Raw genomic sequence first — 71,829 nt, 5'->3', positions numbered from 1 at the left:
CGCGACACGTCATTCCTGACGTCATCTAAGGATCGGCTACCTTCACTCCACCAGGAGCACCGGCCCCTGGCCGCGACCGGTCGACACGTGTGGGGTTCTTTCAGAGAGGCTATCGTGTTTCCTGGCCTGGCCTGGCCTGGCCTGGCTTTCGCTGTCCCGGCCCAAGTGAGGCTCTGCTGGCCGGTTCGAGGTTAAATTAACCGACATAGACATATAAATATGCATATATGCCGGTTAGAGAAGGCATATATGCATATTTATATAAGAGAAGCTTACATTGATTCTATGATTATTGCATCAAAACTTACCAGTACATGAATTTTAGCATCTCAAAGTCTAAGCTAAGTGAATCAGACTATTAACAACTGTAATATTCCCAATTGAATCGGAGACATGCTTGTTAATACAAGACGTGAGATGCTATAATAAAAATTATATTTACATCATCCAATACATATTTTTAGACTTTAACAAGCACAAAGTAACACGACATGTCTAAAGCAACGTTCCTTCCCCATACACACATGAGGGTGGAGTTGTTTACTCTTTAACATAATTGGCAAGAGATGTTTCACACTTGATCTTTGACTCCAAAAGGACACCACGTGTTCCATATATATAGCCAATCGAGAACCTTCAAAGCATCAGATTTAACCCACAAGGCCTGCAGCAAGCCATCTTGTTTGGCTCTTTTCAAAGCTTCCAACATTGCACTGCCACTCTATTTGCCTTGAGAAGATTGCTATAAAATATCCGTTTTTTTTCATCTTTGGTGATTTATCCTATCCCTGCACTCAAAAGAATCTGGATGAAAATAACCTCATAATTTAAGGATATATTCAAAAGAACACAGATTAGTAGTATCAAAAGTCCTACAATTCTCATTTCTCATGTTGAGTTTAGTCAGTATATATCATCACAGTCATTTTACATCATAAAAGAAGAAGAGTAGGATCAACAATGAGAATTATGAACTATGCTATCATTATTATTGAGCCATAGAAATAAGAGAAAAATACCAATTTGACTCCCTAATTTTTTTTTTGTATTTTCCTTGTGTAAATCTTGTCCCTCAAATAACTAATAGCCATGGGGCTAATGAGAGATGATAATACACTTAATTGCTGAGCTGATTAGTTGTCAATAATTATAAATAAAGATGCATTCAAAGAAGATGTGAGAGGTAGAGTCTCAAAAAAGTTTATAAACAAAGATAGGTGTTGGATTGAGAGTGTAAGTTTCTATTAAAAAATATAGAGATCAGCCATCTATTGTTCCAAATTAATTTTGTAAAAATAATTTAAGAACCCTAAACCATCCTATCACCTTGAATTCAGACCAATCTTCCTCGATGAAGATTGTTTTTCATATAAGAGTAAGTAAAATATAAATCCAAGTACAACAATGATAAGTCAATATTTTATTATTATTGATGATGAAAGCTTGTGAGGAATTATCTTCTTTGGGTGAGTCCGCATAATTTTATCTTTTCAAAATAAGTCCTAAAAAACCTTAAAAAATAAGTAAAATATAAAATAGATATTAGAAGTTTATAAGGATTCTCTTATTCCTTTACTAGTGGGAAACTAAATGTCATTAGCAATGCCCCCAATAGGAGAATTGATGGCTCATGACCTATCTGATAGCGCTTTTATAATAACTCAATATTTTATTATCATTAGTGTAAATACAAAAGCTTACAAATAATTATTCCCTTTTGATAAGTTAAATAAAAAATGAGAGTAATAAGTCAATATTTTGTCATCGTTGACACGAGCACGTAGGCTTATGAGAAATTATCTTTTTTATATGAGCCCATACGATCTTGCCTTTTCGGGGTGAGCCCCAAAAAAACATCTCTAAGAGAGAGTGTGTCACGCCCTCTAAAACTTCAGAAGGTGTGAACCTAACTCAAAATTGATAATATTATAATTCAACAAACAATCCAGGATCTAATCACACATTTGAGGCCATTAAGAAAACACTCAAGTCAAAATTTACTTATATAATCTACAATTCATAAAACCTGTGCAGCTTATAATCATACCATCGTATCACTTAATGATTCATAAAATCCAAAGCCAACTTAACTAAACTATAACCATATCATAAATCCAAAAGCATGGTAATCTATACAATCACAGAACCAACATATACCACAAGTTTATATTATTACACATCTTAAACTTAATATTCCCAAAATCCCGACATGAGAGGTACTTTCCAAATATTTACAAGATACATCGATCTAGATTTGTCATTGATATTTCATTACACACAAAAGGAACATATACAACATCAACCTATCAGGTACGAAATATTTGCCCCAAAATCTTCTAGCTTTCCACTGTCTCAACCCAATTTACACATTTAAACGAACGATAAGCTATCCTGAAAATTTTATATAGTAATGGGGTGAGCATATAAAGCTCAACAAGTGACTAACATATCCATAGCAAAGAGGACAATTTTCAAACAAATAAGGTATCAAAAATACAAAGCAGAGATACAAGATGAAAACAGAGGCATGTTTTGTTTGAATGTAGAATAAAACATGAATAGAAGCTTAAATGTCACATGACGTTGTATTCATTTCATTCTTATTCAAAGCATGCATAGAAACACAAACAAAGCCTTGGATATCATATCAAACACATAAAAGATGAAGTGAGATCATAACATAATATGGTTCATCCATTTCTAAATGACCATTAAACATAAGTCTCCCACGTCTGGGAGCTCCATCCACCCATGTTTGAGTGAAGTCATAGGGGGCCGGTAGAGCATTGCAAGCTCTAAGCATAACTCCCTTTACCGCAAAGGTTTGTAACCGTTATTATTAAATATCTTATTTAATAATAATATAATCATTCTCATTAAGATTCATAATTCATTATTATGAATTTCTTCATTTATTATGGTTTAAAAGATTTCAGTTTTTTATTCATTATACATGAAATCGTTATTATTAAATTAAAATTTTAATATCATTAAAATTCTTAATTATGGTCCAAACGTTATAAATTTGAATTAATTCTTGATCATTATGAGTTGGTGATAATAAATGTTCTTGATGGGAGAACATCTATATAAATGAGGATTTTGAGCCCTGGGCTCAATATCTCTTTGAATCAAAAAGGATTTCCTATACCATCTAAAGCGAGAGTTCTGAGCTGAGAAGTGCTAAAGTTCAAGAAGAAACCTCTACAGAAATTCTTGACAACAATGGTTGGTGGTACGCTATTTTGTTTCCGCATCAGTTTTTATTGTGTTTCTATTATATTGATTTATAAATATATTTTAGTATCAAAGATTTTTTATATTTAGTATCAGAGCTTATTGACCTTAGCCTTGATACGAAAGAGTTTCATTTTTATACCATGAAAATGTTTTGATTTTGGTTTCTTCTTGGAAACTTCTTGATATATTTTGTTGAAAATCATGAGGAAATATCATTTTCAATATTTTTAGTCGGTAAAATGCTCATATTAAGTATGCATATTTAGTTATATAAAATTATGCTTATGAGTCAATTTTTTTATGTTTAAAATGTCTAGTGATCCATATAATCTTAATTAATTAAGAATTAACCACAATATCCTTAATTAATTAAAATTATATATAAAGTTAAAATAAGGATCACATAATTAATTAAATATCATATTATGATTGATTATATTTTATATAATAATTATTATCCCATAGGATCTTTTATTATATTTAATATAATTAATCAAGATAAAATATCATATTATTTTCATAATTTACCCATAGGGATTATGAATTGGAATATAATTTGATAGTTTTACCATAAAGACCATTTGAATCTATTTAAATTAGGAATTTAGCCCACAAGCAATTTTTATGTCATGAGATTCATATTTTTTGGCATATTTCACATTAGTAAAACATATAATTTAGACTATTAAGCTTCAAATTTTGACATGAGCATGTTTGATTTTATGTAGTTTCTCAGACTGTTAATTTCTCTAATATTCGATGTAATATTCCCGAACTTAGTGGTGATAACTATAAGATATGGAAGGAGAGGGTTCTCCTCAATTTAGGGTGGATGGATATTGATTATGCTATTAGGAAAGATGAACCACCTATATTCACTAATACCAGCACTCCAATTGAGATCACGTTATATGAGCGATGGGAGCGATCCAATCAGCTCAGCGTGATGTTTATCAAAACTAAGATAACTACTGGCATACGTGGTTCTGTTGACCAGCACGAAAATATCCGAGACTTGCTAAAAGCTATCGATGAATAATTCGTCACTTCAGATAAGGCACTAGCAAGTGTTGAATCTCGTATTTTGATGATGAAACTACTTGATATATGTTTATGGTTTAATCTGCGTTTTGAGTGAAGCAGGATGCTTCGATCTGGATGAGACAATTAAAGCAGGAAAATCATGTTGTGCTGGAGGAACATGTTAGAAGATTGGACGTCGGGCCGGTGGATCGGTCGACGTATCGACAGAAGGCTTCGGGTCGTGGACTCGGGCATCGGGCTAAGAAGAGCGGGTATTGTGCCAAGGATATCGGAGTTGCGGAGCCAACTGGCCGATTGGGCAATAGGCCGCAGGAAAGGACGATGCGCCGAAGAATCGGACGAAGCGTCGAGGGACCAATGACATGCCGGACAACTTGGTTAATTGTTTAGGATTAATTGTCTCGATCGAAGTTTTTGTTTTGAGTGTGCAGGATTAACTACGATGGAAGAAAGACATGCAGCAGGAGTTGCGCCGGAGTCATGACAATGATCACGTTGGGAGTTCGAGAGCTCGACAGAAGTTCGGACAGTCGTCGGAAGTTCTGCGGGAACAAATCCGAGAAGTCCAGAAGCTTGCCAAAGGAGCTCATCGGAACTTGCCAAGTGGATCGTCGCAAGTCCAGGAGTTTGCCGGAAGTCCGCAGGAGCATCACCGAGGGTTCATCGGATGATCGACGGAAGTTCGCCGGAAACTCGCCGGAAGAAGCAAGTGATGCACCGAAGCAAGCTGCAGAATATGTCTTAGGAAATAATCGTAGTTAGCACTTTGATTAAGTTAGAAATGGGAGGTGATCCCATTAGCTTAATCCTGGGGCAATTGGGCCCCTGAAGAACTCAAATTGGGTCGAATGGTTCAACCCATTCGGACCCAGGTTGCTGTGGGAGGTGCAACCGCCCAAGCAGGGAGGTAGCACCGCCCAGGCTATGTCTCCCAGCGAGACTGGGCGGTGCAACCGCCCCAGCCAAGAGGTGCAACCGCCCAGGGCTCAGTCTCCGAGCGAGACTGGGCGGTGCAACCTCCTCTGTCAAGAGGTAGCACCGCCAGAGCTCAAGTTTCGAGCTCTGCCAGGCGGTGCAACCTCTCCAGTCAGGTGGCGCAACCGCCTGAGCTCGGTCTTCGAGCTCTGGCAAAGAGGTGCAACCGCCCCTGACAGAGGTAGCACTGCCCAGAGGCTCAGTCTTCGAGCTCTGCCAGGCGGTGCAACCTCTCAAGTCAGGAGGTGCAACCGCCTGATCCCGGAATTCCGGGATTTGATCGTTTTGAGCTCCAAATTTGAACTGGGTTGGGGCCTATAAATACCCCACCCATTCAGCACTGAAAAGATACAGACCTACACCGAATTCTTGATCTTTTCTGTGATTCTAAGAGCTCAAATTTGTGTTAAGTCCAAAAGTTCTCCTCTTTCTGTTCTTCAAGTCTTGAGTTGTAAAGAGAGGAGAGAAAGGTTCTGTAAGGGTTGTCTCCTGAGCCCGTCAAAAGGAGTGAAACTGTAAAAGGGCAGTTGGCCTTCGCCTATTGAAGGAAGGCCTCTAGTTGACGTCGGTAACCTCGTCGATGGAGGAAGCCAAAAGTGGAGTAGGTCAAGACTAACCGAACCACTCTAAATCTCTGGTTTGCGTTTATTTTGAGCACTTTATCATTACTGCAAACCTCCTACATAGCTACTGCTCTCTGCGCTTTTACGAACAAGTTTCTAAGTTCTGATCTTTCCGAATCTGCATTCAGACGTAAATCAGTGTTTTTGTACGATCTTTACATTGCAGTTTACATTTACGTTTTGATTCTATTTATAACTGCAAACTGTCTTCTGCGTTTTTACGAACGAGTTTCTTTGCAGTTTACGTTTACGTTTTGATTCCATTTATAACTGCAAACTGCGCTTCGACGCAATCTGCGCTTAGACGCAAACTGCGCTTAGACGTAAACTGCGCTTAGACGCAATCTGAGCTTAAACGCAAACTACGCTTAGATGTAAACTGCGCTTAGACGCAATCTGCATTTAGACGCAAACTGCATTTAGACGCAAACTGCATTTAGACGCAAACTACGTAAACTGCGCTTAGACGCAAACTGTGTTTAGACGTAAACTGCACTTAATCATAAGTAATCTTAGAATCGACTTTTGCATCAAAATAGTTTTTATCGAACGAACGCAGCTTTCGTTTTTAATTGCTGAAAGATTTTCGCTGTACTAATTCACCCCCCCCTCTTAGTGCTCTGGATCCTAACAGCAAGTACCCTAATAATAAAATTCTCATCCTTTAGACTCACCAACATAAAGGGTGTGCGTGAGCACATAATGCAAATGCGAGATATTACGACTCAATTTAAGAAACTAGAGGTTAATATGTTAGAATCCTTCCTCGTGCACTATATTCTGAACACCTTTCTACCTCAATATGACCATTTTAAAATTTCATACAATACACATAAGGACAAATGATCAATCAATGAATTAATGACTATAAGTGTTCAAGAAGAAAAGAGGCTAGTGATGGAACTGAGTGAGAGTGCATTGGTGGTAACCACTCGCGGGAAGAATAAAACTGACAAAAACCAAGCCAATCAAAATTCTCATCAGTAGGGAAAAGGCAAAATACCACCCCAAGTTGATATCAAGAAAGAAGCAAAGTGTTTCTTTTATAAATGAAAGGGACACATGAAGAAGGAATGTACAAAATTTCAACAATGGCTTGAAAAGAAATGTAAACTAACCTCGTTTGTGTGTTATGAATCTAATATGATCAATATTAATATTAACACGTGGTGGATTGACTTTGGATCAACAATCCATATTGCAAACTCTTTGTAGGGTATGCAAAACCTAAGGAAGCCAGTGGGAGGTGAGAAAAGCATCTTATCAGGAAATAAGATGGGCTCACATGTGGAGGCAATTGGAACATACATTTTAACTTTAAGTAGTGGTTTTGTTTTCAAATTGGAAAGGACCTTTTATATACCAAGTTTCTCACGAAACTTAATTTTAAACTCATACCATTTGGATATTCCTTTAATTTTAAACTCATATATTTTAACTTTAAGTAGTGGTTTTGTTTCCAAACTCATACTATTTGGGTATTCCTTTAATTTTAAAGATACCTCATTTCATTTATTATATAATTCTGATTATGTTGGGAATGATATTTTGTTTGATGTCCTTTACCATATTTTATTACAAAATGATAATACTCAAAGTTCAATGCATATTCACGCTAGCATTAAGAGGTGTAATATTAATGAGGACTCCTCTATATTATGACATCAGAGAGTAGGACATATCTCCATAGAGAGAATTAAGAGATTAGTTAAAGATAGGGTACTTATTACTCTTGATTTTACTAATTTTAAGACTTGTGTAGATTGTATTAAGGGAAAGCAGACTAATAAGTCCAAAAAAGGTACTAATATAAGTTCAGACTTATTAGAGATAATTCATACTGATATATATTATCCAAACATGGACATACATGGTCAGAAATACTTCATCTCCTTTATAGATGATTACTCACGATATATGTATATATATTTGCTTCATAACAAAAATGAAGCATTGGATGCCTTCAAAGTTTTTAAGGCCGAAGTTGAGAACCAATGTGGTAAGCAAATTAAAATTGTGAGATTGGGTGGAGGATATTATGGTAAATATACTAAAAATGGACAAGCACCTGGTCTTTTTGCTAAGTTTCTTCAAGAACATGGGATTATTGCCCAATACACTATGCCTGGTTCGCCAGACAGAATGGTGTTGCAGAAAGAAGAAACCGAGCATTATTAGACATGGTGTGGAGTATGCTTAGCAACTCCAATCTTCCTAAGTTCTTGTGGACTGAAGCACTAAAGACGGATGTGTATATATTAAACCGAGTTCCAAATAAAGCTGTCCAAAAGGCACCATTTGAAGTATGGAAAGGTTGGAAACCGAGTTTGCGACATATGTCATTTGGGGATATCTGTCTGAAGTCAGGATATATAATCCACAAGAGAAGAAACTGGACCCAAGGACTATTAGTGGGTATTTTATTGCATATGCCGAAAAGTCCAAAGGTTACATGTTCTATTGTCTATCTCACACAACTAGGATTGTTGAATCAAGAAACGTTAAATTTCTTGAGGATGATGTGATTAGTGTGAGCGATCATTTCAGGAACATAGTTTTCATACATGATCATATAGAATCTCAACCTTCCACATCAAATAATAGATTGGTTATAGTTCATAGCACTCCTCAAGTACAAACTAGTGCTGAACAACGAATCATTGAAATTCCACAAGTTGTTGATAGTATTCTAATATATCAAGTAGTTCAAGAATTACAATAAGCTCCTGAACGACTAGTTGAACCACAAGTTCCTTAGGGAACCATTGGTACAACATTAAGAAGATATACTAGAAATAAAAGATCAGCAATTCCTAGTTATTATGTTGTATATCTATAAGAATCTGACTATAATATTGGAGCCAAAAATGATCCTGAAACAATTTCACAAGCCATGTGTTGTAAAGAGTCAAATTTATGGCATGATGCTATGAAAGAAGAGATGAATTCCATGATGAGCAATGGAGTATGGGATCTTGTAGAGTTGCCTAATGAAGCAAAGGCTATTGGTTGTAAATTGGTCTTTAAAACTAAGAAAGATTCGTTAGGCAACATTGAGAGATACAAGGCAAGACTTGTTGCAAAAGGATTTACTCAAAAAGAGGGAATCGATTATACGGAGACGTTTTCTCCTGTATCTAAGAAAGATTTTCTACGTATTATTTTGGCATTAATTGCTCATTTTGACCTTGAGTTGCAACAAATGGATCTGAAAACGGTATTTTTTGATGGAGATCTAGAGGAAGATGTTTATATGAAACAACCTGAAGGTTTCTCCTCTAGCGTTGGTGAACACTTGGTTTGTAAGCTTAGGAAGTTTATATACGGTTTAAAATAAGCCTCCCGCCAATGATTTTTTAAATTCTATGAAGTGATTTCTTCATTTGGATTTGTTGAAAATCCCATAGATCAATGCATATACCAAAAGGTTAGTGGGAGTAAAATATGTTTCCTTATTTTATACGTAGATGATATTTTGCTTGCAACCAACGATAAGGGTTTGCTGTATGAGGTGAAACAATTTCTTTCTAAAAATTTTGACATGAAGGATATGAGTGAAGCATCTTATGTCATTGACATTAAGATCCATAGAAATAGACCTCGAGGCATTTTAGGTCTATCACAAGAAACCTATATCGATAAACTTTTAGAAAGATTTCGGATGAAGGATTGTTCACCAAGTGTTGCTCCCATTGTGAAAGGTTATATATTCAATTTGAACCAATGCTCAAAGAACAACTTTGAAAGGGAATCAATGAAAAACATCCCATATGCTTCTGCTATAGGAAGTCTTATGTATGCTCAGGTTTGTACTAGACCTGATATTACATTTATTGTGGGGATGCTAGGTCGATATCAGAGTAATCCAAGTATGGACCACTAGAGAGATGCAAAGAAAGTGACGAGGTATCTACAAGGAGCCAAAGATTATATACTTATGTATAGACATACAAACAATCTAGATGTAATTGGTTACTCAAATTTAAACTTTGTCAGTTATGTTGATTCTCGTAAATCAACATCATGATATATTTTTATGATGGCTGGTGGAGCTATTTCTTGGAGAAGAATTAAGCAGACCTTGATTGCTACTTCTACCATGGAAGCTGAGTTTGTCTCCTATTTTGAGGCTACTTCATATGGTGTATGGCTTATGAGTTTCATTTTTGGGCTTAGAATCATGGATTCTATTTCTAGGCCATTAAGAATTTTCTGTGATAATTCAACTGTTGTCTTTATGGCTAAAAACAATAAAAGTCGAAGTCGAAGTAAACATATCGACATTAAGTATTTAGCCATAAAAGAACACGTAAAAGAAAAGAAAATAGTCATTGAGCATATTAGTACTGAATTGATGATTGCTGATCCTTTGACTAAATACATGCCATATTTGAAATTCAAGGATCATGTAGAGAAAATAGGACTTGGTTCCACTTTGTAATGATATTGAAACTCTTATATATTGTGATATTTTCTCATTCATGTGCATATTATTTTGAGAAAATATATTGTTACTAGACCAAGAATAAACATAAAGTTTATTCATTAAATAATATTATCATATTAAGATTAAGAAACTAAATACATCATGATACATGGATGATAATACTCGCTCTTAGAGGACTTATCGCTATGATTCATGTATTTATTTCTTAAGAAATTTATTTGAGAAAGATTAATTCAAATTATTAAGCTAAACGTATGGACCAATTGGGAGAATATAATCGTTATTATTAAATATCTTATTTAATAATAATATAATCGTTCTCATTAAGATTCATAATTCATTATCATGAATTTCTTCATTTATTATGGTTTAAATGATTTTAATTTTTTATTCATTATACATGAAACTGTTATTATTAAATTAAATATTTAATATCATTAAAATTCTTAATTATGGTCCAAACATTATAAATTTGAATTAATTCTAGAACGTTATGAGTTGGTGATAATAAATGTTCTTGATTGGAAAACATTTATATAAACGAGGATTTTGGTCCTTAGGCTCAACATCTCTTTGAAGCAAAAAGGATTTCCTACACCATCTAAAGTGAGAGTTCTGAGCCGAGAAGTGCCAAAGTTCAAGAAGAAACCTCTGCAGGAATTCTTGACAACAATAGCTAGAGGTACGCTATTTCGTTTCCGTATAAGTTTTTATTATGTTTCTATTATATTGATCTAGAAATACATTTTGGTATCAATAATTTCTTATAAGGTTTATATTTATCCCAAAAACATCAAAGTACAAAAGGATAGTGAATAATAAAATTGGGACATATCGGAAACACATGCGGAAACAATGAAATGCATGTGCCTATACAAAACATTATGATACAAACTTGAACTTTACATAATAAATACAGGTATATAAATAATTAAAGGATAAAAGTATATAGGAATTCAAGGCAATAATACAAAGCTCAATTAAGTAAAGGTTTTTACTTAAATCAATTTGCAAAAAGAAGAAACAAGAGGAGGCAAAATCGACCAAAACTCGATTCTAGTAGAATTTAAGAGGCAGATTGCATAAATTATTTAGATAACTAATTATGCTTTAATTTATACAAAATATGTGTCATTCGAAAGATGTGTTAATCTATTTTCAGATAAATTAAGTTTTGCTAGAATTTGAGTTTACAATAGGGATTTACAAATAATTTTGTAATGAAAGGTCTGAAAACATCAGCTCTGTTTTACTGAATCCATAGGGTCGATAAAAATAGATATTTTTAGTTTGCATTTGTATTCCAAAAATTTTAAATCACATAAGCACAGAAAGATGTTTGAGTCTAGTTTTCAATAAATTATATTTTGAATAAATCTGACTTCCCAACGGAAAGTTATAAGCAGTTAAGCAACAAAATGTTAGAAATTGTAATCCCTATTTTGCAGAATCTATAGGGTTAAATGAAATAGAAGTCTTAGTAGGCATTTAAACTCCAAATCATTCAATCTTAGTATAAAAATAAAGATTTTTAAGTCTACTTTCAAATAGATTAGGCTTTATATAAATAGAGTTAAGTGCTAAAATTTAGGTCTGAAATAGTGTATAGAGATCAGATTACCGAAAAATTATAGATTCATGACTTGTATCAAAACGAAAGAAAGGTTTGGTGCTAAGCTGAAATCTATCGAATTATGAAAAATTAAAATAAAAACAAAGATTAGAATTTTTATAAGATGGGGTTAGAACACTTGCCTTAGAATAGTTTGATTTCCAAATGTGGGGAGTTGATACAAAACCTCAAGCAAAGCAAAGCTTCCTCTTCCTCTTCTTCTTCTTCTTCTTCTTCTTCTTCTTCTTCTTCTTCTTCTTCTTCTTCCCTTCTCTTCTCAAACTAATGTTAGTTGCATAAACTTAAGTTTTCTTTCTTTAATCTCTCATCTAATTACTCTAATTACTTGGGTTTGGCTAATACAAGGGTTATAAGGTGTCATCCATGCATGAAAGGGGCTAGGTGAGCAAATATAAGTGGCACCAGCCTTAGGTTAACTAGTGACACATGTCCATTATTTTTTTTTTTTAACTTAAATTTGAATCTTTCATAAATCATATCAAAATTTTAATATTCACTCTTAGGTCCCTAGCCATAAACTTTTAATATAATATCATTTAATATAAAAAATATTAAATAATCCTCATATTTACAAATATGCATTTACTAAATTTTTAAAAATAGGGGATGTTATAGAGAGTCTCATAAAAGTTTATAAATAAGACAAGTGTTCAATTTGTTGAATCTCGGATTTTGATGATGAAATCAATTGGTGAATTGTTTGACCTAATTTATATGTTGAGATAAATGTGCAGGATTAACTATGATAGCAGTAAGGCATAAAGCAGATAATAAGCCAAAGTCGAAGATTCGGACGATATACCGGAAGTGTGTCGGGAGCTCGCCGAGAGTTCATCGGAAGTTCGCCGGATGCTCGTCGGAAGATCGTCGAGAGCTCGTTGGAAGATCACTAAGAGTTCGTTGGAAGATCACCGAGAGTTCGTCAGGAGTTTGCCGAAAGTTTTGCCAAGAAGTTCGCCGAAAGAAAAATCAATATACCAGACTAATTGCTTACCTTAATCGTAGTTAGAACATTAATTGAGTTAGGATCGGGAGGTAATCCCATTAACTTAGTCAAGGGCCAACTGGGCCCTTAACAGGGCTGAATTGGGCTGGATTGAATAGCCCATTCGACACTTAAAATTACGGTCGGCGGTGGCATCGACCCGATCTCCCAGGTGTTCTAGGCGGTGGAACCGCCCAGACTGGGTGGTACCACAGCCTAGAACACTTGGGAGATCGGGTCTGCCAGGCAGTGGTACCGCCGACAGTTAATGCTGCCAGCGATGGTACCGCCCTTGTCAAGCGATCGTACTGCCTAGACTGAGTGGTGGTACCACCCAGTGTCAGGTGTCAGGCGGTGGTACCACTAATACCTCGGAAAACCGGGATGAGATACTTTTTTACTCCAATTTTAAAGCCATTGGGGCCTATAAATACCTCATATTTTTCTGCATGAAAGGGCATGAAAGTATTAACATAATCTTGAGTCTTTGAAGTGTTAAAGTGTTGTAAAAGTATTAGAGTACTCCTCCTCCCTTTCTAAGTGTTGAGATCATTCAAGAGAGGTGTGAGACTTGTAAGGGTTATCTCCTGAACCTGAACCTGTGAAAAGGAGAAAGTGTTATAAAGAGGTGGTTGGTCTTCGCATATTGAAGGAAGACCATTAGTGGACGATGGTAACCTCGACGGAGGAGGAATCAGAAGTAGATGTAGGTCAATCGAACAACTCTAAATTCTAGTTTACTTTTTTATTTGTGTAATTTATATCTTATTGTTCAAATTTATGTTGATGATATTATTTTTGGTTCCACGAATGAATCTTTATGCGAATTATTTGCCAAAAGTATGAACCAAGAGTTTGAAATGAGTTTAATGGGTGAATTAACTTTCTTTTTAGGCTTGTAAATCAAATAACTTAATAATGATATTTTTATGAGTCAAACAAAATATGCATTAGACTTGCTAAAATGATTTAATATGGATTGTTCAAAGACTATCAATACTCCTATGAGTACCTCCACTAAGTTAGACATTGACGAAGGTGGAGAAAGCTTTGATTAAAAAACTTATAGGATATGATAGGTAGTTTACTATACCTCACCGCAATTAGACCATACATCATGTTTAACGTAGGACTTTGTGCTAGGTTTCAATCTAACTCAAAGCAATCTCATTTAAAAGCTGTCAAAAGGAATTTTAGATACCTAAAAGGAACCCCTAAACTAGGATTATGGTATCCAAAATATAAAAATTTTGAATTTCTTGGTTATGCTGATGTTGACTTTGCTAGTTGCCAAATAGATTGAAAAATAACATCCAGAACATGTCAATTTTTAGGACACACACTTGTCTCTTGGTCTTCCAAGAAACAAAACTCGGTTGCATTATCCATAACTAAAGCTGAGTATATTGCAGCGGGTGCATGTTGTGCTCAAGTTATATAGATAAAAAATACTTTAGAGGATTATGGAATTCACCTGAAGAATATACCTATAAAGTATGATAACACAAGTGCAATATGTTTAACAAAAAATCTTATTTAATACTCTAGAACTAAACATATTGACATTAGGCATCACTTTATACGAGATCATGTTAATAATCATAATATAATTTTAGAATTCATTGATACAAAACATCAATTGGTCGATATCTTTACAAAACCTTTAAATGAAGAATAATTTGATTTCATTAGAAGGGAGTTAGGAATGTTAAATTGTCTGAATGCATGAGTTTGTTGTATTTTTTTCTGGACTATTCTTATCTTAATGTATTTCATGAATGGGGCTTTTATGAATCTATTTCATTTTTATCTTTCTTGGTATCAAGTTTACTTTATACCCTTGCTCCATCACTTAATGATTTTTGATACACTTAATCACTTCATCAATTTCATTGACAAATACATCTCTCACGGGTTTAATTCTTGTAAATTTTGAATGAGAAACAATTTTAAATTATGAAGTTCTATTCGTGAATATCTTTTTTCACGTGATACTCCTCTCCCATGAATTCTTTATTATTCTTCTCATGAAAGATGAATTTTATGAATTCCGATGAATATCTTGATCCTTGAAAGATGAATATTAGTGTGTGATGATTATTTGCAAGAATGACGATATGATTTCACAGGATATTTTGAATCAAATCATTTTACAAATTCGATTGGATAAGATACATTACTTTTGAATGTTATTTACGATAAGATACATTACTTTTGAATGTTATCATGCAATGATGCAATATCGATTGGATAAATTAGTGTGAAACTTGCTTGAATTTTTATCACACTTGTATTGTTAAATTGTTCTCATTTTTGTTGATGACAAAGAGGGAGAAATGATACCAAAATATGGCAATATTGATGACCAGTTAGCATTATAAATATATGTAATGTATCTTATCGTAAATATGCTTGTATCTTATCATAAATGCTTGAAATATGATTGGTATTGTCAAATATAAATACTTAAAAAATATCAAATATTTATTTGAAATGTATCGTAATGTGACATAATTACTTATGTGGCATGATTACTTTTAAATGTTTCATTCCTAGTATTATGCTTTATTTCATATCAAATTATTATGATGAGATATCATGAGCTTAACTTGTTATTTATAATTGATATCATGATGAATTGTCATTCGTATCATCTTTCAAAATTTGAAAATGAATATGTGGTATCATATTTTGAATCGATGAATCATGATAAATATTATGTTATGTATGATTGAATAATAAGTTATCAATTTAACGCTTGAATTCAAAAATATATTTTCTCAAAATATGATATATAGATAGGGGGAGTTAAGGTTAACTTATTCACCAATTGATTATCATTATAAAAAAGGGGGAGATTGTTGAATCTCAGATTTTGATAATGAAATCTTCATTGATTCAAAACTCTTTTTGAAATGGATTGAATCGAAACGAATATTTTTCGGAATCAACGTTGTTTTTTTTCCGCTGTACTAATTCACCCCCCTTTTATTATCGCTCTTGATCCTAACACTATTGAGAGTATAAGATTCTATTAAAAAATATAAAGATCAGTAATATATTATTTTAAAATAAATTTATAAAAATAATTTAACTTTTGAAGAACCGTAAGCCTCCACATCATCATCCATTTGAACTAATCTTTATCAATAAAGGTTATCTTTTATGTAAGAGTAAGCACTACCTGATGGGAAAAAATAACATTTAAGTTGTAAATCCAAAAACAAAAATAATAAGATAATTTTGTTATCATACATACAAATTATCTTGTCTCTATGGTTTTACCTTTTTAGAGTGAGCTCTAAAAGAGACCAATAAAGAAATAAGTGATACTAAAAACTTATAAGTATTTGATTCCCTTACTCATTAATATAGGACAAAAAATCTTATTAGTGCCCCTAACATAATTTTATCATTTTAAAATAAACTTTAAAAAAATATCTTTCTGGATAAGGATGATGCTAGAATCTGATAAATCCTTAGTTCCACTACATTTTAATTGGGACTAAATATCTTTACGAAAGAAAATAAAATCAACTATAAGAAGGCTAATCAAGAAGACTTGGTATGCAATTATTACTATTGGATATAAGTTATCATTATCTCACATATAATTATAATATCATATTAATCAATAAATTGGATTGATTTAATGTAAATATATGTGTTTTGGCGATATTTTATTCGAATAATACGTATATGGAATGAATCGTGGTCCATAATTTCGACTTAAGAAACGGATCGATTTCGAGTTGGTGAATTGGATTTTCGTGTTTAAATCAACCCGACCCGATCCGACTCAACCCTTCTCGATCCGACTCCATATACTCCTGCGGTCGCTCGCTCGCTCGCCCAGTCGCAATTTGGCTCGCGAAAGGCCCGGAATCTCTCGCACGTTTAGGTCAGATCGAAGTTGCGACGGTTCTCCCGAAGGCAAACATGGCGTCCGGAACCGGCGGCATCGATCTGCTCTCCGTGTACAACGACGAGGAAGAGGAAGAGGAAGAGGAGGAGGTGCAGGTTGCGCCTCCGGCCACCTCGGCGGATCCCGTCGCCGGAGCTGGTAGCGCCGATGACGTCGATGGAGGCACGAGGGCTGCCCTGCAGGACTTGTCATTCGAGGCCACTCCGCCCCCCGGCTTTCCTCGATCCCCTCCTGTCGACGATGCCATGGATTACGAAACCCTAAGGAGTCCCGTCGCCCGGAGCCCCACGCCACCGCCGCTGCTCCCCTCTCAGCTACAGGCTTCTCCCCTCCCCGCAATTTCCCCTTCTCCTCCGCTGCTGACGTCTTCTTCTCTTCCGGAGCCTCTGGATTCTCAGAGGATGAGGACGGGGTCACTTGCTATCGTTGATTACGAACATGATGAGACCGCTATGTCTCCCGAGCCCGAGGTGACGTTTAGACGTTTAGGGTTTCTTTGTTCATTTTAGTTACAGTACCTTAATCCTGTTCAAATTAGTTAGTCATTCTCTCTATCCATGCCCTAATGATGGTTTCTTCCTACTCTCCTTACAAATTTGACTGTATAAGAATTGACTGATCTGTATAGTAGCATGTTCCTTGTAAGTTTGAGTGGATTTTATAGTACAGCTTTCTTATATTGCAAAGCATCGGATGTGGCAGGAGGGAGAGATTTCGAGCAATGGTCGTCTCATGCTTGGAGCAGAGGTTCAAGTTCCTGATGGTAATTTTAATACCGAACCTTTTTTAATTAAGAATATTATGCAAATTATAACAATTTTGCCTTGTTAATGTTTGCTCTAACTAGGTATTTCATAAATATGTTTTAAAGGCTATTTCGTCAGTTCTGTTGCAGCCACAATCTATTCGTCACTTTAACCTTAAGACTGGTTATCTTAGGAATTAAATCGTCTTATAAAGTGGAAATACTATGATTCAAAAGGAATCCTGAAATTGGTCAGCACCTTCAATTTTAAGTTGTCACTCTGTGACCTTAGTTTTGACAATTTGGTTCAGATGTTCCAGGTTTGTAGTGCACAAGGAAACATGTTCAAGTTCATGAAGTTGAGCTTCACACAAGTTGCACTGTGTAATAATCTGAGGTTTTCTGTGAAGATTCCATAAAAGTAAATTCTGCCATTTCCATTTGTTGAAATAACAAATTTAGCTTACCACAGTGTTCATAATCTTGATTTCCGTAAGGAATAACCTAGTTATTTAGATACTTAACAAGTAACTCTAATAAATTGAAATTAAAATGATTATATGATGACACATACGACCAAATATCTGCTTCTTACATGTTGAGGACTTCTCTTATTTTTGCAGTACTTTATATTGTTAAGGAAGATATTTTTGACCTTATTATTGGTCATTTCATTGAGTTTCTTTCCGAAAGATTAACATTTTTTTTCTGAAACTAATTTCGTAGTACCAATTTTGCTTAAGGTCATTAAAATAGCATTATAGCAGTTTGCATCTTGATGCACGTACGTAGATTCATAGAGAGGACACTCATTGTGTTCTCTTGTTGATTTTCTGGGGAATGCAGATGATAGAACGCCTCCAGGAACTGTCCACATATTAATGCCAAACACTCAGCTAGAACCACTCCAACCTTCTGATTTATCTGAACAGCCTAGATCTGAAAATGGTATGCCAATGGATGTTACTGGATCTGTGACCGAAGTAACTCAGGTTGAAGATGCTGTAGTTTCCATGGAAGTGCAAAAGGATGACCCATTAAGTAGTTTTCTTCCTCCACCTCCATCAACTGAATGCCCTACGGAGCTACAGGTTTCCTCCCACCTAAATCTATTTTTGCCTTTGTTAAACTTCTGTTTTATGTTTATCAATATTATCCAATGCTGGTGTCAACTTTGTTTATTATATTTGTTTGAAATATGCTGTTATATTTTATCAAGGGACACAATATTGGTTACTGTTTGTCCTGCATGTGTACTTCATGTCTGTACTCTGTAGTCAACCAGTTGATAAAAAATGATTAAATTTTGGTGCATTGTTCAATGTAACCAACTTAGGCAATGCATATTTATGTTTATTTTGTTACTAGTAACATCTTCTTAATTAACAAATGAATGGACCCATAATGACCAGAATGATTCAGATAATTGTAAGAAACCTGTGCATAGTCTCATTTATATCTGTGTTTTTGTGCCTTTTTTTTTGCTGATCTTTTCAGTCTCATTATTTCAGGAAAAGATAAACAAGTTTCTTGCATATAAGAGGTGTGGGAAAAGTTTTAATGCTGATTTACGTAATAGGAAGGATTATCGAAATCCTGACTTCCTGCAGCATGCTGTGAGGTATCAAGATATAGACCAGATTGGGACATGCTTCAGTAAAGATGTTTTTGACCCTCATGGATATGACAAAAGTGACTACGTTGATGAAATAGGTCATTCACAGTAACTTTTGAACTTCATAAATTGTCTATGCGTATTTCTTTTGGGTCTAAAGTGAGTTTCTTAGATTGTCTATTTCATGTGAACTTGAAGTTTATTGGCATGTGCTACACTTTCATGAAGAATGATTTTTTTCTTTTCTGAGGAAACTCTTGTTTTGTTTGGTGCATATGAGAGATGACCTTCATTTTGGCATGTGTCTATGCAGGTGGACTAATCTCTAGAGGTTCTTTGTTACCATTTGTGATAGCCTGAATAGTGACATCTAAATAGTTCCATTTTGTAAATAATGAAAAGATGTTCATGTGTAGATGGACATGCTGACAATATAAAAAATCTACTTTCACACTTGCGCACATATCTTTGATAGTGACAAACTGACAATGCAAGCTGCTGGTCTAGTATGTTATTTTGCACCATAGTGTGCAAAATCCCCTCTGAATTGAGATATGTTATGAACAATGCAAGTGGTATGGGAACGATCTATCATATTTGATCTGTGAAATCGGGATTCATAGAGAAAGATTAATAATTAAAAAAGCAAAAAATATGAAAAATTAAATAAAATTGGGAACTTATATGCTAACAGATTCTTTATTTTCATTTTCTTGTAAGATGTGATTTTAAAGAACTTGTAGTATTAAAATATAATAGATACAAAATCTGAAAAAAGACAATGAAGAATAATTCATTAAAGGAGTATGCTATATCTATTAAAAATAGATATTAATTATATTATACAAATATGTTACTGTAGTTATTAGCTATTCTGTAATTCATACAGAAATCCAAATCTATTCACTAATGATTTTGAAGATAGCAATTGACCCTTTCTGTGATCCCAGTTCTATTCTAATTTACTTATAGGTGAATTATGGTGTAATGGAAAAATAAATAAGAAACTGTCTAAAGAGACCACATATGAGATATATGATCAATTTCAATCCTCATGACATCCCCCTTCTTGATGCAAGGGTCCCCATTTCTTTAATATATTAAGAGCGACTTTTATCTTATAATTTTCTATAATTAAATTTTTTCTAGGGTCTCATGGTTATGGCGACAAACATTACAATATGGCAGACAACAAAAGTGATGGTTATAGCAAATAACAAATGCATTATATGGAATTATGGTTGTTAAGAGAATAATGTCCCGTATTGTCACAGATTTAGTTGGTTTTGCCTAAGTCGTGCGGCACCCTTGCATGTCCGTCCGCAAAGGTCACCCTCCCCGAAATCTCTCATGGTCCCTTAGGACCTGCAAAAGAGAAAACGGGTTAGAAAAAATGCCTCACTTGGGATCCATAAGCAAACATTTCAGAAAACACTTTATAGCCAATGTAAATTACAAACATACTTTACAAGTTCTGAACGGTTGCACAACAAAGGATCTAAAATGGTCCACTACAGACCAAGTATCTCTCACAAGTGTCCACATGACACAACCTTTATTTATAAGCCTAAAACGACCAACAAACCCAATTAAAATGGGGCTATTAAGCCTTCGACCGTCCCTCTACATGCTGTGCAAAGCATGAACAAACCAAAAGACACGGACATACATGAGCATTGCATTAAACACCCTGTTTACAGTTTTGTCCATGACATTCTCCCCCACTTATTCCTTCGACGTCCTCGTCGAAGTTTTTGCCGACACTGCAACTTCTCGCCTTTGCTGAGTCTTCAATCTTTTTCTCCAACTGCAATGCACCTCTTGGCTCCCAATTGCTCTCCGCTGTTGTTATTGAGTAGTCGAACTTTTGATCCGCCATGCTGTTTCAACTCGCCAATGACTCTTGACTCTAATGTGGGGTTGGCTAAGTTGTGTTGATCCCTGTTGTTTCATACGGATCCTTCTGATAAAGGAAAAGACCATCCTTCCTATGTGCCAGTTTCTCAAATGCCTCATGCTGCTCGAATTCGGTGGATGCTTGTTGGAGTTTTAATGAGCATCGTCTCGCAAACTATTGAAGTTTTTGAGTCTTTCCTCCACAAAATTTGCCCATCGACTCTTCTTTCACTTATTTGTCACTTCCAAGTAGGTTCGCATCACTTCCGCTTTCGATTGACGTTCTGTTAGGAAATAAAGCAGATAATCTACTCTCAGTAGCACTGATAATCATTGGTAAGGATTTGACAACTATTGTCTTCCATTTGGTTTCTTCGAAGTGTCTTTGAACATGTGCAGAGCTCATCTACTGGATAGATAAAAGAATTGAGGTACTCGGTTTCGCCCATTCTCTTAAGAGTTGAGAAGTCAAAGGTTACTTGACTTCGCTTGCCTCGAGGTTTGTACTCCATGCATCGAGCTGGTTACTAGCCTTCGCCCACTCTTTGCTCATGCTTCTGAGCACTTCTTATGTTTGCACTCCTTGTGTTGAGTTATAGCTACTGTGATTCATCTTCTCAATGTCATCGAACTTCTGTAATGCAGGAAGTTTTCACCCTAACTTGGAGTAAGTCTTTAATAGTTTTGGTCGCCTCTGGGATTGTACCGTCCTCTCCATGAACCTTGTCGCTTACTCCACTGAGTAGCAAAGGTACAACACCGTGTACTGCCTACTTCATTCCTTGGTCGTACACTCTTGTATGACCCGAAGTCCTTCACTTTCGGCTATCTTGATGAGAAGCTCGTTGACACCGGTCTTACGAAGTTCCTTGGCCTCTGCCCTTCAGCCTTGTCTTGGTACTTGGAGTTTGCCTCCGCATGCTCCACCTTCTCGGCCCCTTTCACGACCAAGCGCTCTCCCTCCTTGAGAGCAAGGAATCGATGACTTCACGAAAGTCCCATCTCTGCGGTACCATGGCGCTGCCATGCCTATGGCCCTACTATCCGTCGCCTCACATCTACATCCATTTCTTCACGATCGGTAGATATGTCTTTGTGGTACTCCTCCGAGTCCACCTTCATTCTAACTGATGCTTGGTTTTGGGTAGCTAAGTCCCTCTGGACTCGTCGTCGCTTCCTCTTCTCTTTCGACCCCCTGCTTCAACACCTCTGTGTTCTCCAAGCAGATCCCCTTAGTCGATGGAAATACATACTGCAACTCCTATATATGGCCTTTGCTATCATGTTATAGGGTTCGTACCAATTCTGTTCTCCTTAGCTTCCTTGGTAGCAACGTTCGTGGGGTTGGCTAAGTTGTGTTGATCCCTGTTGTTTCATGCGGATCCTTCTGATAATGGAAAAGACCATCCTTCCTATGTGCCAGTTTCTCAAATGCCTCATGCTGCTCGAATTCGGTGGATGCTTGTTGGAGTTTTAATGAGCATCGTCTCGCAAACTATTGAAGTTTTTGAGTCTTTCCTCCACAAAATTTGCCCATCGACTCTTCTTTCACTTATTTGTCACTTCCAAGTAGGTTCGCATCACTTCCGCTTTCGATTGACGTTCTGTTAGGAAATAAAGCAGATAATCTACTCTCAGTAGCACTGATCATCATTGGTAAGGATTTGACAACTATTGTCTTCCATTTGGTTTCTTCGAAGTGTATTTGAATATGTGCAGAGCTCCTCTACTGGATAGATAAAAGAATTGAGGTACTCGGTTTCGCCCATTCTCTTAAGAGTTGAGAAGGCAAAGGTTACTTGACTTCGCTTGCCTCGAGGTTTGTACTCCATGCATCGAGCTGGTTACTAGCCTTCGCCCACTCTTTGCTCATGCTTCTGAGCACTTCTTATGTTTGCACTCCTTGTGTTGAGTTATAGCTACTGTGATTCATCTTCTCAATGTCATCGAACTTCTGTAATGCAGGAAGTTTTCACCCTAACTTGGAGTAAGTCTTTAATAGTTTTGGTCGCCTCTGGGATTGTACCGTCCTCTCCATGAACCTTGTCGCTTACTCCACTGAGTAGCAAAGGTACAACACCGTGTACTGCCTACTTCATTCCTTGGTCGTACACTCTTGTATGACCCGAAGTCCTTCACTTTCGGCTATCTTGATGAGAAGCTCGTTGACACTGGTCTTACGAAGTTCCTTGGCCTCTGCCCTTCAGCCTTGTCTTGGTACTTGGAGTTTGCCTCCGCATGCTCCACCTTCTCGGCCCCTTTCACGACCAAGCGCTCTCCCTCCTTGAGAGCAAGGGATCGATGACTTCACGAAAGTCCCATCTCTGCGGTACCATGGCGCTGCCATGCCTATGGCCCTACTATCCGTCGCCTCACATCTACATCCATTTCTTCACGATCGGTAGATATGTCTTTGTGGTACTCCTCCGAGTCCACCTTCATTCTAACTGATGCTTGGTTTTGGGTAGCTAAGTCCCTCTGGACTCGTCGTCGCTTCCTCTTCTCTTTCGACCCCCTGCTTCAACACCTCTGTGTTCTCCAAGCAGATCCCCTTAGTCGATGGAAATACATACTGCAACTCCTATATATGGCCTTTGCTATCATGTTATATGGTTCGTACCAATTCTGTTCTCCTTAGCTTCCTTGGTAGCAACGTTCGTTTACTCGACTTTGTCCTTTGACTTGTCGGGCTCCCTTAAGCGAATATAAGCACTGGAGCAGTCCAACTCTCCAGCTGCTCTGATTATACCTCTGCATGATCAAGTCCCTCCCATGGGACTCACTGGTACTTACATTCAAACTTTTCCCTTAGTGGTATACATCCCCCATATGCTGATGACCAAGGCTTTCATTTGATGCAAAATTCGATACACGCACGGAAGACCCGCCTCTGCGGTACCATGTCTTTCACTCCCTGAATCCATAGCCCTTCTTGTCGTCGTGTTGTTCACCGAAGTGGAGCTCCCAGTAGCTCCCAGTAGCTCCCGATCATACTTCTGTATGATATAGTCCCTCACGGGACAAGATTCGTGTGTATTGCATTACCACGAACTGTTCCACCACAATCCGCTGCACCATGTCGCCTCCTGGTGACATCTCAATTGCATTTTGATCCTTGTGGGATGAACTCGGATTGTGATTCCTCAATGTGTGGCCTCTGCCAATACATCGTAGGGCCTCTTCCACCTTCAATTGTGTTCGCTCCTTTGGCAATCGACCTTCGTCCACCCGCTCTCGGGTCACACCCAGACGAAGCATTGCTCTAGGACAGTCCGTCGCCTGGTAGCTCTCGAAGTCTACCAACTTCGCTAAAATTGATGCGCCATTGTTTGAATCCTGGGCCTTTGCCCCTACCAGCACAATCTCCGCTACGCACCGCTTCCTTCATGGCAGCACTGTGGCATATTCTTCAAGAGTATTCGCCTTCGCATCCTCTTGCTTCGTGCTAAGGCCTTCTGAACCCAACTTCGCCTTCGTGAGTTGAGTCGCCTTGGTTCCTCCATCAAAGACTTTTTCGAGATAAGGTGCATGTGCCTAGAAGCTCCATTCGTCTTTGGCACCATGCAAGATGAGTCCGCTCCATCAGAAAGATGGACCCCATGGAACGACATGATCCCGCTCTTGTCCCGCTCTTGTCTCTAAAAGAGTTCATGTCCTTAACCTCTGTCCAAGGAAAGCTCTGTGCCTTCGCGCTATGTTCCCATCTTCTATGCTGGCTCTCTTCATGCGGCTTATGTACTTCACCAAGTTACACCCAAGTTGCTTCGCTCCTCGATTTGCATTGAGTTGATGATGGTCCTCACACCCACCATTCCACGGGTCAGCTCTCCATTGAGTCCGATCTCCATATCGACTCTAAGTGTGCCTTCATTTATGTTGCTTTGGGTCGCTCCCTCACTTGATCTCGCAATGCATCCACCAATGCATTCTATAAAGCGAGATCATGCGACGACTCCTCGCCGCTCGCTCGGTCCGTTGAGCTTCGTGGAGTTGTTGTTTTGGAGGTACTCCTCAACATGTGCGGCCCGTTGCACATGATTCTCCCTCTGGAGAATCGAGACTTATCCCTCCTATATATTTGTCTCGTTGGAGCAACATCTTTCTTCGTTTCCTGCCCTTTGAAAGTTTCGGAGACCGTCATCCCCTTAGACTACTCTGACTTGCTGAACAAATTGTGTATTGTTCTGCCTCCTGCAAACGCACTTGCTAGATTGCGACTCCACGTTAATACAGCCTCCGCTGCATCACTCAAGGCTTAGCAACATGCTGAACTCGCTGCACACTTCAGCCCCCTACGGACGTATCCTTCTCATTCCAAAGAGAAAGTTTTAATGCTCCATGGCATCGAGTTTCGACCGCCTTGGGATGACCACGAACATTCTATCGTCCGCATACAAGCCCTTGCATGAGTATCGAATTCTTTGAGTTAGCAATTCCCCTCACCTCTGTGAGCTTTGCACAACTTTTTCGGTCACTGAGCAACCTATTCCACCTTGCATGATCTTATCATTTATCAAGCGCCTTGTTTGCATTTAGCACCATTATATATGGTTGTCAACGTCGAGCCGTAGCTCGAACTCAGCCATCCTAACTTTTGTGCGCTACGCATTCTTCCAAGCTTGCTTGTCCTCGTGGTGCCTCTTGCGCGAAGGGGTGGCCATTCCTCTGAATGCCAATTTCATATGCCCGCACCTCTGAGCGACTCCTTTTCCCTACATCTCCATGCTCGTTTTCCCCCAAACGGCCGCGTATGCTGGTTGCCCTCAACGCAGCCCCCCTAGGTCCCTTACGTTTACATGCCAAGTTCTACGAGTGCTTATCCCGCTATGATACCATCTGTCACGGACTTAGCTTGTTTTGCCTAAGTTGTGTGACACCCTTGCATGTCCGTCCGCAAAGGTCAGGCTCCCCGAAACCTCCCATGGTCCCTTAGGACCTGCAAAAGAAAAAACGGGCTAGAAAAAACGCCTCACTCGGGATACACAAGCAAACATTTTAGAAAACACTTCATAGCCAATGCAAATTACAAATAAACTTTACAAATTCTGAATGGTTGCACAACAAAGAATCTAAGATGGTCCACTACAGGTCGAGTATCTCTCACAAGAGTCCAATGACACAACCTTCGACTGTCCAAACGACAGAACAAACAAAAAGACACGGACATACATGAGCATTGCATTAAACACCATGTTTACAGTTTTGTCCGTGACAGTATGACATTTGAGCACTATTTATATTCAGGCTAAAGCAGTAGTCTTTAAACTCGTTACTTGATTGTTTGCCATTTTAACATTATATTTATTCTTTATATGGAGGTAACCGAAAGCGGAAGGTTTGTTCATAATTACATATGTTAATGGAAGTTTTCTACTTCAGAAAATTGAAGCAATTTAAGAAAAATAAAGCTATAAAATTATTTAAAAGAGGTTATTTGCATCAGTATTTCAGTTTTTCCATTACATTATATGCATATATTTATATATAGAACATAGATGGTTTGCATATCAAAACTTCGGTGGTCATTGTTATGTTGTTTGGGTGCACAAACCATTGTGATTCTAAAAGGCAACGGCTGTGGATGCAAAGTTAAGAGCATCAGGGAAACTGTAAACTGAAACCCAAGAATAATAGGTTGATACTGTTTACAAATTGCTTTTACTTATATATTCTGTATGCTGCTAATACTGGTGGTGTTCTCATAGTTTCTAAGATGCTCCCAAAGTGTCATTGATCATTCTTTTGGGCTAAATACTGTATCGTTTTTTCCTAAGTGTTTTTTTCAAGGACATAATATGCTTGCATGGTAAACGAGTTTCTTTATCATACTTTTTGTTATGTCATTTTATGCTGTTCATCTCTGTTGCATCACAATCGGCTTTTTGTTTTGTCTATTAATTCATGTTAAATAATGTAACAGTTTTGCAGGCACTCCTTGTACATTGTTCCTAACGTGGTCTTCTGTTACAGAGAATGAGATGAGGCGTGAAATGGAAAGGAAGGAGCAGGAAAGGAAAAAGAGTCAGAAAGTCGATTTTGTTGCAGGTGGCACACAAACTGCCACTGTTGTTCCATCATTAAACATTAACACACAAAATTCAGGTACCAATCAAAGGCTCCACCCAAAAGAGTGGAAAATGACTTTTTTCGGTGATTTCTGTTGTGTTTGCTTTAATATGATTGGTCAGTGCTTATATGCAAATTGGCTGTAATCATTTGTGAAACTCTTTTTTGCAAATTCTTTTTTTTTTGCTAGCTTCAGTTGCAGTTGCTGCTTTAGCTGTATTACCACCGGTTCCAACAACTGTAGATGCGACAACAAGAGACGGTAGACAGAACAAGAAAACAAAATGGGATAAGGTTTTGTTTTTTAACACTTGTGATGCCATTAAAACTGTAATGGATTCAGGAATGTTAACTATTACATCTATGTTTTTCTTTCCTGCAGGTAGATGGTGATATAAAGAGCTCAACACTCTCTGGAGGACATGACAATCCATCAACAACGAGTGTACATGCAGCACTACTGTCTGCTGCCAATGCTGGTGCTGGATATACAGCTTTTGCGTAAGCTTTTGATGCCAATATGCTTTTTATTCTTCCTCCACTCTTTTTACAATATATTATAAATAAAAATGACTATGTTATGTATGTATTTACAAAATTATGTATATGTATTATGTGTTTTTATTTCATAATAATATTAGGTGTTCAGAATGTAGAGTGAAACATTTATTAATCAGTTTCTTTGATCACTTTCCTACAAGGTTTGGTACATTAACGATTGTCTTTTTGCTGGATGCACTAGTCTTTGTTGAGTTATCTGCAACATTATGGGGTGTTATCTGCAGGGGATGAACCCCTTGTACATCACGTGATTCGATAACAATCATGTTGGACATATAACTTTTTGAGTCTTCTATCAAGCCTAAAACAAAGAGTTTAGTCAAATATCTGCTACAAATTAATTAGTGTATTTCTTGAAATTAATAAGATTTGTTTGTAGTTGTAAGGTTTAAAATAGTAACCAGTTGTCCTGAAATTATTTAGTGATAATCTATGACTTTGGAAGGAGGATACTGACAGAGTATTCTGTTCTATATTAGCATGTGCAGAAAAAAATGTGTTTATTATTCTTCATCATTTTGTTCATTTTCTACACAGGCAAATGAAAAATGCATATGGTTAATATGATATTTCATTTTCATTTGGATACATTGAGATCAATCTAATATTGACTCTACACCTTCACTTTGTGGACATCTCATTCAACCTGTTGTGCAAATGAAAATGTAATGGGGTAGTGTTTTTTGGTCTTGAATTGATCTTAAAAACCAATTTGGCTGTTAAATTCATGCTTAATCTTTTGGTGTGATGTCCTCACATTTTTGTCGTTAGCTTTTCTTCCTAATTCTGACTTCTTTGGTCGATGCTGGGTTTTTCTGTGAGTACTTAATAGAGAAGGTTTCAGGGAGTAATAGAAGTAACCTGGTGGAGTCATCTTAGTTAATTCTGAAGTAGAACGTATGCCTGTTGTTTCAGGACCTTCATTTGGAAAAAAAAGTAGATAATCCTTGTTGTTTCATATTATTGCATCTGTTTTTTCCCCTGAATTATTAAGGTTTTCTCTAATTGATTCTTACAACGTAAGATCTTATACTGATTTCTGGAATGCTGTCCTTAAGAAGTTTATCTGTGCAGACAACAAAAGAGAAGAGAAGCAGAAGAAAAGAAGGTGGGTGATAGGAAGTTTGACAAAAGATCATGACCTGATTGAAGTTCTAGGAGAGGTTATCCTTGCACCTAAATAATCTTTATATGGTGAAAGTTTTTTCTTCCTACTTTTGTGTGTGTGTGTGTGTGTGTGTTTTCTCTACAGAACGTATGCCTGATATGCCCATTTTGTTTTCTCGCAGGTACAATTGTACTCCTTATGCTTACCTTTTCCCCCGGTTCGGCAGCTAATTAAGTCAAAGAGCAGCATTCAACGACCAGATGCAGCCCTATGGTAACTCTTGAAGCTCGATGATCAAGAGCTCCTCCATTGAAGTATAGGATTGTATTGTAGGCCTACCGAGAAAGCGCATGCCACATCGGTCTTCCATGTAAATCCTCTTCTTCGACAATGCATGCTTCCACTAAGAGCTTTATTTTGATGCGTTATGCCGGTACCAAATTGAGACCAAAATGTTTTCATGTAAATCTTTCAGCCAGAGATACGCCAAGATCAAGACGTGTTCATGTCGAATTGTTTTCAGAAGTCGCTTGGCGAGGCCAAGCCTTGACTTTTAACCAAGGGACAGTCTATACAATTCCGTTGAGCCATTTGGATGTAATGCCCGAGTTCCTTCTTCGGGGTTTGAATCTGGTTCTAGTACAAATCTAGCCTCATAAAAAGTACCTGAAATCCAATAAAAAAAATCTGATCCGTTAACCCGACAATATGTCTTTTTTTATCCGAGCTCACGGGTGTTTAAAGTTAATTCATCTGCATTTTTTATTAGCCATTATTTCCCTCTCGATGGATTATGATTCTATGAGAAGCTATTATATTTAGGGTAAACATATTGTCACTGTGACTCGAATAGCTGCGCAATGATTGACAACTGTTAAGAGGTTTCAAAAGAGGAATATATCCTTATTTATTGTGATGGGCAGACATGATACTACAAAACCACCTTTTATTTCCCACTAAATATAACGCAAGTAAAATGTGTTGTATGTCGGCTACATTTATTATAGTGTTGGACTGTCTTAAGTGGCGACTTGAGAGAGAGAGAGAGAGAGACAGAGAGGGAGAGCATGAGACCAGCGATCCCAATCTAGACCACTAAAGCGCCGCCCCACATGGCTTCGCTGCCGTTGGGACCACCGCCGCCAGGCCACGACGCTGCCGCCGCCGACGCCGCCCTCACCCTCGCTCCACCTCCCCGGCCGGAAATGGCCGACAAGAAGGTCGCCCCCTTTTCCACCTCATCGCATCCTGCCGATTCCCTTTTCCGCTGTTTGCGTTGGGTAGCATCTTCGATTACTTTGCAATCGCCATGGTTGCGGAACGATTTCGTCGTGCCTTCTGTTTTGTGTTCACCCCTGTGGAAAAGCTTGATCGTGTCTGAGAGATTACTTGTGCAAGGGACCTTTCCGCGTTCCTTTTGCAGATCTCGATGGTAAATTGGGTTTTGAGTTATTGTTATGAGGGGTCGTGGATCTGTCGGTTCTTTCGTTTCCCCGTTTTCTTGGAAATTCGGTGATTTCCCTCTTTTTCTCATCACAACGTCGTTTTAACAAACTGCGAATTTTGTTCTTCTGATCTGATTTCTTCTGCCGCGCTTGATTGCGACTTATTGCTCTTTTTTTTTTTTTTTTCATCATTTCATCTTTATTTACGTTAAAAAAAATTTGCAATATCCACCAAACAAATTTACGACAACTTATCATAACAAGCATCTGTTGTTCAGGAGAGTGAACCAGTAACTGGTCATATCATCTCCACCACCATCGGAGGCAAGAACGGTGAACCAAAACAGGTTCGAAGCCAAATGTGTTGTGCCCGATGATGTCAAATGGGATCTTAAGATTCTGCTTTAGTTCACTTGTTGTGGTGCCTTTTACTTGACATGCAGACAATTAGCTACATGGCTGAGCGTGTTGTAGGGACTGGCTCATTTGGAGTAGTCTTCCAGGTTTCGTACTTCAGGATTTGTATCATGTGATTTTGTGCTCTGGATTCAGATATGGTTCGTCTCTGGCAGGCCAAATGCTTGGAAACGGGAGAAACAGTTGCCATAAAGAAGGTTTTACAGGACAAAAGATACAAAAATCGTGAGCTGCAACTGATGCGCTCAATGGATCATCCAAATGTTATCTGTCTTAAGCATTGTTTCTTCTCCACTACAAGCAGAGATGAGCTTTTCCTTAACCTAGTTATGGAATATGTCCCTGAATCTTTGTATGGCGTCCTAAGGCATTTCAGTAATGTGAATCAGAGGATGCCACTTATCTATGTCAAGCTGTACACATATCAGGTATTCTTGCCAATTCTTGAAGATTTCTTGATGTACACATTTAATTTAGTATTTACATAAATAATTTATGCAGATATTTAGAGGGCTGGCTTATATCCATACTGTTCCAGGAGTTTGCCATAGAGATGTGAAGCCACAGAATGTTCTGGTAGGTTATTGTTACCCAATTATTAGTAAGTTATTAGTTCTGTTTGAGAAAATCTGTTGTTATATGGTTATTTATACATTCCACAGGTTGACCCTCTTACTCACCAAGTCAAATTATGTGATTTTGGAAGTGCGAAAATTCTGGTATGTTTTATACTCAACAAATATTGTGCCATTTATATTTTTTTGTTCTGGGAAATACTTAAATGGTATAAATTAGGTATGTCATTGTGACAATCGATGGCCATTCCTTCTCCAAATCTGCTATGCGGTCTAGCCACACCCAAAATAAACATGAATAGGAGAATCACATTCTTAAATGAATAATTATGTTTTCTTAAAACTAACCTTTAACAAATGAGTTCCATATGGGTTCTCCATTGAGTTAATGAACCAGAAATTGAGCTTAATTCTTTTCTACACTGGTGCAAGACAATTAGGTATTTTCATATGCTTGAACATTGATATACCATTATTAAATAAAAACAAAATAAATGACCAAAACTTGGATAATTAGTGCCAACAATCTACTAAATTTTGTTCTTCAACTACTGAAGCCACTCCTTGTCTTTTTATGAGATGCACAGGCATGGTGTAAAAGGGACCAGTGTGGAGTTACTACTCTTACCAAATTGTATATAGGTAAAAAATATAGGAATGGTGGATGTTACTAATTGGATTACAATTGTCAGTTACAGTGGACTTGTTTGCAAGAATTTTTATGGTGGCAAATAATTGTCACACTTAGTCTCGGTTTTGAAAGAAATAGGAGATAGTGGTCTGACCTATAAATACTTGGTATTTTCTGGTATGACCTTAATTTAAAACCATGATTTCATCTTAACATCATTGGTTAAATTGATATCCTACTTATTAGGTGCAACAAAAATCGATACGATGATATGTCAGTGCAGCTATCTGCATTTCATGTGTAAAATATTTTGAATGCTCATCACAAGTATCCCTTTTTTATCCCATGATGTCTTATTTCTAGCCATTTTGAGACCAAAAAGGAACATACAGGAAATATATGCAGACTTAGCATTTGTTGCACTATCATAGATGTGTGATATTAGCTGACATGGCATTGTCTTCCTGGGTCACCCTCATATCATATTTCTAGCTTATATGTATTATTAGTACTAGAAAATTAACTTTTTGGAAAATATGGGAGAAATTAACTTAGACAGCTGGCCCTAAAGCATCTCAATAATTTTCTGTAGGCATGAACTTCATGATGGCTTGCCAATGTTTAGAGCAATTAATATACTTTATTGCTTGAGCAAACAGTAGTAGTGGTAGAATGTTCTGCAAGAAAATTCCAGCTTCTCCTGTTATTGTGTTGCATAGTTTGACTATTATATGAGTCTTCCTTACATTTTAGAATTTATATTGTTTTAGGCTGGGCAAAGTAATTCTGAAGTACCAAGTTCTATCATGTAATGATACCAACCTTGTGCACAGTGTGACATGTCCTGTCATGTTTATAGGCGTCTTAATGATTGGTGGTTCATGATATGTATATATTTTGATTGTGCATATTCATCCTCAAAGCGAAAAGAAAACATGATATTTGCCCCGTAATGTAATCCTGATTATTGGTTATACATGGTTTGCCTAGTCAATGACACATGTCATTGCATATGACCCTTGTTTGTTTCTGAACAGATGACATTATAGATCACACTTTTACTAGATCTCCGAAAAATGGGTGGCCAATTTATGAGGTTCTGCCAATGCAGGGTCTTAGATGGATCAATATATAGAGACTGTCCCTTTCATGCATCATAGAAGAAAAAAAGAGAAACTTCATTTTACCTTGCCAGCAAACAAATATACCCCTCCCTCACACTTGTGAAATTCATCTTTCTTTTGGGCTCTAATGTTGCCATTTTTTTTTCTATTAATTAAACTTTCCTACCAGGTTAAGGGTGAAGTGAACATATCTTATATTTGTTCTCGCTATTACCGTGCTCCAGAGCTTATTTTTGGTGCAACTGAATATACAACATCAATTGATATATGGTCAGCAGGTTGTGTTCTTGCTGAGTTACTTATTGGCCAGGTAAGCATACAACAAATTCTAAAGAGCAGACATTTGATGCAGTCTTAGAAATTTAATTATTTTAAATTGTCTATATGTGCTAGCCACTGTTTCCTGGTGAAAGTGCTGTCGATCAGCTCGTCCAGATAGTCAAGGTATGGCTTTGTGACATCCTCAGTTTATAACAAATGTGTGTGTGTGTGTTTATATATATATATATATATATATACACTCTTTAAAATTGTAAATGGTAGATGAAGTGCTCTAATGTAGGTTCTTGGAACTCCAACGCGCGAGGAAATTCGGTGCATGAATCCTAGCTATACAGAGTTCAGGTTTCCACAGATAAAAGCTCATCCATGGCATAAGGTTAGTTGCATGCTTTTCTGAATGACTGTAGCTTTTCATTTTTTTCTAACATATATCTTCAAAATTCAAAATATACACATCAAAGGTGCTAGCAGAGAACAATGCTTTAACTTGAATCTAAAGTGCCAGAAGATAATAATGAACATCCAAATACAGATAGCCTTATCTCATTTAGTAAAGGACATTGTTGGATGACTAGTCTGAAAGTGATCTGTTCTGATATGTTCTATTGCTTTTTTTTTTCACTAAATGAGATAAGACTAGTCAGAAAGTGATCCAGATTAATTTTGTGTGTATTACGCTCATAATTTGATTTCTATGTTCATTTTAGGTCTTAACGGTAAAGATTTATAATCAACTGCCTGTGGTAACTTGTGATTTCCATCGTCATCGTAAAGCAAAAGGAAAATTTAGCTGTGGATATCCCATGCATTTCTCAGCAGGATGTTCATCTCTTAATCTATGGATGTACTCATACATCTTTTCTAACTTCTTTCTGGGTTTCCTGCTAGGGAACATTTTGGCACAGGTTTATATGGTTTAAATTGGGTCAAAAGACCCTTTGTTTACAAGTGAAATTTTAAAATTGGTAGCATCTAAGAAGTTAAAAACCATATGTGCAATTTATATCTTTATTACCTGATCAAATGAGTGTGTAGGTTATCATCTTTGGCCTATGCATTAAATTTGTCTGGTGACCATGGAAAAGTTGGTAGTTCACTACCAAAATTTCAGATTTAAGTGCTGTTAATATATTTTGAAACAATTTTTCTGTAGCTGAGTTACTTCTCAAAAAGCTTGTTGCCATTATTATGCATAATGTAAATGTGCTTATTTTGAAGAGCAACTGTAGTAAGTTTTGATTTTCAGATTTTCCACAAGCGAATGCCTCCCGAAGCTATAGATCTTACGTCACGCCTTCTCCAATACTCCCCATGTTTTCGTTGCTCTGCAGTAAGTACTTTTCTCCACTTTTTTCAAGTCAATAAAGCATTTAACAACTTTCTAATATGCTAGAGTTAAAGCTTATTATGGTTGGATTTTGTTTCCTAAGATTTGTAAACATATTATTTTTTATTGTTAGGATTAAAAAAAAATGGCCCTGTGCCTAAGGCTTCTGCCAATTTGGGATATAGGGAGGGACAATTGTCCTTGATCACCTTTTGTACTTGCATGAACAAATTAAAAATGTTGATTTTTTTCCCTTCACTTTTGTGAATTTGATCTTTGTCCAGCTGGAAGCATGTGCCCATCCCTTCTTTGATGAGCTACGAGAACCTAATGCGCGATTGCCAAATGGTCGCCCTCTGCCTCCTCTTTTCAACTTTAATCAAGAAGTACGAATGCTAACTTTTTAAAGCTTTGTCTGCAAATTTTGATGTTCCCCATTTGTACTGCTATGTTTTTTCTCTAACTGAAATTTAATTGACAAAAATTGATAAATAAGAATCTATCAGCTGCATATATCGGTTTGCTTTCTTGCTGATTATTGATAATATTAACATAATATTGATAATTTATTCACATAGGGGGCGGTTGGGAATAATTCAATACATTTGTGTGGGTCAAGCATGCTATTGTATCTCTTACTTGAATTGGGGATTAGGCAGGGGTCTGATGGGACTTTCGAGAGGTAGGTTGAGATGGTTTGTAAAACCCATACCATTCCCATCCTATTATACATTGCAGTATGCACTTTATGTGCCTTGCCATGTACTTGCGCAGATACAATACCGGATTTTATTTATATGGACTCACACTGCAACACAAGTTTTCTCCTGTAGACAGCAAGGATTTGTCAATTAAATTCCTGGTCATTGATATCTCGAATCAGCTATGCTACACAACCATGTTCTAGACATCATGCACAGAAGCACCTATATTTCAGTATCCAACAACTTAATATTGGATTATTTCCTAAACATGCCCATGCCGACTGGACTTTGTCCACAATTTAGACCTCAGCTATGTTAGCAAATGATGATTTCTAACAAAGCTAAGCAATTGTCTCTCTAAATTTTGTGTTAGACTTTTCTATGCGCTGGTGGCCTTTTTGATATCTTCCAGTCATCTTCAGATCTGATTGATGACTTTTTTGAGGTAAAAGTTGTCAATGATGATTGTCCGGAAGAGATAATAAAAAAATTTGCTTCAACAATCATGAAGTTTGTCAGCTTTGCCAACATTGAATTGCTTTTCCTTTTACCCTTTTAGAAAAATGGCATAAAAAGTTTACCCCTTTTTCCATCAACTTTTAAGCTGCTTCCCTGGATGACCAGTTTAGCATATGCTATGCTGATGTGAGATCTTGGATGCCTGTGAACTCCATTTCTGTGGTCCAAGGAAATGAAAGGGCGTGCTTAGGATGATTCTTAGAGTGAGAAGGGCTGGGATTCTGAAAGTGACCGTTCACTCGGCATCCTGGTTGTTATCTGGAGATATAGCAATTACACATCCGTACAAACTTGAATAGTTGCATGAAAACGGTCAACACTGATGGATATTAATAGGCTGCTTTGTGTTTGCAGTTGGCTGGAGCATCACCAGAGCTTATTAACAAATTGATTCCAGAACATGTGAGGCGGCAATCTGGTCTCGGTTTCTTGCATCCAGCCGGGACATAAACTCATAACACTTCCGAAGTGTGGTTCTCAGAAGATAGAAGGCCCTTGTATTTGTTCATTTCATGTCCATGAGAAAGTTTAGGAAAAAGATGGCTCACTTGATGGAAGCTGACAAGGCATAGCTTCTGGACTGTTTAGGTGGGTCCCTAGCCGATGCTCCTATAAACTTGTGACTCTTTGAGTGTTAAGATATATGACTAGAGGGCAGGGTGCAGGTTTCTTCGCAGTGTTGTTTGGCTGATACATTTCTGTTCTCAATGATTAGCCTGGTTATCTTGGTTTCTATTTAATAGTACTGGAGGATGGTAATTTTAAGGTGGTTGGATGTAGTAGCCTGTTGTGTAAATGTAATACCTGATTCATAGTTTGGATGGTGTGGAGCTGGAAACTGGGAAATCCATGTATCACCCCAATTTATATTGTATCTTCGACCTGTGCTTCGAGTCTGATGACTGCTAACCTATTGATTTATGACTTGTGCCTGCTCATGCAAGCGTTGGTGATGATTTCTACAGCCTTAACCACTGCAGCTAGTGACGCACTTATCAGAGATGGTCAATGCACAAGGAGTTTGGTGGAAATCCAAGGTAAACCACTACAAAGTATGCCTTGTTTTATGTCAGCATGATGGATTGTGCTTAGAAATAAGTTTTCATCACCGCAAAGTTGGTAGTTGATTTAGGTTTGTGCCTTTTTGGCAATTAAGAGAAGCTAGAGAATGCTTTTGTCATCATGGCCATGTAATAATAGTAGCAAGCTGTTCATTGCCTGGTGCTTATGTTGTCACACAAACAATGAATATAACATGAGTGGAATGGCTTTTGTCTGTGTGCTTGCTTCATCATCAATGATTTAGGTCGTCGTTTGTGTGTCGGCAATCGGCCCACCTGCCTCAAGTCAAAAAATATGATTTGGCTGTGTTGTTGTTGTTGTCTTCTACTTTTGTGTGCAGGCCTCCTGTGATTTCCAAATGAGAAGGCTACCAAACCCAAGTTATTGACTTGTGGCAGAGGAGGCATTCTCTTCAGGAGAAGTCCCAACGCATGTGCTGCTTCATTCTCTGTGGCATGTGGAAGACAGCACGGGGTCCCATACCACCAAAGTGTCCTGTAATTGTCAACCACCCTTCAGAAGTTGGGGAATTTATGTCTTCTCAAAATCTGGAAACAGTCTTTTTGCCCATGCAAATTTTTCACGGCATGTTCTTTCAAATATTAAAATCTTTCTTGTGCATTCTTGTTTGACATTGGCTGGTTTTTGAGTTACATTGGCATGCAAAATGCCTACACTAGTTTTTAGTATTTCTTACGATCATAATAAGTCTGTAAAAAGTGTTGATATCTTTTAGATTTTTAACTAAAAATTCAATGATAGTTGGCTATCCAACATTCTGATACAAGTTCATATATATGTATATATATATATATGTATATATGTATATATATATATATACCTTAAAATATTTTATGTATTATGGTAACATCGTGAAAGTTTAATCTCATATCGAATATCAGAAATGAATAATATATGATGAGGGCTCTATTGAAGAGTATATGATGACGTGAAACAACCACTAGATTGGACCTCACATGCACAATATTATAGTTTAATTTTATTAGTTTCTTTCTTATAAGGATTATTTAATTGTTTAAGTGCAGGGGATTATAATATCCAACTTGCGTTAGATAGATCTAATATTAGTAATTTAAATTCAATATATATATATATATATATATATATATATATATATATATATATAGAGAGAGAGAGAGAGAGAGAGGGAGAGAGAGAGATATGGATGCTCAGAAGACTTGACACAGTCATTTGTGTCAAATGGATCATGGAGATATATGTATATTTCCATGTTTATTCTCGCAATAGAACCGTCAGTGCTTCAACTCCATGGCGACCTCCTCGAGGAGTGCAGACATGACACGCTCTTCCACCTGACCCACAACGCCATCAACTTCTTCCACGCAAATGCCGTTCCTCCAGCCCAAGTCCCACATCGCGTTCAACCACCCATCTCCGCATCGGAGATCCCTCTCCAGTCTCACGTAAAGCCCGTCCGTGGAAGCCACCTTCTCGTCCGCCTTACCGTAACTGGCGAGCCTTCTCATTCCCCTGCTCATCTCCCCCACCAGCTTATCCATGGCCGCGTCGTCCGCTGACGAGCTCCTCGAGCAGGCCGGCAGCAGAGGGTGGGCGCAGAGATCTCGATGGCTCCTTTTACGCGCTACCGACTCCTCTGCGCAATCCCAATACAGCTTGGCATCTTCGTCAACCTGCTTCAGCTCAGCGAGGCTCATCTCATGCGCATGCGACAGGAGTGAGAGAAGTAAGGCTTCCAGGTATCCCTCTTTATCTTCTCTTTTAGCGGTGTTTCTGGCCTCGCTGCCAACAAGCTTCGCAACTGCTGCTTTTGCTTTGCCAGGACTTGTGCTGGGCTTCGGCATGATCTCGCACATGATCTTCTCTGTGAGATCATCAAGGTTACAAGGAAACGAAATTAATTTCTCGAGTTCCAACTCCGTGGATTCCAAGGCTGAGTGGATGCTGTACCATTGATGGCTGCTCTTGGGTGCAGCCTTCTCTGTTTAGGAGGTTGAGCCGCAGGTATAATAATGTTGATCGCTGATGCATCCTCTGCCTTGCGGGAAGGATCGATGATTCCTTCACCGTCTTTCCGCTCTGTAGTCTACAAAAACAGAGATGGTAATATCGAAGCATTCTAATGTGAATAAGAGTTACAAGTCAGACCACCACCGAGTATATATATATATATATATATATATATATATAAATTCTAAAGGATATCTTTGGAGCCAAAATGGTTGAAATCAGCATGAAAGATTCTATGCATTTATATATCATCTTTTATGCGCATCGATCGAACACTTCCATCAGAAGAAAAAGAAGCTTCTTTTTATTTGTTCTACCTTGAATTTGGCAGTCTTTTGAGCTGGTTTTGATCCAGTAACCTTCTTCTCTGTTGACGCAGTAATGGTGGAGCTCCTCGACACCGGTTGCTGTGGTCTCCCTCTGCCGAAAGCGATGCTCTGCTTTCGGGCCTCGGTTGATGCTGTTCTCGTCTTCTTGGCGTGAACCACCGGAGCTGCTGCAGTCTTCACATCTCTTCTGCTCTGTGCTTGCTTTCTATCCGAACCCGACTTTTGTCGCCCATCACACGCGGAAGAACCTGCTGCCATTCCACTCTTCGAGATCTCAACTTCCTTCCTTTCTGATTCGTGTGCCACTTGTCTTCCTGAAGTCTTACAGGAACCGAGCTCCTCCTGCTTCGCTCCTCTCCTCGACGATGTGGCTTCGTCATCCGTATCGAATCTTCTGTTGCGTTCGATCTTTTGCAGCATCGACCTTGTCGCCTCGGGCGCTCGAACCTGTTGTTTTCTTTTGATGGATTCGGCAGGGACTTGTTCCAATCCCATAAGCCTCGCGATCAAGCTTGGAGCTTTCATCTTCATGGGTTGACCCGAGGCTGTGATTGGATTCCTTGTGTTGACCTCTTCCTCGTGACGGGAGGCATTCGATCCACTTCTCGGATGGAAACCTAATGATCGGCTAGACGACGCCTTCTCATCGTCGGAAGAGTTCAGTAGCAGGCTGCGGCCGTAGAGGCTGTCTCTGATCACTTCTTTCAGCTCCGCCCCGCAGCTCCTCCACGAACGACTGCCGCAGAGCTTCTCTTCCTCCGGCACTGCCAATCTTCTCGACCCCTGCAACCCTCCTCCCTCCACGGGTTCTTCCTTGCCCAAAAACCCTGCCTTCTCCTTCGTCTTCGGAAGACCACGGCCGGCGTTCTTCGATCCGCCATCGAGGTTGGCCACCTTGAACCATGAGCTGACCACGTAGCTCAGCCTGCGAGCTCGCCCGGAGATCTCCAACAGCTGCACGTCGCCACTCTCCCCGAAGGCCATCGCATCGCCTTCCCTCCTCGCCACCCAAGCCGACGCAATCGACAGCCTCTTCGGGGGATTCCACTACAGCAAAAGGCGATGCGGTTGACTCAAAATCTTCATTCAACCGTTCCAAATCGTTCTCTTCTGCCGACGGGATTTGCAATACGAATCCACAACCAGCTACCTTAAATTGGCTGAAACCATTATTCTATCCATATATAGGTATAAGACTACCACAGACGAGGCCAAACGATCCATGTCTTCCTCGCCAACAGAAGCATCAGCACGTCACTGAAATCTGTAGCAAATTTGACAGCGTGGAAGACTAACCCTTTCTTCCAAGAGAACAAGGGAGGAGAAAGAGACCTACCGGAGACATGAAGCGTATGATCTGCGTGGAAGATCAAGAAGAAAGACCTGTCTCCATCCCCACCAAGAAGAAATGCGATGTCTCGACTCGTCTACGTCGCGGAGCACGAGGAGGCGGAGGACGAGCGAGCCTTGTGCTTCCTGCCGGTCGTCACGCAGACTGAGCCCATTTAATTGGCGGGTCCATGCGATGCTGTTACTCCGCAGTAGGAGGAAGGAAGACAACGAAACCGTGCCGCAGACGCAGGACCAGATCTGTGAACCTTAGCCGTTTCCTCTTCCCTTTCATTTGATGTGGGGAGATCGTCTTCTCCAAGGAATAATGGAGGAGGAGTTGACCCACCATGTTTTCATCGATGAAAGCCCCCCTCGAAAGCGCTCTATCAGAGCGTTCGTTCGTAGAGCAGGTGGACACGATGGAGACGGTGAGGAGTCGTTCACGATGCATGATGGGATCGGATGAGGAGCGAGGAAGAGCTGCCCTCTAAACTTGGTTCTCGCATGGGTTTTAAGCTGCATGATGGGATCGTCCCAGCAAATATATCTATCACCTCTTATTCCTTGTGCTTCCAATCGTTGTGGGGGGGGGGGGGGGGGTTTGGTTATGGCATTCACGGTCTCTGTAGCCTTTTTCTGATTCCGTGTGTGGGTATTGTGAGTGCACCAATTAAAATCTTCTCGAGAACAACAACAACAACAACAACAACAACAAAAAGATTCCTCACTGAATGAATGATTGTAGCTGCAGCTGTAAGTAAGGATACTATGATTTGATATCTCAGGTCTGATATCAAATATCAAATATAATGCACACATCATGATTGTTGTCCTTTGTCACTGTTTCTGCCGATTGGTGACCGTATATTTTGGTTGAGGAAGGAACATTATGGATAAACTTTAATTATGCTTTTTTTTAATCATAATCTAATTCTATAAAATAAAGTGACTTGATGTTTTTTTTTGTCGAGGTCTAACATTAAATAGTAATACACAACTCTAGGCTTATAAACCGATTCAATTCTCTGAGATTAAACTCAGCAGTCAAAACCTCTTCATCTCCTCTCCTCTCCTCTTCCCATCTATTGTACATGGTGGATGCATGCCTTTTATCCTGTCATCTTTTCAGAAGAGAAGGCAGTCCATTCATTAGTTATCATATGTGAGAGAGTTACTAGGCAGGCTGTCAATCTTGAGGGGCCCCACAGGAGGCTGCATGGAGTGCAAGGAAATCAATGGACATGGCTGAACAACGAAGAAAGCAGGAGGTCCTTGGCACTGAGATGATGACGGCCACCATTGGCTGCCACAAAGCACTGCACTGGTCTATCAACTTTTGTGTGGGCAAAAGAAAGATGACACTGTTGCAAAGTTTTGGGCAACCCACGAATTGGATCCTTTTGTTTTCTTTATTATTATTATTATTTTATTTTATTTTATTTTATTTTTAAAAAAGTACAGAAGTTTCATCTTTGGCCGACTCATTGCCGTATGATTTACCAGCAGTAAAACTGTAAAAAATGAAAAGAAAAAAAATTGAACCTACCACTGTGTTTTTTTTTTTTTTTTTTTTATCGTGACCTTTTTCTAAGTATGCATTAATTCGATCTGATTAATTTGTCTAACTCTAAGGGTATCGAATCTTCGAGTTATTTTCGATAAATACCCATTTGATGTTTAAATTAGTCTAAAGCTACATTCAAGTTTTTGATGAATGTGCATGGGGAGCTGTATGCAATTAACTCTTAAGACCGTTACTCTCATGATCGATGTTGGCTATCATGAATAGTTGATTTTAATCATGTAGTGCCAAGACAAGAATACTTTGGCTTACTTGAGCACGTAACGTTGAGATGCCATCCTTTACGGCATTAATATGTTGAATACATGTTGACCATATGGTTCTAAAGTGTTGGGCACGTGTCAATTGCGTGACATTAATATTACAAGTCTTATTTGATTTTTTCTAAGTCATATGACGTCCTTGCGTGTTTATTCTTTAAGAGTCAGCTTTCACAAAACCTTATATGGTCCTTTGAAGACTCGTAAAACAGAGGGTGAATTAGACGAAATATTTCACTTGGGATTCACAAGCAATCATTTCATCAAATACACTATAGCCAATGCAAATTATAAACATAGACTTCGCAAGCTTTGAACGACCACATAACAAAGGGTTTAAAATAATTTATTATAAGTGTTCACGTGATAGAATCTTCATTTATAAACTTAAAATGGTTACCAAACTCAATCAAAATAGGATTGTCAAATGTATGATCAATCCTCGGTATGATATGAAAAGCATGAATAAAATCGGAAGGTACAAACATACATGAAGATTATATCAAACATCATGTTTATAACTTTGTCCGTAAAACTAAAGTGTGAGAGAGGTATTAGCATTGTGTAGGTTGTGTGGCTTTAAAGTGTCGGTATTAACTTGCCATCAACACATGTGATTAATGATTGAATATCCGATAAAATTATTCACTACATTCGCTTCTGTACAGATGTCATAATATTATATCATATTAAGCAAATCGAAATGGAGGATCGACTCCTTACAAGTGCAAGCTCCAATTAGCATGCTGCTCATCTTAATGTTTTTTTATTTTCTTTAAGATAAGCGATGATATTTGATCCCAAAAATCTTATTATATATAAAAAAACAAGATCTTTATTAGGCAAAGCGCCCGTCAATTTCATGGTATCATCAAATAGAGGACTTTGGTGTTTGATATAATGGATATTAAACTGGTGAACTTCATCAATCCGAATTAGGAAACTGTCTAATTTCCTACCCCAAGATACTTGGATCCAATTTAAACGGGTTGGATAGACAGACGTCTGTTTAGGAAAAGAATCCGACCCGTTATCAATCCTTGTGGTTGGGGTTGGGGTCAGTGAAAGATCCAGAATTCCCGGGGCTATTTGCCAGTCTCGGAATCTATGGACCGGAAATCTGACCACCCACTTCTCTCCTCAACACAACAAACCCGGCCACAGCCCATAAATAGCCTCCTTTCCTATTTTATTCTTCTTCTTCTTCTTCTTCCTTCCCTCCTTAACCCTCTCTTTCTTTCTCCTCCCTTCCCTCTTACATGCACCCCACGTCCTGACACAATCCCCGCTCCTCCCTTGGGTGCATGTCGGAGGTGGACTCCTCCTCAACCCGTTCTACCATTTGCCAAAGACGACGTCTCTCTCTCTCTCTCTCTCTCTCTCTCTCTCTCTCTCTCTGTTTGTCGCACTGAGCAGCGCTGCCCTCCTCGTCGTCCAAGGAACACCGTTTCGACCTGCCTTCCATTCCGTCTGCCGGCCGGGCATGCACAAGGCTTGCCTTGACATGGTGCCCTTTCGAGCCGTCGGCGCTTGATAGCTCGGTTTCTCGAGCTAGGACTTGGGCTTGACAGGTCGATGCACCGGGAGGAGATGTTGGAGGACTCAGGCAACAGAGCACATACCTTAAGCTTCGAGGATGCGGGAGGGGGCGGGTCGCTTGCCGACGACAAGGTGCTCGTCAGGAGCCAGGGTTCAACAACGGCCAGCGACGCTTCGGAGGGCCAGCAGATCGGCACCGCGCCTGATCGCTTACCTGAGGAAGGACCCAAGTCAAGGCCGAGAAAGGATGGAAATGGCCCCCCATCAGGTAAGCCAGCAGCAATTACTTGTTGGAATGTTAAAAATGATGATGACACATTGAGATTAATTGCAGCAAAATTACAGCCCACATTTTGGTCTCCCGGATTTGGACACCATATACAACGATATTGTTCTTGCAGTAACGAAACTTAAATTTGATTGGGGGCATAGCTAACCTCACTGTGATGGAATCATTTCTCTTTGATAAACTCTTTTGGCAGATATGGAGTTGATGAAGGAGAAGTTCGCAAAGCTTCTTCTCGGTGAAGACATGTCCGGTGCAGGAACAGGAGTTTCCTCAGCTCTGGCTCTCTCTAATGCCATCACAAATCTTGCAGGTTTTGTCTAATATCTTGGCTCAGCAGTATCTCAATGTCACACAACAGTTGAAGCATTTCATATACAGCATATAGATCAAATAATGGGTGTCAATGTATGTGATGTGATTTCATAAACTGGCCTTTCAAAACTTGCTTCCTTTCTGTAGATCGATCCCAAATCTTGCAGAAACAATACATTAATGCGACAATTATTCTGAAAATTATAAAGTTACATGCAGAATTCCAACTTGCATAAAAAATTCATCTCGACCAGAGACTTGTTTGCCGTTCCGATGCATACTTCAGCTATCCAAATGAACGTTCCCCCTCTAATGGTTCCCCATTGCTCATGCTTTATTCAGCTTCTGTTTTCGGAGAGCAGTGGCGCTTGGAACCGATGTCGGCAGAAAGGAAGGCAAGGTGGAGAAAGGAAATCGACTGGCTCTTATCCGTCACCGATCATATTGTGGAGTTTGTTGCCTCCCAGCAGACATCAGATGATGGAAAACACATGGAGGTAAATAAGCTACCTTTCATCGACATCTAAGAACAACACTCGCGACATTTTCTCTTACAAAAACTACCTCGAGACCTAACCCGATTCAACACTTGTGTCATCCTCTTTACAGATAATGATAACACAGCAACGGAAAGATCTTCGCATGAACATTCCTGCATTGAGGAAGCTTGATGCGATGCTGATTGTAAGTAGATAACTTAACTTGGAGGAGATAGATGGTCCTCGGATGTACTAACCATAATCGATTCTGATATATATATATATATATATGATCTTGATGGTGCGTACAGGAATACCTTGACAATTTCAAGGACCAAAAAGAGTTCTGGTACGTATCCAGAGATGCCGATGAATCCGAGAAGGGAAACGCACAGAGGACCGATGATAAGTGGTGGCTCCCAACCGTGAGAGTCCCTCCGAACGGGTTGTCGGAAGCATCAAGAAAATGGATTCAGCATCAGAAAGAGCTGGTGAACCAAGTGCTGAAAGCAGCTATGGCCATCAACGCGAATGTTCTAATGGAAATGGAGATTCCGGAAGACTACATCGAATCCCTTCCTAAGGTAGGCCATCTGAGTTTGATATCCTCACGACCCATAACTGGTTGGAATAAAAAACTAGTGCAAGAGATGCTTTTGCCCGACTCAAATGCAGTGCGTATCATAATCATCTTCTGCTTCCGGAGCACCACTGCACTAATCATGAAGTAGAGGCGGGAACTTACGACTTACATTCTGCAGGCCGGGAAAGTGATTTTGCTCCCATAGTATAGCCAGACTCGCTACTTTAGGGAGTTCAACCATCTCATCAACTAGATGAATTTTCCTACTCTTTACCATGTGTGAACTTTGCAAAGGGAGTCACATTTAAATGTCTACCTACTCTTTGCACTGCTTTCCTATGTTCCTCCGCCAATAAATAGTCATCGACCAATTTTCATGACACAACAGAACGGTAGATCAAGCCTCGGAGATGCACTATATCGAAATATTACAGAGGAAGACTTTGATGCCGAAGCGTTCCTTGAATCCGCGGACTTATCGACCGAGCACAAGATCCTAGACCTCAAAGATCGCATCGAAGCATCTGTTGTCATCTGGAAGAGGAAGATGCACAACAAAGACGTCAAATCATCATGGGTTTCAGCCGTCAGCTGGGGGAAGCGGGAGCAGTTTGAAGATAGAGCAGAAACAATTTTACTCATTCTCAAGCACAGATTCCCTGGAATCCCTCAATCACAGCTGGACATAAGCAAGATCCAATACAATAAGGTATTTCTTCCTACCACTAGAATGAACGTTATTTCTTCTCTAAAAATATTTTACTCTCTGTACGTACGTACGTACGTATAGGATGTGGGCTACTCTATCCTCGAAAGCTACTCGAGGATTCTAGAAAGTTTAGCTTTCACCGTGATGTCTCGGATAGAAGATGTTCTTCGAGCAGATTCTCTCGCTCAAGATCCGGCTCATGGCAAGTTACTGGATTCAGAACAAGTTACTGGAACGGCCAAATCCCTCGTCGATACAGCGGAGGAAACCGAAAAGCTTAATAAACTAGAATCAAACGGTTCCATGACACTGTCAGATTTCATGGAATGGGAGATGGATCAAGATACTGAGACGAAGGAGGAGGAGGAGGAGGAATCAGGTAATTTGGATTAAATGTTCGATTCAGAAGATCGATGAAACAGTCTTACTGGTAGTGTTACTACTGACGAGAAACAAATTTCCCATTGAGATACCAGAGACCGGAGGAGGGGCTTAAGCAGCAGCAGCAGCACTACAGCTTGCTTGCCTCTATTATATTAACAAGCCCCACGAGCCAAGGTGGACGAAAGATGATGGACGCGTGGGATGGTTACGAATGACAATGTACATAAATTTTATCGGAGCTTCTCAGGATCAAAGTCTAACAGCTATTATTGTGTTCAGACAACAGTGTGCTGCTTTCCTTTCTTGGATGCCCTGTTGAATTCTTGATGATGATGATGCATATCTCATATTATGACTGATACCAGTAATTCATTCCTTGCTGACACCCAACATCAACTAAATAATACAAGAGATTTTGTATGATTACTCTTGGATATGCATTTACTGTTTCCTAATTTCACCAACATTATATTGACTCCCTATTTTACAGAGATAAATCTTATATGCAGGGACAATTCATAAAGCAGTTGACAACTTGTTACTTGAATCCATCCTTTTTCTTTTTATATTAACATAGTTAAGAGAGAAATTTGAGTATGGTGACTCACTTAAAGACTCTACAACTAACCTATAACCAAGAACACATTAACACTACTCATTTAAGTGTCTCATTCGAAAAAATCACTCTCAGGTTCTCCCTAGTTATGGGTTTTCCGATCAATGCAGCTTATGAAATCACATGCTCATGCCCATCTTTTTACGTTTAATGGACAAAAATCAACATACTGCATGGAATTCAAACAAATAGGTGAAGAAGAGTCAATCTGATCGGAGCAAGGATATTGAGCCAAAAAAGGACCATGTCAAGATCATTTTACCTTTGGGGTTACATGTGAAGCTGATCGAACGGGTAGACATCCCTCCTGAGGTGAGGAAATGATCGAGCTTCTTCCTCGTTTATGCAGACCACTACATCTTGCAGCGAGGGTTGGGCTTAGATGGCAGCCGAGCCACCTTTCTCGATCGCAGCATGCTGCCGGAAGTCATGGAAATTAGGCAGGCGAGCACACAGTCGCCCGCCACGCACTTAACTAGTTTAGTTTAAATTGTACGTCACCCGTATGTATTCATATCCAAAGGTTAATCTCTCTGAAACCTCCTATTATCCCTTAAGACCTACAAAAGATAAAATGAGTAAGAGAAAACGTCTCACTCGGGATCCACAAGCAATCATTTTAGTAAACACTTTATAGCCAATGCAAATTACAAACAAACTTCACAAGCTCTGAATGGTCGCACAACAAAAGATCCACTATAAATCGAAATCCCCACAAGTGTTCATATGACACAACATTTATTTGCAAGCCTATGACGGCCACCAAAACCAAAGAAAATGGGATTGCTAAATCTACTGTTAGCCCTTTACATGTTATGCAAAGCATGAACAAAATCGAAATATACGAAAATACATGAGCATTATATCAAATACCCTGTTTATAATTTTGTCCATGATATTCTTCTGCACTTATTCCTTTGACATCCTCATCAAAGCCTTTGCAGACGTTGAATCTCCTCGCATTTGCTGAGTCTTCAATCTTCTACTCCAATTGCAATGCACCTCTTGGCTCCCAATTGCACTCCGTCACTATTGTTGAGTAGTCGAACTTTGATTCGCTATGCTGCTTCAACTCGCCAATGACTTTGACTCTGGTGTGGGGTTGCTTGAGTTGTGTTGATCCTTGTTGTTTCCTACATATATCTCAGATGAAGGAAAAAACTATCCTTAGTATGTGCCAATCTCTTAAATGCCTCATGCCGCTTGAACTAAGTAGATGCTTGTTGGAGCTTTAATGAGCATTACCTCATAGACTTTAAAGTTTTTGAGTCTTTCCTCCGTAAAATTTGTCTATCGATTCTTTTTCCATTTAGTCGTCACTTCTAAGTAGGTTCGCATCACTTTCACTTTCGATAGGCATTATATTAGAAAATAAAGGAATAATCTACTCTCAGTAACACTGATCACCATTACCGAGGACTTGACAACTATTATCTTCTATTAAGTTTCTTCGAAGGGTCTTTGAACCTATGCAAAGCTCCACTATTGGATATATAAAAGAATTAGGGTACTTGATTTCGCCCATTCTCTTAAAAGTTGAGAAGACAAAGGTTATTTAACTTCGCTTGCCTCCTCAAGGGTTGTACTCTATGCATCGAGCTGGTTATTAGCCTTTGCCCACTCTTTGTTCACACTTCTAAAGCACTCAAAGTGTTTGCACTCCTTGCGTTAAGTTAGCTACTATAATTTACCTTTTCAATACCATCGAACTTTTGGAATGCAAGAAGTTTTCACCCCAACGTAGAACAAGTATTTACTAGTTTTGATCGTCTCTAGGATTGTACCGTCTTTTTCATCATCTTTGTCGCCTACTCCTCTTAGTTGCAAAGGTGCAACACCACGTACTGCCTAGTTTATTCCTTGGTTGAACATTCTTGCATCGACTCGAAGTTCTCCACTTTTGGCTATCTTGATAAGAAGCTCATTGACACCGGTCTTATGAAGTTCTCTGGCCTTTGCCTTTCAACTTTATCTCGGTACATTGAGTTTGCCTCTGCATTCTCTGCCTCCTCGACCCTTTTCATGACCAAGTACTCTCCCTCAAAGAGAACAAAGGATCAATGACTTTGCGGAAGTCCCACCTATATAGCCCATGGCTCTACTATCCATCACCTCGTATCTGTGTTCCTTTCTTTATGATCAGTAGATCTGCCTCTGTGGTTCTATGGCACTTCGCCAAGTCTACCTCCATTCTAATCGATGCTTAGTTTTGGGTAGCTAGGCCTCCCTAGACTCATCATCGCTTCCTTACCCCTTTCAACCTTCTCCTTCAATACCTCTTTGTTCTACGAGTAATTCTCCTTGGTTGATGGAAAAACAAAATGCAACTCCCATGTTGCAGGGTTTACAGTGATTCTATTCTCCTTAGCATACTCAGCTTTGTCCTCTGACTTGTCGGGCTCCCTTAAGTGAATATGAAGTATGGAGCAGTCCAACTCTTTAGTCACTCTGATTATACCTCTATATTATCAAGTCCCCCCCATGTGACTCACTAGTACTTGCATTCGATATACTCCCTCGATGGTACATAGCTCCCATATGCTGATAACCAAGGCTTTTATCTAATGCAAAATTTGATGCACACACAAAAGACTCACATCTATGATACCATGGTATTCATTCCTTGAATCCATAGCCTTTCTTGTCATCGTGTTGTTCATCGAAGTGAAGCTCTTAGTAGCTCCCGATCATACATCTATGTATCACATTGCCATGAACTATTCCAAGTGTGGAGTTTTAGGTAGCGATTGGAAGAGCGTCATCGCAGCCCTATTGTATGGATCACCACTAGAGAGGAGGGTGCTTGATCTCCTTCATCCTCTCCTACAGATCTATAGGGATTCGGAGATATATAGTCTCTCTAGGTAAACCACAACTATCTTATACGTTGATTTAAGTTTCGTAGGTTTTTACACACCAATCTTCGCACGACGACGAACACATTTTTAAAAAAATTGAGGATTTTTGTTTTCTATTATTCTGTTGTGCATGTGATGTCGCGCCTAGATTTTCCTATAGTGGTATCAGAGCTTGGTTATTTATGCGAAATATTAGTTTTAAATTACGTGTGTTGTGTTTTGGAAAAGCTTTTGTCGTCAAAACTATGACGCAAAAGGCGAGAAAGGGCAGCAACTCTTGTTGCCCTTGCTGTGCTCGTAGAATGGCCAAAGGCTACTTACAGCCTTGGCCATCTGCGGTGGCCGACTGGTTGCGGGTTGTAGGCAAGCAACCGTAGGGGCGACGCCTGTGGGTGCTTCGCCCGCGAGGCCAATGTTGCCTATGGGCATTGCGCCCTCGAGCTGAATTACCCGTAGGGGCACCCGCCCGTGGGGTAGCATCGCCTACGGGTTGTCACGGACAAACTTCTAACAGGATATTCAATGTAATGCTTATGTATGTCTATGTCTTTTGGTATGTTCATTCTTTGCCTAGCATGTAGAGAGACAGCCAAAGGCTTAATAGTCCCATTTTAGTTGGGTTTGGTGGCCACTTTAGGCTTGTAAATAAAGGTTGTGTCATATGGACACTTGCGAGAGATTTTCGATCTATAGTGGACCATTTTGACCCTTTGATATGCAACTATTCAGAGCTTGTAAAGTCTGCTTGTAATTTGCATTGTCTATGAAGTGTTTCCTGGAATGTTTGCTTATGGATCCCGAGTGAGGCATTTTCTCTAACCCATTTTCTCTTTTGTGGGTCCTAAGGGACCATGAGAGGCTTCGGGGAGGCTGACCTTTGCGAACGGACACGCAAGGGTGCCGCACGACTTAGGTAAAACCAGTTAAGTCCATGACAGATAGTATCAGAGTGGGACAAGCACTCATAGAAATACTTAACATGCAAACGTGGGGGACCTAGTGGGGCTGCGTTGAGGATAATCAATACACACGTGACCGTTTAGGGGAAAAACGGGTATGGAAATGTAGGGAAAAGGAGTCGCTCGGAGGAGCGGGCATCTGAGATTGGCATTCAGAAGAATGGCCAACCCTTCGCGTAAGAGGCACCACGAGAACAAGCAAGCTTGGAAAAATGTGGAGTGCATAAAGGTTGGAATGGCTGAGTTTGAGCTACGGCTCAACGTTAACAACTATACTTGATGGTGCTCAAGGCAAGTGAGGCACTAGGTAAAGGATGAGACCATGCAAGGTGGAATGAGTTGCTCAGCGACCGAAAGAGTTATGTAAAGCTCATAGAGGTGAGGGGAATTGCTAACTCAAAGAATTCGGTACTCATACATGGGCTTGTATGCGGACGATGGAATGTTCGCGGCCATCCCAAGGCGACCGAAACTCGGCACCATAGAGCATTGAAACTTTCTCTTCGGCATGTGAAGGATACATCCGTAGGAGGCTGAAGTGTGTAACGAGTTCAGCATGTTACTAGGCCATGAGTGGTGCAGCGGGGGCTGTATTGACGTGGAGTCGCAATCTAGCAAGTGCGTTTGTAGGAGGCAGAACAATGTACAGTTTGTTCAGCAAATCGGAGTAGTCCAAGGAGATGGTAGTCTCCAAAACGAAGAGAGATGTTGCTCCAATAGGACAGTTATCCAGGAGGGATAAGTCCCGGCTCTCTAGAGGGAGAATCATGTGGGACGGACCTCACATGTTGAGGAGGAGTACCTCAACAAACAACAACTCCACGAAGCTCAATGGACTGAGCAAGCGGCGAGGAGTCGTCGCATGATCTCGTTCGAGAGAATGCATTAGTGGATGCATAGCAAGATCAAGTGGGGGAGCGACCCAAAGCAATAAAAATGAAGACACACTTGGAGTCGATATGGAGATCGGACTCAAGAGAGAGCTGACCCGTGGAATGGTGGGCGCGAGGGCCACCATCAACTCAATGCAAAAACGAGGAGCGGAGCAACTTGGGTGTAACTTGGTGAAGTACCCAAGCCGCATGAAGGGAGCCAGCATAGAAGATGAAACATGGAGCGGAGGCACAGTGCTTTCCTTGGATAGAGGTCAAGGACATGAACTCTTGTAGAGGCAAGAGCAGGATCATGTTATTCCATGGGTCCTTCATTCTGACGGAGGGAGCTTCTGAGCACATGCACCTTATCTCGGAAAAGCATTTGATGGAAGAACTAAGGTGACTCAATTTGCGGAGGCGAAGTTGGGTTTAGAAGGCCTTGGCACTGGGCAAGAGGATGTAGAGGCGGGTACTCTTGAAGAATATGCCATAGTGTTGCCATTCAAGTTGCCATAAAGGAAGCGGTGCGCAGCGAAAATTGTGCTGGTAGGGGTAGAGACCCAGGATCCAAACAATGGTGCACTAATTGCAGCGAAGTTGGGGGACTTTGGGAGCTACTAGGCGATGGACTATCCTAGAGCGATGCTTCATCTAGGTGTGACCCAAGAGTGGGTGGATGAAGGTCGATTACCAAAGGAGTGAACAAAATCGAAGGTGAAAGAGACTCTACGATGTATTGACAGAGGCCACACATAGAGGGATCACAATTCGAGTTCATCCCACAAGGATCAGAATGCAATAGAGATGTCACCAGGAGGCGACATGTTACAGCGGATCATGGTGGAACAGTTCGTGGCAATGCGATGAACACGACATAGTCCCGTGAGGGACTAGATCATACGGAGGTATGATTGGGAGCTACTGAAAGCTCCACTTCGGTGAACAACACGACGACAAGAAGGGCTATGGATTCAAGGAGTGAAGGCCATGGTACCGCAAAGGCAGGTCTTCCATGTGTTCATCAAATTTTGCATCGGATGAAAGCCTTGGTCATCAGCATATGGGGGCTGTGTTCTACCAAGGGAAAAGTTCGAATGCAAGTACCAGTGAGTCTCAGGGGAGGGACTTGATCATGCAGAGGTATGATCAAAGCAATTGGAGATTTGGACTATTCCAGAGCCCATATTCGCTTAAGGGAGCTCGGCAAGTCAGAGGACAAGGTCGAGTAAACGAACGTTGCTACTAAGAAAGCTAAGGAGAACAGAATCGGTGCAAATCCTACAACATGATGGCAGAGGCCATGCATAGGAGTTGCAGTCTATCTTTCCATCGACCAAAGGGAGCTACTTAGAGAACATAGAGGTGTTGAAGTAGGGGGTTGAAAGGGGCAAGGAAGCGACGACGAGTCCAAAGGGACTTAGCTACCTAAAATCAAGCATCAGTTAGAATAGAGGTGGACTCAAAGGAGTGCCATAGAGACATATCTACTGATCGTGAAGAAAAGGGATGCAGATGCGAGGCGACGGATAGTAGGGCCATGGGCATGGCAGCGCCATGGTACCGTAGAGGTGGGACTTCCGTGAAAGTCATTAATCTCTTGCTCTCATGGAGGGAGAGCGCTTGGTCATGAAAGAGGCCAAGGAGGTGGAGTATGCAGAGGCAAACTCTGAGTACCGAGACAAGGCTGAAGGGTAGAGGCCAAGGAACTTCGTAAGACCGGTGTCAACGAGCTTCTCATCAAGATAGCCAAAAGTGAAGGACTTTGGGTCATGCAAGAGTGCACAACCAAGGAACGAAACAGGCAGTACACGGTGCTGTACCTTTGCTACTCAATGGAGTAGGCGACAGGATTGATGGAGAAGACGGTACAATCCCAGAGGTGACCAAATCTATTAGAGAATTACTCCAAGTTAGGGTAAAAACTTCCTGCATTCCAGAAGTTCGATGGCATTGAGAAGGTGAATTACAGTAACTAACTCAACGCAAGGAGTGCAAACACTTCAAGTGCTTCAGAAGTGTGAGCAAAGAGCAGGCGAAGGCCAGTAACCAGCTCGATGTATAGAGTACAATCTCGAGGAGGCAGACGAAGTCAAGTAAACTTTGCCTTCTCAACCCTTAAGAGAATGGGCGAAACCTAGTACCATAATTCTCTTATCTATCCAGTAGAGAAGCTCTGCATAGGTTCAAAGACCCTTTGAAGATATTAGAAGATAATAGTTGTCAAATCCTCACCATTGGTGATCAGTGCTACTGAGAGTAGAGTATCCGCCTCATTTCCTAACAGAATGCCAATCGAAAGCGAAAGTGATGCGAATCTACTTGGAAGTGACAACTAAGTAAAAGAAGAGTCGATGAGCAAATTTTGTATAGAAAAGACCAAAAGCTTTGAAAGTTTGCGAGGTGATGCTCGTTAAAGCTCCAACAAGCATCCATCCAGTTCAAGTAGCATGAGGCATTTGAGAGACTGGTACATAGTAAGAATGGTCTTTTCCTTCATTTGGAGGATTCGTAGGAATCAACAAGGATCAACACAACTTAGCCAACCCCACACTAGAGTTAGAGTCATTGGCGAGTTGAAGTAGCATGACGGATCAAAGGTTGGGAGCCAGGAGACACATTGCAGTTGGAGCAGAAGATTGAAGACTCAACAAAGGCGAGGAGTTGCAGTGTCGGCAAAGGCTTCGACGAGGACGTCGAAGAAATAAGTGGGGGAGAATGTCACGGACAAACTTCTAAACAGGATGTTCGATGTAATGCTTATGTACGTCCGTGTCTTTTGGTATGTTCATTCTTTGCCTAGCATGTAGAGGGACAACCGAAGGCTTAATAGTCCCATTTTAGTTGGGTTTGGTGGCCGCTTTAGGCTTATAAATAAAGGTTGTGTCTTGTGGACACTTGTGAGAGATTTTCGGTCTGTAGTGGACGATTTTGACCCTTTGTTGTGCAACTGTTCAGAGCTTGTAAAGTCAGCTTATAATTTGCATTATCTATGAAGTGTTTCTTGGAGTGTTTACTTGTGGATCCCGAGTGAGGCATTTTCTCTAACCCGTTTTCTCTTTTGTGGGTCCTAAGGGACCATGGGAGGCTTCGGGGAGGCTGACCTTTGCGAACGGACACGCAAGGGTGCCGCACGACTTAGGCAAAACCAGCTAAGTCCATGACAGAATGCAAGGGTGCCGCACGACTTAGGCAAAACTAGCTAAGTCCGTGACAGAGTGTTGTGCTCGCGGGTAGAATCGCCCGTAGGAGCGGCACTGCGGAACCCTATAGTGGCCGTTGTCAATAGGGTGGTGACAGCCACAACGTAGCAGTAGGGAAGAGGATAGGGTTTTGGGTAAAAGGATAATTGTGCCCCTTAGAATTTTAAAAATTCTGAGTTATTATTATTATTATTATCATCATCATCATCATCATCTAATAGTCCTACATGATGATCACGTGTACATGTGATATATGATGTGGACGGATGATTATGGACCGTGTAATGTGTGTGTACATGTGATGTGATTATTATTATTATTGGGGCTTATGAGCCTCCAATTCATTTCTCATTTATTGTCAGGCCTACGTACTTGTGATTAAGTTATAATTACACGAGGAGGCGTAACCGTTAAGATCAAGAGCGGCACTAAGAGAGAGAGGGGGGTGAATTAGTACAGTGGAAAAATCATCGATTTTGTAAGATATTTATTCGTTGAAAACCAATTTTGGAAATTGCTTGACTTTAGAGTAAATGAACTAGTAGTTAACTTAGAAAGTAATAGCAGTAGTAAAAAGCAGAATAGAAATGAGCACATCGGAATTTATAGTGGTTCGGTCGTTGTGACCTACATTCACTTCCGATTCCTCCTTCGTCGAGGTCACCGGCGTCCACTAATGGTCTTTGTTTAATGGGCGAAGACCAACTATCCTCTTTACAGTACTTTCTACTTTTCAAGATAACCCTTACAAAGCTCTGTTAGAACCCTTGCATATTCTAAACTTGGGGTTGATCTCTTTAGGGGATCGGCCTCCTTGGAACTCTATAGGGGTTCCTCCCTCCAAGTTGCTGCTCAAAGGCTGCAGAAAAGATTCATCTATTGCTTATCAAAAGAGGAGGAATACATGGCTATTTATAGGGTTTCTAAACCCTAACTCCTAATAAGACTCCTACTCAAGACTCCTACTTCTAACCAACTCATAATAGAACTTCTACTCAAGACTCCTATTCCTTTACAACTCCTAATTCATCTCTAAGAAACAACCTCCTAACCCTAGCCGGCCTCTTCACCTCTTTAATAGGGGTCGGCTTAGGTAGGTTTTACATGAATGTCCCTCTCAATTAGGACTCTCCTAGCTAGAGTCCTAACAGACCCGCCCTCTTCAAATCAGCCTTGTCCTCGAGGCTGACGATTCATGAATTTTGGGAATTTGATCTTCAAGACGTCATAGTTCTCCCAAGTGACATCTTCTGTTAGTAGGTTCACCCATTGTATTAGCACTTTAGTAGTGGGTCGTCGTCGTCGAGTCATAATTCGTCGATCAATAATGACACTTGGCTAGGTCTGGAGTTCTCCTTGGATAGTCATATTTGGTGGGTGGCTTTGGGCTGTCTCCAAGCACTTATTTATAACTTTTGACTGGCCGTTGATTTGTGGGTGATATGCCATACTCCTTTTCAATTTAGTACCATATATATGGAATAACTTTGTCCAAAATCTGCTCGTGAAGATGCAAGTAGAATTTATTATAAGCACAATGCATCCCTTATAGTGTAATTCTTTTGAGTCTCAATTGTAATGAGCCACGGAGCTTGGTGCTTCCTCTAATTTTTTTATAATCTTACTAGTCTCTGAATCTTCCTACCATTCCATCTTAATATCCTCAAGGAAGTCGCTGGTCGAAAGTGAAATGGCCGAAACTTCAGCTTGCTCGAGTAGTTGTGAAAGCGCATCTGCAAGAACATTCTCTTTCCCCTTTTTGTAAGTTATTTCATAATCAAATCCAAGAAGTTTCGTTACCCATTTTTGCTACTTAGGGGATGATATCTTTCGCTCCAAAAAGTACTTGAGGCTTTTATGGTCGGTTTTAATTTGAAATCGTCGACCAATCAAGTAGGGTCTCCACCTCGTTGCTGCGCGCATAATGGCAAGCATCTCCTTATCATATGTTGACTTATTTTGATGGGAGAGAGATAATGCCTTGCTAGTGTATATGAGTGGTTGACTATCTTGCATGAGAATGGCTCCAATTCCGACTCTAGATGCGTTGGCCTCAATAATGAAGGGTCGGTTGAAATCTGGTAGTGTTAGCACCGGCGTCGTCGTCGTCGTCATGGCTGCCTTAAGTTTGTCGAAGGCAACGGAGGCTCTGTCTAACCATTAGAAGACATCTTTTTCCAGTAAGAAAGTAAGTGGTGCATTGATCTTTCCATAGTTTTTCACGAACTTACGATAGTAGCTTGTTAAACCCAGAAAGCCATGTAGCAATTTTATTTTCCTCGGGGTAGGCCAGTTTTGCATTGCTTCAATTTTGAAGGGGTCCACTGTCACACCTTCCTCTGATATGATATGCCCAAGATATTCCATCTTCTGTTGAAGAAAGCAAAAATTCGTAGTGGTTGTTGTGTGTTCAAAAGGTGGTTTTCGGTATGCACACTCATATTTGATGATACTCGGATCAAAGGTCTAGCTTTAAGAAGATTTGTGCTCCCTTTCATCTAGGAATTCATCTGCTATTGGAATAAGGTATTTGTCCTTGATGGTTATGCCATTGAGAGCTTGGTAATCAACGCATATTCGCCATGTTCTGTCCTTCTTGCGTACAAGTAGCACCGGTGAAGAGTAGAGGTTGCAACTTGGCCGAATAACTCCTGTTTCGAGCATCTCTTTTATAATCCTTTCTATTTCATCCTTCTGGAGATGTAGATATTGATATGGCCGAGTATTTGCTGGAGGTTTTCCTAAAAGAATCGTTATATAATGATCATGCTGACGGGTAAGAGGTAGGTTGTACGGTTCATCAAATATATCTGAAAATTCAGCAAGCAAAGGAAGTAGGTTTGGATCTTCAAATTCTATTGGCTCTCCCTTAGTTTGCTGCTCAAGTTGTAACAAAAATCTGCTGCATGCTTTATGCAAAACCTTCTCCATTTGTTGTGTGCAAATCGTCGTTACGTCGCCCCCACGTTTCCCGTTCAGTATCACCTGTTTCTCCTTACTATAAAATTTCATAATTAGTTGCATAAAATTCCAAGAAATATCACCTAATGTCGTCAACCATTTAATTATGAGTATGGCTGCATGATCATCAAGAGGGAGAAGGAAGAAATATGTAATTATCTCTTGGTAAGGCCTCATGATCAGCAACAGTTTCACTTGCGGGCGCCTACGATCATACTTCAAAATCCATCCATCGACGACCTTAATGTCAAACCTGTTGCAATTCTCGATAGGTAAGGCCATCTGGATAGTAACCTTACTATTTAGAAAGTTATTAGTACTGCCCGTGTCGATGAGAACAATGATCGGTTGTTGTTTGAGATGGCCTCCAACTTTCATCGTTTGCGGGTTTGAGTAGCCGACTAGTGTATGTACTGTAACTTCGGTCGGTTGTGGCTCTTCTTCTGCATCTTCTCCTTCATGTTCAAGGCTCTCTTCTGGATGTTCAATGACCTCTTCTTCTATTGGTTCAATCATAAGAAGTCTCCCTTTACTACAGTGATGCTCACGGCTCCACGGCTCGTCATAATGCCAACATAATCCCTTCGCATATCGCTCCCGAAGCTCTTCTCTTGTTAACCTCTTTGGTGTAGGGACTTGGTCGATAGTAGGGGGGGCTGAGGGCTTCAATATTACTGGTTGAGGAGTGACCCTAGTCCTCTGAGCTTCATGGTTCAATTGCTCCTCTTGATGTCGTGAGAAAGAGATGGCTGCCATAAGCGTATATGGTTGTCGCGCTTTAACTTCTCCTCGGATCTCCGGCTTTAAGCCCTCAATGAAGGTCCTCAATAGCTGTTTTTGAGACTAATCATGAGTTTGATTAAATAATCTTTCAAACCTGGTTTGGTACTCCTGAATGGTAGAGGTTTATCGGATCTTTGCTAGTTGTCTGTCATATTCTCATAATCGGTTGGTTTGAAGCGGATCAGCAGTCCTTCTTTGAATTGTCGTCATGAAAGGACTCCATAAGTATGTTTAAATCAGTCAAACCACTATATAGCATCCCCTTCAAGATGTATATAGCATCCCCTTTAAATCAGTCAAACCACTATATAGCATCCGCAGTTTTATGGTACCGAAAATATCGTTTCGCGCGTGAGATCCAACCAATCGGGCCTCCTTCTTCCCATCTAGGGAAGTCCACTCTCATGCATGGATAGTTGGGGTTGGTCATAGAGCTTTCCCTCTCTTGGAAGTCATATCTTTGGGCTTGGTGTGATTGGGCAAAGCTCTCTCCTTGATGTGATTTCTTCGGGCTTAGTGGTCGGCCCAATTTGAGTTCGGTAAAGAGCGTCCGAATCTTATCCTCCATTCGCGTCTCGAAGGCTTCGAATTTAGCATTGATTATCTCCTCAGATGCCATAGTATATGCCGCCAAATCTGTGATGTTAGGATCTCTCTTTTATTGTCGGGTTAAAGGTATGTATTGGTTGAGAGAGGTGATGGTCGAAAGGGTTGGTAGATTGGTGGATGTAGGCTACGGTTTAGGCTTATTTTGTGGCTATTTTGGGTGCAGTTTGAAAGTATGGTTTGGTAGAGTTTTAGGGCTATAGATTAAAGTTTTGAATCTGTGATAGATGGTAGCAAAGGTTTGATAGAAATAAGTGGAAGTTGCAGCAAGTATGTGCTGTCTTGTAAGAGTAGAATTGTCGTCGAAGAAACAACGATTTCTCGACGTAATTTCCACCAAAAACTTGAGAGAATTGAGGAGAGAATTGATAGCAAAATCACAGTTTATATGACAGCAAGGATATCTAATTTAATCAAGAAAATTTCGGCAGTATAACAGCAAGGAAATTAGTGCAAGTTGCGATTGTAGAATTCTCGTCGAGAAATTTCAGCGGGATACAACGAAAATTTGCAGCAACACAAAATCGTTTTTAGAGATGAATTTCTTAATGGATCAATCTTAGATGGAAGCCAAGATGATCTATGAAGTGTATAAGAAATTTCATTCAAAAAAGATTACAAATAGATGGGTTAAGGCAACAATATGCGGCTGAAATTTTCTGCAGCACAGATTTTTAAGTATAGCAGATTGGACGTAAAAGATCAGTGGTTTATATTGAGAATTTTTTGATGAAACCAAAGGGGATTCCACTGTTAGGAAGTGTTAAAGCTATCATAAAAATTTCGTAGAGATTTGGATAGAAGCAACATAGTATCAAGATCAAATAAACAGTACTATACGGTTGAAATTTTACAGTGCAGATTTTCAAGTATAGCAGATTAGACGTAAAATATCAATGGTTTATATTGAGAATTTTTTGACAAAACCAAAGGAAATATGCTGTTAGGAAATGTCAAAAATATCATAAAAAATTTATAGAGATTTGGATAGAAAAAACACAGTAGCAAGATCAAACAGACGGTGCTATACGGTTAGAATTATGCAATGTATCTTTCGTCGTAGAGATGAAAACTTTATGACGAAAAGTTTATGCAGCAATATAGGAATAATTTTTTTGGGATTTTCAAATAAGGATAACTAAATTGCAGCAGCAATAAGGTAAAAAACTAGAACCTGTTGCAATTCACGGAGAGATCAAAGGATGATCCCTGGTGGTGGAGATGACGGCGAAATTTGGCAACGATCTCTTAAGCAATTGTGGGAATTGCTTTGGGCGGTTATGGAGGGTTGATGGATGGCTGTGGAAGGGCAGTGAGATGCCAAGAACGCTGCTCTAATACCAGGTCTTAGAACCCTTGCAGATTCTAAACTTGGGGTTGATCTCTTTAGGGGATCGGCCTCCTTGGAACTCTATAGGGGTTCCTCCCTCCAAGTTGCTGCTCAAAGGCTGCAGAAAAGATTCATCTATTACTTATCAAAAGAGGAGGAATACATGGCTATTTATAGGGTTTCTAAACCCTAACTCCTAATCGGACTCCTACTTCTAACCAACTCGTAATAGGACTTCTACTTAAGACTCCTATTCCTTTACAACTCCTAATTCATCTCTAAGAAACAACCTCCTAACCCTAGCTGGCCTCTTCACCTCTTTAATAGGAGTCGGCTTAGGTAGATTTTATATGAATGTCCATCTCAATTAAGACTCTCCTTACTAGAGTCCTAACAAGCTCACATCTCTCTTAAATGATCACAACACTAGAAAGGGAGGAGGACTTTTGACACTTTTACAACACTTTTAACACCCAAAAACTTCAAGATATTTTTCACATTTTCGTTCTTTTTCATGCAGAAAAGGGTGGGGTATTTATAGGCCCCAATGACTTCAAAATTGGAGCAAAAAAGTGTTATATCCTCGGATTTCGGTGTACTAACGGTACCACCACTTGATACTCTGACATTAGGCGGTACCACCGCCTAGTCTGAGTAGTACAACCTCCTGATAGAGCTCGGAGACCGAGCTCTAGTAGTACTACTGTTTGACAAGAGCGGTACCACCGCCTAGACCACCTGGGAGACTGAGTCACCAAGCGGTGCCACCATCGACCCTAGTAGTGCCATCGCTGACCGTAACTTCAGGTGCTGAATGGGCTGTTTAACCAGCCCAATTCAGCCCTGTTAAGGGCCCAATTGGCCTCTAATTGAGTTAGTGGGATTACCTCCCAATCCTAACTCAACTTAAGGTCTAACTACAATAATTAAGATATTTAAACAGGAAATCTCTATTTGGTATGTTGATTGTTCTTTCGACGATCTTCTGGCGAACTTTCGACGAACTTCTGGCAAACTCTTGACAAACTCTCAGCGAACTCCCGACGAACTCTCGGCGAGCTTCCGACACATCGTCTGAATCTTCGATGTATCATTCGATCTTTGACTCCGACCCAACAACTGCTTTATGCCTTACTACTATCGTAGTTAATCCTGTATACTTATCTCAACATATAAATTAGATCAAACAATTTACCAATTGATTTCATCATCAAAATCTGAGATTCAATAATCTCTCCCTTTTTTATAATGACAATCAATTGATGACAGAGTTAACCTTAACTCTCCCTATCTATATGCCATACTTGAGAAAAGATATTATTGAATTCAAGGCCTTTGAATTCAAGCATCAAACCAATAAGTTATGTTTATTTAAACTTTTCAACATGCACAACATGATACTTATCATGATTTACTAATTCAAAATACGATACCACGTATTTATCAATAAAAAAATAATGTCAAGGCTTGACATCCATTTTCAAGTCTAATGATGATAGACAATCATCATTTTCAAGTATGATACAAATTTCAAATATGAAATTTAGCAAGATGATAATTCTTAATAAAAGATAATAATTATCATTCCGAGGCATGATATCAATTGTAAATAGCAAGTTAAGCTCATGATATCTTATCATAATGATAGACAATTATCATTCATGAAACATTTCAAGTATATACAATGCATATGAAATACATTTTGATATGTTTCAAGTATTTATGATGTGTTGTGATGTATTTGATGATTCCAATTATATTACAAGCATTCGTAAAAACTTTAAGCATTTATGACAAGATACATTTATACATTTATCTCAAACATTCATAATACCAATTTGTCATCAATTTGTCATATTTCTCCCTCTTTGTCATCAAGAAAAAGGAGAACTATTCAACAATGCAAGTGTGATGAACAAAATTAAGCAAGTTTCACACCAATTTATCCATGCCATAAAGGAAGGTAAGCAAAAACTTTGCATGATAACCTTTTTGGATAAGCTAATATTTTTACTCAAGGGCTTTTTGGTTCTTCTTTAGATGTGCAAGTTTCTTTCTTCCTTTATCATAAAAATAAAAAGTAGAGGAAGAAAGGTAAGGAGGGAATCCATTAAGAACCAAGTTTATGAAATGATTTGAATCAAGTCAAATTCAAAACAATAAATGAGTTTCATTAAATCATGCTTCAATTTTAACAAAGAGAAAGGATTCATGAAAAGGATCAAGATATCTATGTGAAATCAAATCGCCATTCTTGCAAGTAATCATCACATACTAAAATTCATCTTTCAAGGATCAATATCCATGTGAATTCATAAAATTCATCTTTCATGAGAAGAGTAAGGAAGAATTCATGAGAAGGGAGCATCATATGAAAAAGAAATTCATGAATAAAACTTCATAAATCAAATCTGATTCTCATTAAAAATTCACAAGAATGAAATCCGTGAGAGATGCATTTGTCAATGAATTCTATGAGTGAAGTGATTAAGTGTATCAAAAATTGTTAAGTGATGGAACAAGGGTATGAAATAAATTTGATACCAAGTAAATCGATATTCCGGATTTCATGAAGACTTTTTAAAAAAAAATCGAGAAAGTCCAAAAAATATATACAGCAAACTCATGCATTTGGATAATTTAACATCACTAACTCTCTTCTAATAAAATCAAATTATTTTTCATTTAAAGGTTTTGTAAAGATATTGGCTAATTGATATTTCGTATCAATAAACTCTAAAGATATGTCATGGTTATTAATCTCTTGTAAAATGATGTCTAATGTTAATATGTTTAGTTCTAGAGTGTTGAATAGAATTTTTTGTTAAATATATTGCACTTGTGTTATCACATTTTATGAGAATGTTCTTAAGATGAACTTATAATCTTCTAATATATTTTTCATACATACAACTTGTGCACAACATGCACTAGCCACTATGTATTCGGCTTCGGTTGTAGATAGTGCAACCGAGTTTTGTTTCTTGGAAGACCAAGAGACAAATGCATGACCTAAGAATTGACATGTTCCAGATGTACTTTTTCTATCTATTCTACATCCAGCAAAATCCACATCGACATAAGTAATTAGTTCAAAGTTTTCAGATTTTGGATACCATAATCCTAGATTAGCGGTTCCTTTAAGATATCTAAGAATTCTTTTAACTGCTTTAAGGTGAGATAGCTTAGGATTAGATTAAAACCTAACATAAAGTCCTATGCTAAACATGATGTCTGGTCTAGTTACGGTGAGGTATAGTAAACTACCTATCATACCCCTATAAGCCTTTTGATCAAAGCTTTCTTTACTTTCGTCAATGTCTAACTTAGTGGAGGTACTCATAGGAGTATTGATAGCCTTTGAACTATCCATATTAAACCGTTTTAGCAATTCTAATGCATATTTTGTTTGACTAAGAAAAATACCATCACTAAGTTGTTTGATTTGTAAGTCTAAAAAGAAAGTTAGTTTACCCATTAAACTCATTTAAAACTCTTGACTTATACTCTTAGCGAATGATTCACATAAGGATTCATTTGTAGAACCAAAAATAATATCATCAGTATAAATTTGAATAATAAAAAAATTATTTTCAAAATTTTTAATAAACAATATAGTATCGACCTTGCCTTTAGAGAAATTATTTTAGATAAGAAAGGAGCTAAGTCTCTCATACCAAGCCCATGAGGCTTGTTTTAATCCATAGAGAGCTTTAGTTAATTTAAACACATGATTCATAAAATTATCATTCTCAAATCCGAGAGGTTGTTCAACATAAATTTCTTTGGAAATAAAGCTATTAAAAAAGTACTTTTGATATCCATTGTAAATAATTTAAAATAATTACTATAAGCATAGGTAAGTTGCATCCTTATGGCTTCGAATTATGCCACAAGAGCGAAGGTTTCGTCATAATCGATACCTTCTTCTTGGTTAAAACCCTTGATCACTAATCTAGCCTTGTTTCTAACCACGATACTAAATTCATCTTGCTTGTTTCTAAAAACCCATTTAGTACCAATAACTAAATTATTATTTGGCCTAGGAACAAGCTTCCATACCTCGTTTCTCTCAAATTGGTTCAACTCTTCTTGTATTGCGATATCCCATGAATCATCTTTCAAGGCCTTATCAATGCATTTAGGTTTAATTTGCGAAAGAAAAGTGGCGTTGGTATAAAAACTTTTAAGAGAAGAACGAGTTTGAACCTCTTTTGAAGTGTCTCCTATGATTAGCTCCATAGGATGAGCATCTACATACTTCTATTCCTTGGGTAAGGATGTTTCGGAAGATGTATCCATGTTGCTAGTTGGAGGAGAGGGTTCATTTAAATTCAAAGCATCAAAATTAAGATCATCATCAAACTCATTTTTCTTAAATTTGGAAACTTCATTAAAGACAACTTGAATAGACTCTTCTATAACCAAAGTTCTTTTGTTAAAGATACGAAAGATTTTAGAAATAGAAGAGTAGCCAAGAAAAATCTCTTCATCAGATTTTGCATCAAACTTTTTTAAGGCATCTTTTTCATTCAAGATAAAATATTTACAATAAAAAACTTTAAAATATGAAACGTTGGCTTTTTGTTATTCCATAATTCATAAAGAGTTTTGGAAAGTAATGGTCTTACTAGAACTCTATTCATGATTCATGATATAGCATGTTGTATTAACGACTTCGACCCAAAAATATTTGGGTAGGCTATGTTCGTTTAACATGATTCTTGTCATTTCTTGTAAATTACTATTTGTTTTTTCTACTACTCCATTTTGTTGAGGATTTCTCGGAGTAGAGAAATTGTGGTTGTATCCATTAGATTTATAAAAAATTTAGAAATCATGGTTTTGAAATTTGCTACCGTGATCACTCCGAATTGACGAAATCATAAAGCCTTTTTTATTTTGAACAAGTTTACAGAACTTAAAAAAATACCTAAAACAATCACTTTTATATGTCAAGAAGTATGTCCAAGTGTATCTACTATAATCGTCCATAATTACAAAGACATATTTACTACCTCCTAGGCTTAATATATCAATTGGTCTAAATAAATCCATATAGATCAATTGCAATGGTCTAGATGTGCTTATTTGATTCTTTGGTTTGAAACTACCTTTTATTTATTTTCCTAGTTAACATGCATCACACACATTATCTTTAACAAACTTAATGTTAGGAATACCTCTTACAAGTTCTTTAGATAAGATCTGAGAGATTAGTTTCAAGCTAACATGACCTAATCTCCTATGCCAAAGCCAAGCATTGTCATTCAAAATCGAAAAACATATTTCATTACAAAGATCATCAATGTCGATAGTATATACATTATTTTGTTTTAGGGCAATCATAGATATGTTTTTGTGTGGTTTTTCAATAATGCAAGCATTGAATTTAAATCTAATGATGTATCCTTTATCACACAATTGACTAATGCTCAAAAGATTATGCTTTAAGGAATCAACCAATAACACATCTTCAATTAAAAAGTTGGATTTATTACCTATGGTTCTTTTGCTAATGATTTTACCCTTGTTGTTTTCGAAGGTGACATACCCTTCATCTGGGCTAGTGAGCTTAGAGAATTGAGATGGATCTCCGATTATGTGCCTTGAGCATCCACTATCAAGGTACCATCTCTTGCTCCTAGCTTGTGATGGTAAATATTTCTACAAAAAAGGGTGATTTTTAGGTATACATTTGACCGTGGGTGCCTCAAAAATCGATCCACTTAACTTATCATTTTGCATGGAGTTCTTTACGATTCCTTTAGGAACCCAAATTAATTTGTATGAACTACATCTCTTAAACAGACATTTATAAGTAATATGTTTGAGTTTGCAACAAAAGTTGCATTTGATGCGGGGTGATACATGCAAGGTAGGGCCTTTAACAAAGGTGGTTGGATTTTGGTGAAAACTACTCACAAATCCGATTCCGCCTCTTATATTAATGTGACCCTTATTGGCAAAGATCATATTCAAGGACTTGCTACCAACTTCAAATTTATCTAAGGTTTCATGTAGTTGTAAATTTTCCTTTTTAAGCGTTTCTAATTCATCACATTTTGTGTAAAGAGCTAAACTATCGTCATGTTTAATTTTTAATATATCAAAATCATTAACAAGAGAATCATGCTCCTTTTTTAATAGTTTATACCTTTTACTAACTAATTTATATTCATCAAATAATTCATGAAAAGCACTTAAAAGCTCATCGAAAGATAAATTTGCATCTAATGAACTACTTACCTTATCTCCGATAGCCATCAGTGCATAGTGAGCAACTTGCTCTTTGTTGATTGACTCATCTTCTTCGGATACACTTGAGCCATCCTAAGTTATTTTAAGTACTTTCTTCTTCTTTGGTTGCTTCTTCTTTGCTTGGGGACATTCGCTTTTGAAATATCCCTGCTTCTTGCATTCGTAGTATATAACTTGTTCTTTCTTGGGTTTAATTTTATTTTTAGTGTCATTTTTAAATTTATTCTTTTAATAAATTTTTTGAACATTTTTGTCAAGAGTGTCAAGTCATCATCATAGTCCTCATCACTTGAACTTTCTTTCAAGTGGTCTTTATGAGTTCTTAGTGACATATCCTTCATGTTCTTTAGAAGGTTGTTCTCAAACTCTTCATAAGCATTGTAAGTCATCTCATAGGTTATTAGTGACCCAATAAGTTTTTCAAGAGGAAAGTTATTTAAATCCTTGGCCTCTTAAATGATTGTTACTTTAGGGTCTCAACTCTTTGGAAGGGATCTTAAGATTTTATTAACAAGTTCAAAGTTTAAAAAATATTTGCCAAGAGCTTTTAAACTATTGACAACATCCATAAAATGAGTGTACATGTCAACAATAGTTTCGCTTGGCTTCATCCAAAACAACTCATAAGTATGAACTAAAAGATTTATCTTCAACTTATTTACTCTACTAGTGCCTTCGTGAGTGATTTCGAGTGTGTGCCAAATATCAAAAGCTGTTTCATAAATAGACACTCTATTGAACTCGTTTTTATTTAAAGCACAAAACAAGATATTCATAGCCTTAGCATTAAAGCAAAAGTCTTCTTCTCCAACTCGTTGGAAGAGAAGACTTTTGAAAGTCATTTTCCACAATGTTCCATAACTCAAAATCCATAGAAATTAGAAAAATCCTCATTCTAGTCTTCCAATATGTGTAATCCGTCCTATTGAACATGAGTGCATGTGTAATTGAATAACCCTCTTGGTTACTGGCAAATGCCTTCTCTCTTGGGTTTCAAACTAAACGAGAGTGACCTTGCTCTAATACCAATTGTTAGGATCAAGAGCGACACTAAGAAGGGGGTGGGGTGAATTAGTGCAGTGAAAAAATCATTGATTTTGTAAGATATTAGTTCATTGAAAACCAATTTCAAAAAGTGCTTGACTTTAGAGTAAATGAATTAGCAATTAACGTAGAAAGTAATAGCAGTAGTAAAAAGAAGAATAAAAATGAGCATACCAGAATTTATAGTGGTTCAATCGTTGTGACCTACATCCACTTCCGATTCCTCTTTCGTCGAGGTCAATGACATCCACTAATGGTCTTCCTTCAATGGGTGAAGACCAACCACCCTCTTTACAATGCTTTCTCCTTTTCAAGGGTTTAGGAGATAATCCTTATAAGGCTCACACCTCTGTTGAATGATTACAACACTAGAAAGGGAGGAGAAGGACTTTTAGCACTTTTACAATACTTTTAATACTCCAAGATTTCAAGATATTTTTCACACTTTCGTTCCCTTTCATGCAGAAAAGGGTGGGGGTATTTATAGGCCCCAATGGCTTTAAAATTGGAACCAAAAAGTGTCATATCCCCGGATTTCGGGGTACTGGTGGTACCACCGCCATTATTGGGCAGTACCACTACCTGATGCTCTAATACTGGGTGGTACCATCGCCCAGACCACCTAGGAGACTGAGTCACCAGGTGGTGCCACCGTCAATCGTGGCTTCAGGTGCTGAATAGGCTGTTCAACTAACCCAATTCAACCTTGTTAAGGGCCCAATTGGCCCCTAATTGAGTTAGTGGGGTTACCTTCCAATCCTAACTCAACTTAAGGTCTAACTATGATAATTAAGACATTTAAACAAGCAGTCTCTGTCCGGTATGTCAATTGTTCTTTCGGTGATCTTTCGGCGAACTTCTCGACGAACTTCGAGCGAACTTCCGATGAACTCCCGATGAACTCTCGGCAAACTCCCGACGAATTCTCAGCGAGCTTTCGGCAAACTTCCAGCACATCATCCGAATCTTCGACGTATCGTTCGATCTTTGACTCCGACCCAACATTTGCTTTATACCTTACTACTATCATAGTTAATCCTGAATACTTATCTCAACATATAGATTAGATCAAATAATTTACCAATTGATTTCATCATCAAAATCCGAGATTCAACAGCAACGAGAGCGTGGAAGCGATAATGGGACCCACGAGGTAGAGACAAACGATCGCGACGCATGGATATGCGTCGAGATGCCGACGAAATCGACGAGGATGAGATAGACGATCATATGGTATAGAGATGCACCGTTGCATACATAGATCTCGATGTAAGTGATTAGGCCCACTAGCTCGGGCCTGATCATATTAGGTTGGGGTTCACGATCATATGGTGTGATTGCTCATATGATGTGTAATTGTTTATACACATACTAGATATGTGTATATATTTACATATGATGTAAATATATATTAAATATGTATGTGTATGACATGCCATATTAGGAGACCAAATTAAAATCCTTTCTCTCGATAATATTAAGTCGGTAAATGCGAGACAATTAGATTGATCCACATGGCCTTCCATTGTTATAAGTAGTGATCGATTCCCGACGTAAGTTGAGTTGGTCGAGTCCCTCGAGGCTCACTTATATCACGATTCGTTATCTTGCCTATGACATAGAGATGTCACCGGTGACCTAAGGATATGGTATGCTTGGTCGAGTCCCTCAAGGCTATATCATCGAATCAGACTCATCTTGTAACGATGGTATTGACTTAACCACATCATGGTTGGTCGAGTCCCTAGAGACTATAGTGGTTCGGAGGCCGAACAGGACGGGAGTCACAAGGAGTTGTGATTGGCATGAGTTGCTTATATTTACGAGCTTAGCATGATTGGTCGAGTCCCTCGAGGTTACGTTAAGATGCCGATTTGATCTTGATCCCCATTAGAAGTCTGTCGGAGACTTTCGTTTCATGTGCTAAGGGTGTTGCATGACTTGCTAAAAATATAGTGGGAGTAGAATAAGATAGAAGTCTATATCTTGATTGTTTATTTTTTTATAAAATCTGTATGTTATTTATTTCTACTACATCTTTATTTTAAAAAAATATCGCTTTTAAATCTCTTATGTGGCATACTTAATGTCAACTGTCTCACTGGTCCGAATTATACGGATTAGCTCTACAACTAGAGAATTGTTCTCACGGCGGAGAAAATCGTGTACGTCTTTGATATAGTAATGCCTACGCCTGAGGAAGGGGCAAGTGAGGATGAGATCACTTTTTATGTAAAGTACATAGATGACTCCACTCTTGCTCTGTGTTACATGTTGGGCTCCATAACTCCTAAGTTATAGAGACAACATGAAAAGATGGATGTCAGATCCATTCTCCTACATGTCCGTAAATTGTTTGAGGAATAGGGAAGGACATAGCGAAGATGAGTCTTGTGTGTATAGGAAGGTAAGTGGGAGCACTATCACCTTTTTGGTGTTATATATGGATGACATGTTGATCATCGGGAATGATGTATGAATGCTATCCACAGTAAAACCTTGGTTATCTAGACACTTCTCCACGAAGGACTTAGGGGAAGCATCCTATCTCTTGGGGTTTCAGAGAATGCTTTGCTTGTCCCAGTTTAGGTACATAAACATCATTGCTAAAAGGTTTGGCATGAAAAATTTCAAGAGATGTCTTATATCGATGAGACATGAGATATCGCTTTATAAGAATACGTCCTCAAAACTCTTGAAGAAAGGGCAAATATGGATATGATACCCTATGCCTCAACAATAGGGTCTATCATGTATGCAAGACTATGTATCGGGCTTGATATAGTGTATGCTCTGAGTGTCACGAGCAGGTATCAGACGAATCCAGGTTTGGAGCATTGGAAAGCAGTAAAGTATATCCTTAAGTACTTGAGAATGATTAAGAATTTTTTATTAGTATATAGATGTAGTAGCCTGAAGGTTGAAGGCTATACAGACTCTAATTTCTAGTTCGATGTCAATGATAATAAGTCTAATTCGGGGTATATGTTCACCCTGAATGGAGGACCATTATGCTGGAAGAGTTCCAAGCAAAATACTATTGTTGACTCGACCACAGAGGCAAAGTATTGGGAAATCTTGGGGGCGATAGCGCAGCGGAATAACAAAAAATAAAATCCCCAATTCCCAAAGATATGTTCGTCGTCGTGCGAAGATTGGTGCCCAAAATCCATAAAATAGAAAATCATGTGTGAGATAAATTGTGTTACATAGGGAGATCGTATATCCTTGAATCCCTACAGATCTCTGGGAGAGGGTGAAGGAGGTCAAGCGCCCTCCTCTCTATCAGTGATCAACACAGTAGGACTGCAATGATGCTCCTTGAAACTCCAAGCTCGCTCGAGGTGGAGAGGGGGAGGAGAATAGGAGAGGAAGCAAAAAGATCTAGCCTATAAACTATTGAAACCCTTATATTTATAGAGGTCTGTTAGAACCCTTGTAGATTCTAAACTTGAGGTTGATCTCTTTAGGGGATCGATCTCCTTGAAACTCTATAGGGGTTTCTCCCTCCAAGTTGCTACTCAAAGGTTGCAGAAAAGATTCATCTATTATTTAACAAAAGAGGATGAATACATGGCT

General features: G+C 38.9%; 4 protein-coding genes and 1 pseudogene across 6 annotated transcripts; 4 read left to right on the top strand and 1 right to left on the bottom strand.

Annotated features, from left to right (window-relative positions):
* Window positions 1–16,790: 16,790 nt before the first annotated feature.
* LOC103978373 (uncharacterized) lies at window positions 16,791–29,464 on the top strand. Of its 3 annotated transcripts, none has more exons than XR_671141.3 (9): window positions 16,791–17,342; window positions 17,575–17,635; window positions 18,464–18,708; window positions 19,129–19,330; window positions 27,099–27,230; window positions 27,385–27,488; window positions 27,577–27,695; window positions 28,830–28,949; window positions 29,045–29,284. XR_671141.3 is itself a non-coding variant. In XM_009394149.3 (9 exons), the coding sequence occupies exons 1-8, from the start codon at window positions 16,887–16,889 to the stop codon at window positions 28,894–28,896; spliced, it is 1,386 nt and encodes a 461-aa protein (XP_009392424.2). In that variant the 5' UTR covers window positions 16,791–16,886; the 3' UTR covers window positions 28,897–28,918; window positions 29,045–29,464. The 3 variants fall into 3 exon arrangements, 2 of the variants coding, with proteins under 2 accessions (XP_009392424.2, XP_018678330.2); XM_009394149.3 differs by having other exon boundaries at window positions 28,830–28,918; window positions 29,045–29,464; XM_018822785.2 differs by having other exon boundaries at window positions 27,391–27,488; window positions 28,830–28,918.
* A 411-nt stretch (window positions 29,465–29,875) lies between these two features.
* LOC135624895 (shaggy-related protein kinase eta-like) lies at window positions 29,876–36,770 on the top strand. The gene is made up of 12 exons (XM_065128952.1): window positions 29,876–30,083; window positions 30,587–30,655; window positions 30,752–30,811; window positions 30,881–31,153; window positions 31,227–31,301; window positions 31,388–31,444; window positions 33,225–33,365; window positions 33,449–33,499; window positions 33,618–33,713; window positions 34,584–34,667; window positions 34,949–35,050; window positions 36,242–36,770. Exons 1-12 carry the CDS (start codon window positions 29,976–29,978, stop codon window positions 36,335–36,337), a joined length of 1,212 nt encoding a protein of 403 aa, XP_064985024.1. The 5' UTR covers window positions 29,876–29,975; the 3' UTR covers window positions 36,338–36,770.
* A 1,373-nt stretch (window positions 36,771–38,143) lies between these two features.
* LOC135624881 (uncharacterized) lies at window positions 38,144–40,272 on the bottom strand. The gene is made up of 3 exons (XM_065128926.1): window positions 39,277–40,272; window positions 38,900–39,035; window positions 38,144–38,813 (listed from the first exon to the last, which is right to left on the bottom strand). Exons 1-3 carry the CDS (start codon window positions 40,270–40,272, stop codon window positions 38,224–38,226), a joined length of 1,722 nt encoding a protein of 573 aa, XP_064984998.1. The 3' UTR covers window positions 38,144–38,223.
* A 3,416-nt stretch (window positions 40,273–43,688) lies between these two features.
* On the top strand, window positions 43,689–45,298 carry LOC135638648 (rho guanine nucleotide exchange factor 8-like). The gene is made up of 4 exons (XM_065151874.1): window positions 43,689–44,269; window positions 44,484–44,600; window positions 44,945–45,099; window positions 45,212–45,298. Exons 1-4 carry the CDS (start codon window positions 44,038–44,040, stop codon window positions 45,296–45,298), a joined length of 591 nt encoding a protein of 196 aa, XP_065007946.1. The 5' UTR covers window positions 43,689–44,037.
* A 126-nt stretch (window positions 45,299–45,424) lies between these two features.
* Window positions 45,425–46,998, top strand: LOC135637263 (rop guanine nucleotide exchange factor 9-like; annotated as a pseudogene).
* Window positions 46,999–71,829: the final 24,831 nt, after the last annotated feature.

This window comes from Musa acuminata, chromosome BXJ1-3 (assembly GCF_036884655.1).
Source record: "Musa acuminata AAA Group cultivar baxijiao chromosome BXJ1-3, Cavendish_Baxijiao_AAA, whole genome shotgun sequence".
Classification (NCBI taxonomy): domain Eukaryota; kingdom Viridiplantae; phylum Streptophyta; class Magnoliopsida; order Zingiberales; family Musaceae; genus Musa; species Musa acuminata.
This window is presented reverse-complemented; position numbering and strand designations above follow the sequence as displayed.

Excerpts from the sequence above, each read along its gene's own strand:
- LOC103978373 (XM_009394149.3), top strand. The coding sequence starts at position 16,887 with ATGGCGTCCGGAACCGGCGGCATCGATCTGCTCTCCGTGTACAACGAC. Across the intron at positions 18,709-19,128 it reads AATGCCCTACGGAGCTACAG|GAAAAGATAAACAAGTTTCT; the intron begins GTTTCCTCCCAC and ends TCATTATTTCAG. Across the intron at positions 27,231-27,384 it reads CATTAACACACAAAATTCAG|CTTCAGTTGCAGTTGCTGCT; the intron begins GTACCAATCAAA and ends TTTTTTTGCTAG.
- LOC135624895 (XM_065128952.1), top strand. The coding sequence starts at position 29,976 with ATGGCTTCGCTGCCGTTGGGACCACCGCCGCCAGGCCACGACGCTGCC. Across the intron at positions 30,812-30,880 it reads CATTTGGAGTAGTCTTCCAG|GCCAAATGCTTGGAAACGGG; the intron begins GTTTCGTACTTC and ends CGTCTCTGGCAG. Across the intron at positions 31,445-33,224 it reads TTGGAAGTGCGAAAATTCTG|GTTAAGGGTGAAGTGAACAT; the intron begins GTATGTTTTATA and ends CTTTCCTACCAG.
- LOC135624881 (XM_065128926.1), bottom strand. The coding sequence starts at position 40,272 with ATGGCCTTCGGGGAGAGTGGCGACGTGCAGCTGTTGGAGATCTCCGGG. Across the intron at positions 39,036-39,276 it reads AAAAGACTGCCAAATTCAAG|ACTACAGAGCGGAAAGACGG; the intron begins GTAGAACAAATA and ends CTGTTTTTGTAG. Across the intron at positions 38,814-38,899 it reads CCCAAGAGCAGCCATCAATG|AGAAGATCATGTGCGAGATC; the intron begins GTACAGCATCCA and ends ATGATCTCACAG.
- LOC135638648 (XM_065151874.1), top strand. The coding sequence starts at position 44,038 with ATGCACCGGGAGGAGATGTTGGAGGACTCAGGCAACAGAGCACATACC. Across the intron at positions 44,270-44,483 it reads TGGAAATGGCCCCCCATCAG|ATATGGAGTTGATGAAGGAG; the intron begins GTAAGCCAGCAG and ends CTCTTTTGGCAG. Across the intron at positions 45,100-45,211 it reads ATGATGGAAAACACATGGAG|ATAATGATAACACAGCAACG; the intron begins GTAAATAAGCTA and ends TCCTCTTTACAG.